The following is a 54,399-nucleotide window of genomic DNA, read 5'->3' as shown; positions in this document are numbered from 1 at the left end:
GCTTGTACTTTCTTGTGTAATTTATATCTCTTTACCACCTCTTGTACTCAAACCACTGAGAAGCCAAAAGAAGCAAACAGAAAAAGAAAGAAAGAAATTGAGAAGAAAGCAAGCAAGCTCATTTTAAAATTTTAAGCGAATATTTGGTCTGTCTTGAAATCATTATCTGATAGCATTTGTGTTCCATTATTTATTGCACCTATTTCATTTGCCTTAACGGAAATATTCGCAAAAGCTGTACCTTGCCTGATGTTCGAACTCAGGACCTTCAGAATATGAGACTGACAGGTGGCCTGCTGCTCTTAGAGAGCAACTCTTCCCAAGAGCTGACATCTACATTATCAAATCTTATTTCCCAGATACTGCAGCTTTATCAGTTCCTAGCTTTTAAAGAGCACAATCAATGCTACTTAGAAATCACTCCTTATCAGCCAACGCTGCACTGGAAGAACTCCCCACCCAGACAGGTGGAGTCCACCTGTTTGCAGTATTCACATAATGTTAGGACCTTCTGGCCTGAGGGACCAGAAACTATTGAACCTGTCTTGCTGCTTTTTTCCCTCCTGTGGCCCCGTGATCTAGCTTTTCCCTTCTTCAGGCTCTTAGTCACTCCTCTTTTCTGTAGTCTCCTTTCTTGATAAGAAAATGAGAAGATCCTCAATTCTTAATAGTTCCTTGAGTGACTAACTGAATGAAGGAAGGAAGAAATAGCCTTCAAAAGTGCCTCCTGTTCATATGACTGTTACTGTGTATCTCCACTTGCATCTATGTCACTGGAGACATTCACTGCCAAAAACACAAACTGAATTTGTAACGATATCCTCCCTATTATTTCCCCCAATATTTTGTGCCACAAATTATACTAGGAGACTTAGGGAGCTTACTTGATGTAGTCTGATTGAATTTTGTCAACAAAACTATGTATGCACTTTTTAGAAGTAACAGAGGCTCAGATAAGTTGTCTTCTTTCTCAGGTGCCAAAGCTGCTAAGTGAGAAAGCCCAAATTGAGAAGCAGATAGTTTCAGATTTTTTTTTTTTATTATTTTTTTTTTTATTTTTTTGAGACGGAGTTTCACTCTTGTTACCCAGGCTGGAGTGCAATGGCGCGATCTCGGCTCACCGCAACCTCCACCTCCTGGGTTCAGGCAATTCTCCTGCCTCAGCCTCCTGAGTAGCTGGGATTACATGCACGTGCCAACATGCCCAGCTAATTTTTTGTATTTTTAGTAGAGACGGGGTTTCACCATGTTGACCAGGATGGTCTCGATCTCTCGACCTCGTGATCCACCCGCCTCGGCCTCCCAAAGTGCTGGGATTACAGGCTGAGCCACCGCGCCTGGCCCAGTTTCAGATTTTAAATGTGATTTTTTTTCCCTATTCTCCAGCTCACAGTTATTCTGGCCCTTCTTTGCACTTAAGCCCATTCATTCACACACCAAGTATCTAATTTCAGAGCTCCTCTTTACTTACCTTTTGAGCTTAATTTTTGGTCTTTTTTTTGAAATGAAGTCACGCTCTGTCACCCAGGCTGGAGTGCAGTGGTATGATCTCGGCTCATTGCAACCTCCACCTCCCCGGTTCAAGTGATTCTCCTGCCTCAGCCTCTGGAATAGCTGGGATTACGAGTGCCTGCCACCACAGCCCACTAATTTTTGTTTTTTTAGTAGAGACAGAGTTTCACCATGTTGGCCAGGCTGGTGTCAAACTTCTGACCTCAGGTGATCCCCCCGCCTTGGCCTTTCAAAGTGATGGGATTACAAGCGTGATCCACTTCACCTGGCCTGGGCTTAACTTTTATGTTTTGTTTTATTTTACTTTATTTTAAGACAGGGTCTCACTTTGTTGCCCAGACACTGGAGCAATCTCTGTTTACTGCAACCTCCACCTCCCGGGTTTAAGGGATCCTCCCACCTCAGCCTTCTGAGTAGCTGGGACTACAGATGCATACCATACACACGGACAATTTTTGTATTTTTTTTTTTTGTAGAGACAGATTTCCACCATGTTGCCAAGGCTGGTCTCAAACACCTACTATCAAGGGATCTGACCACCTCGGCCTCTCAAAGTACTGGGACTACAGAAGTGAGCCACCATGTCTGGCCTTGGGCTTACCTTTCAAGTCAACTTTGACTCATTGTCCTCCTTCAAACGCCACATTCAATGATTTGCCAGATAATGAACAGTATTCTTGCACGACTCTTTTGAATCTATCGATTACTTTCCACTCACAGTACATATTCACTAGGCAGATGCTTTGTGCCAGACACCGTAGGAGGATCCGGTAATTCAGAGGAAGTACAGACACTCTAGACTGCAAAAGAAGACAAGATAAATATGGACCAGGGAAGATCCACCTCCAGATTCACCATTTTCTGTCTTTCTGTCATTTCCAGCTAAGTAACTCCTTCAAACATGTTTCAAAATAACTAAATAACTCTTTCAAACTCTTTCAATAATAGTACCCTTCTATATGCTGGGTCACTCTTAATTTCCTGGTTGTAGCATGATCTTCCTTTTCTTTTAATTTCTGTCTTTGCTTTCTGCCTAAATTTTTATTTTGTGTTATGAAGTTGATTAGATCCATTGGTGGCTGGTGTTGTCAATTCTCCAATATGATTGCTGATTTGTTGTCTACTAGGTCTACCAATATCTGAGAGAGGAGTGTTAATGCCTGCAACTGTAATTGGATTTTTCTATTTTTACCTGGCTTATCCAACTTTTCATGAGTTTTGAAGCTCTGTGTCCTCATATACATTTGGGAGAGTATTCCCCTGGAAAATGGACAATAGTAATCATGTAGCAGCCCTCATTATTCCTGGAAAGTTTCTCTGCTTTCAAATCAACTTTGTCTGATTTTGATATATACACCACAGCTTTCTTTGGTTAATGCTTGCATGAGGCATCTTTTCCCTCTCTTTTCTTTCAATCTGAAAGATTCTTATATATAAGCATATTGCAGGTGACTGTCTTATAATCCGCATATTTATTTTTAATACATTCGGATGATCTCTAGTTATTAATTAATGGGTTTAAATCATTTACACGTATGTTATTATAGATGCATTTTTAGATAGATCTATTAAGTAATTTAAAACCTTTGTTTTGTTTGAATTCTATGTTCCTCTTTCTGTCTTGTTTTGGTTTATTTAAATCTGGTTAGTAAGTGGCCTAGGGATTACCACGTATATAAAACTTTTCACAGTATACTTGGAATCAATATTTTGCCATTCAAGTTGAATATAGAAACTTCATCAAGAGTTAGGCCCTTTACCCTCACCCTTTGATGTTATGTGTACAGTACATCTACGTACAATGGCAACTGCATCAGATAAAGTTACAATTCTTGCTTTCAATCTTCAAACACATCTTAAGGAACACAAGAGAAGAATAATAGTCTGTATGTCTACCCAGACATTTTCTATTTCTGCTTTTGTTCCTTCATTGACGATAGGTTCTAAGTTTTCTTCTGGGATCACTTTTCTTATCTCAGATCTTTGCTAATTCTTTTCCAGCAGTGTTGCTAGGAATGAGAATGTATTTATTTATCTTCCAGTGAGAATGCATTTATTTGCCTTTATGTCTGAAAGATACTTTGCTCCACATGGAATTCTGGGTTGATAGGTCTTTTTCTTTTGGTACCTACTGAATGTTATGCCTTTTTTTTTTGGCCTCTATGATTCCTGATGAGAAATCTACAGTCATTCATATGGAGTTTTGCTTTTGTTTTCCTTTGGCTGCTTTCAAAATTGTTTTGTATTTTCTTAATTTTCAGCAGTTTGATTATGATATGACTTGCTATGCGTGTCTTTGGGTTTATCCTCTTTGAGGTTTGCCGAACTTTAATAATCTCGTTTGTATCTTTTGACAAATTTGATTCATTTTCAGCCGTTAATTCTTCAAAGTTTTCTCTCACAAACACGTCTTTGTCATCTTCTTTCCAGATTACAATAATTTGATTCGTTATTTTTTGTTTGTCCCTTAGGCTTGTATTAGAGAAATACTTGTTTCTCTCTGTCGTTCAGATTATGTGGATTTTCTTGACTGTTTTTAAGTTCATTGACTTTTTTGTTTTTTTTTTCTAGTCATCTGCATTCTGTTTTTCAGATCATCCAATTAAGCTTTTTATTTCCCCTAATACTTTTGATTAATACTTTTTTTAACTCTCAAGTTTAAAATTGGTGTTTACATATTCCAGATATTTTCTGAGACTTTCCACCTTTTCATTCACTTCAAGAATGGTATCCCCTAATTCTAAGAGCATTGTTATAACAGCTGCTTTAACACATGTGTCAGATGATTTTGGCATTGTGTCCCTTCAGTATTGTTATTTGAGGATTCTCTTTGTCAAGTAAATTACAATCTCCCTGTTGTTTCTGTTTCTTTTTTTTTTTTTTTTTTTCTTTTTGAGACAGCATCTTGCTCTGTTGCCAGGCACCAGTCTGGAGTGCCATGGCGCGATCTCGGCTCACTGCAACCTCCACTTACTGGTTTCAAGCAATTCTCCTGCCCTAGCCTCCTGAGTAGCTGGGACCACAGGCGTGCGCCACCATGTCCAGCTAATTTTTATATTTTTTAGTAGAGATGGGGTTTCACCATGGTCTCGATCTCTTGACCTCGTGATCCACCTGCCTTGGCCTCCCAAAGGTTTCTTAATGCTGAATATTTCGGGGCTCTAACCTGGACTTCTTTGTATTGTGTGAGGAGACACTGTGTCTTGTTGAAATCTTAAGGATAGTATTGCTGGTTTTGTTTTTGCAGGCACACAATTGCCTTGTATTCAAGTTCCAAGTACCAGCCAGCCTTCCATGTATTGTTGTTACAAAGATAACTCTACTTGCAAAGCCTTTCCAGGGCTGTCCACAGGTCTCCCGAGTGTGCGTGACCCAGTGGTCAGTGAGGACTGGAAAGTGGGCCTTGCTCAGCTCAGTTCTCAGGCTCTTTCTAGGTAAATTGTTGGGGTTAGAGTCACTTATTCACAGCTGGCAGAGGCAGCCACAAGTTCACAAACAACTGTATGGGTTTGCTTTCTACAGTATCTGTCCAGGCACATTCCAGTTACTTGACACATCCTAGTTTCAGTCCCCTGACCAGAAAGCCGGGGCTGCACTTACCCAGGTGGCTCTTCCCTGTACTTTTCACGACTGTCTCGCATTTAGGAGCAAGCTGCAGGCAGAAACAGGGAGAAAAGAGCAATTGTCTGTGTCCCTTGGTTTCACAGTTCCTTGAAGAAACAGAATATAATTACACGGTAGATCTGTGCTATCCTGAATGCCAGTAGAGAGCCATCAGCAGCCCTGTATTGTTGCTGTCCCTACATCTTGAGCCAAAGCAGCATTCTGTGCTCAGACACGGAATCGGGTTTGGAGACCTGAGGTCCAAATAATAAAGTCTGGAGAATGTGGGCATCGATCCCACTACCTCTTGCATGCTAAGCAAGCGCTCTACCACTTGAGCTAATTCCCCTTGTTGGAACAGCTTTGTTTGTCCTTAGTGGGTGACATCGAACACAGGTGATTTAGGGCCTTCAGTGCTTTGAAAGCAGGGCTCCTCTAAGGGCAGATCTTCTCATTGATTTCCCAGGGTAAGAGCACAGTGGCTACGCATTCTTGGCCAGGAAGCAGGAGAAAAAAGAACAAGGAGAAATTCACAAAGGGAAAACTTGTGCTGCCAAAATGTCAAGTTTAGGGTATTCCAGGACAGAAAAAGGCATGTCCCAGCAAAGGAAGCCTGCCTAGATCTGTGTGGCTAAAGTGTCACAGATTAAAGGAAAAAATTAAATAATTAAAAATGAATAAATGATTGTGTGTGTGTGTGTGTGTGTGTGTGTATATGTGTGTGTGTGTGTGTGTTTATAAAAGTGTGATGGCATTATCACTTGTTCCTTGTAGCTGAGACTGTGTGGGGCTTGTGAGATGGTACAGATTTCTGGAAGGCAAAAAGCTCCTGCTGTTTTCACAACTAGGCCCTTTCAGGAATGAGGCCAGCATGCTGACCGCTACACTAGGAAACGCCTGGAGAGTGCTTCCTTTACTAACATCTGAGATGTCGGTTGCCTCCTTGCTAAGGTGTGCCATGTACCAGTTACATGTCCAACTATATGTCAGATCAACAACAAAATTACAGAGTAGAGCCGTAAGGAAAAAGAGACGAGATCACATCAGAGTATAAGAATATGTAAAATATCAGAGTGTAAGCATCAAAATTGAGCTATGCAGAGAAGGAGTGGACATAGGGTAGAGAAACGAGGCTGTCTGTTTGTAGGAATTCCTGTGTGAAGAAATAAACCTGTTCAATTTAAGTGGAGAGAGAGAGAGAGAGAGAGAAGAGTGTGTGTGTGTGTGTGTGTGTGTGATACACATGGAGGGAAGCAGTGATTGAAAATCCTGGCCACTTGGAGATAAGTTGGGAAAGTATTATGAAAACTTAAGTGTATTTGAAAAAATCCCAGGCAAAAGGCTTAAATAATTAAAGTAACATGTTCAAGAAAGGTGTTTAGTTTTGAATGTCAGAGTTTGAACCTGAGAAAACAGGAATTGGAGAGAAAGGGAAAGAAGTCATAAAGACATTAAAGGATTGAGGTTTATCCACGTTTATTGTGTCAGCTCCTGAGGTGGACAGCAGGAGGCTCTCTCCAGCGCCAGTGTCCATCACACTTCATAGTGCAGAAGGCATCCTCCAGAAACACTGTAGCGGCCAGGCATGGTGGCTTACCCCTGTAATCCCAGCACTTTGGGAGGCCAAGGGGGGGCGGATCACGGGGTCAGGAGTTTGAGACCAGCCTGACCAACATGGAGGAACCCCATTTCTACTAAAAATAGAAAACTTAGCCAGACATGGTGGTGCACGCCTATAATCTCAGCTACTCAGGAGACTGAGGCAGCAGAATTCCTTGAACTCAAGAGGCAGAGGCACAGTGAGCCGAGATCATGCCACTGCACTCCAGCCTAGGTGGCAGAGTGAGGCTCCATCTCAAAAACAAAACCAAAACCAAAACAAAACACTATGGCATGGATGAAGACAGAAGTGAGTGAAAGAAAAGAAAAAGATTCTGGAGATGTTGTGCAAGAAAGATCTGTAATCTTTGCCAAGACATTGGGTGGAGAGATTTGAGGGAGATGAGACAAATATAGTGGAAAATCTGGAGCCTACTGTGGTAGACACGAGAGATTCTGAATTCATATCTGATGAATGAATCCACTCATTGATCTGTATTTGTTATGTGAATGAATGTTACATGAGTGCCCTGGTGTGGAGAAAACAGATGGGGAGACTCTGTGCTAGGGTAAAACAGGAGCTTGTGTTTTTGTTTTTTTAAATTTAAGAAGAAATCTGCTTTTCTTATCTGGTTTTCCTATTTAAAGCTACATGATTTGAGGGAAATGGTTTAACTTCTCTCAGCTTTAGTGTCATCTACAAAATATTGATAATTATACTGAGAGAAACTGGAAAGCCATATCAATCAACATGTAAAAAATAAGAAACATCCGGTTCAATTTCTAATGCATGGTGCTGAAAAAAATCCTTGTATGTGGAATATTGTTCACCTTTAAGGAACCTGCTCTCAAGAGCTGTAAGAGACTTTTGTTAGTGCAGTTCTGTTATCACAGGCTGTTTTGCTCATTTAGTTGGCACCAACAAGTCTCTGTGAAAATAAAAATAAAATAAAGATCACAGAGAAATGAATACAAACACACAGTAAGGTGAGATTCATACAACAGAATGTAGCAAAGCATTTGTGCCTGATTCTTTTTGCATTCTCTTTGAATCGTTTTTAGCCTTTATTCTAAGTCCTCAATTACTGTGATTCTTCTCCCAACAAAATTGTTTCTCTCCACCACGGATATTCTGGTCAGATTCTCTGCTTAACTGTCTTGACTTCCTGAGCACGCTCTTTGTACTGAGACCCTGATTTATGCTCAAATGGTGCTCTTCCATAGCAGGGCTTCCTGCTTGGCCCAAAGAACATTCAATTTTTCAAGCCATTTAGGGCTCTTTCCTCACCCAGTGTCTATGTGAAAACTTAGAGGAAAGCCTATTCTTTGTAGGAAGAGAACCCTGCTGGGTTCTAATCTCAATCTGTAAATCCACTGGGGTAACTGGGGTTAGCTGAGTTAATCTAGACCTTGCTCTCTGAGAACTGGATGGCACTGCTTCCCATAGAGGCCAGGCAGGAGATAGTGCTATGGTAATTGCTGGCTGATTTCTTCTGCCCATTACCTATCCCTCTGACCTGTTGGGAGAAGGGTGACAAAAACTGGAGACTTGAAAAACAGGTAAAAAGAAAACAAAGATTCAAAAGAATTTTAAAAGAATCATGCACAAATTTTTAATTAGATTCTTTTATCTAAATCCATTTGTCTGGAAAATAATACCTTACCATGGATCTGTATTCGATTCCTCCATAATCTATTTTATTTTATTTTTATGTTCGCAAGAAACTGGATGCTACCTACCATATAATCAGCCACAACAGAACTGCACTAAAATCTCTTGTCAGATATTGATATAGTCAAACCCCTCATGAGGGACTATGATACAAATTCAGCGTGAGAGGCCAGCTTTCCACAGGGAGAAGGCAACCAAAGCAGTAGCTAATACTTACAGAACACTTCCTATTGCCCACACCCATCTCTAGGTGCGGAGATTCAGCCAGAGAATCCCACAGTCCTCATTTTTCATATGAAGAAACATGTGAGGGATTTACCACCCCAGTCAGTCCTCATGTATTACCAGTTTTCCAGTGAAGGCAACTAGCCTTCTGTGCAAAAAACTCTCATAACCCCCAGTTGCCTTGATAGGTAAAAGTATACCCTTACAACAGTGTTAGAAAAACATGGGCAGAAGGGTTTCAGCAAGATGACTAGAAGAAGGCGAGGCTAAAGTTGTCAAGGTGACAAAGTCCCTGATTGTCCTCCTGAAAGCCAAATGTGCCACCTCATGTGTATACGTGTATGTGTGAGTTCATACATGCATGTCTGTGTGTACATGCATATATAAATTATCTACACATGTATGTGTGCACACATGTATTCACACATGTATGTGTATACATGTATTGTGAACACCGTATGTATGTGTGCATGTATGTGTGTATTCAGGGATGTGTACACGTGCACGCACACAATCTACACATGTGCATACATGTATGTACACGTGCATGCGCATCTGCATATATACATGTGCATACACATATGTGTTACATTTGTGCACATGAATGTGTTCATGCGTACACATGCACAAATGCATATAGGTGCTCACACACATGCATCTACACACGTGTGTGAGCACCTATAGGTACTTGTATGCATATATGTATGTGCACGTATATGCATCTATGCATGCATCCATACATGTACACATATATATACGTGTCTACAAGTGCATGCCTGCATGTGCATATGCATGTGTTTAGGTGCGCATGTGGGCACACACGTGTGTGCCAAGTATGGGTACATGTGTGTAGGCATGCCTATGTGTATACATGTACACACACATTTGCATGTATGTGCTTACACATGTATACACACGTGTGTACACACGTTTATGTATATTTGTGCATATGTATGTGTGCATCGTGCTCGTGTGCACACATGTATATGTATACGTTTTGTGTGTGCACGTGTCTCTGTGTGCATGTGTATGTTTGTACACATGCATGTTATGCATGTGTTCATGTGTATTTTACACGTGTACATGCATGTGTGCACACACATGCATGTATGTGTATGTGTGGTCATGCACATGCATGTACAGGCACATGTATTTATGCATACACGTGTGTGCATGTGTGTGCATGTATGTGTAGCTATGTGCGTGTTGTGTCTACATGTATGTATACATGTGCATATGTACACAGAATCTATTTTATGTACACCTAAATATGTATTAGTCAGGGTTTTCTAGAGGAACAGAACATGATAAATACATGTATGAAGGGGAGTTTATTACGAAGTATTGACCCACATAATCCCAATATGAAATCCCACAATAGGCAGTCTGCAAGCTGAGGAGCAAGGACGCCAGTCTGAGTCCCAAAACCTCAAAAGTACGGAAGCCGACAGTGCAGCCTTTAGTCTGTGGCCAAGGCTCAAGAGCCCCTGGTGTAAGTCCAAGAGTCCAAAAGCTGAAGAACTTGGAATCCAATGTTTGAGGGCAAGCAGCATCCGGCATGGGAGAAAGATGAAGGCAAGAAGACTCAGTAAGTCTGCTCTTTCCTAATTCTTCTGTGTGTATGTATGAAAGCATACATGTATAAATGTATGTTTTCAATCTTTATACGCGTGGAATCATTTAGGATATTATTAGGTCTGGCTTCTTTTGTATCAACTTTCCATTATGTTTTTAATTTCCATGTATGTTGTTGAATGACCACTCTCTTGGTTTTCATTGCAGTGCAGACTTCCATGTATGAACATCTCACAGTTTGTATAACCTTATTGCCATTGATGGCTATTCTCTTATATCTAGCCTTCAGTTACTACAACTGATGCCACTTTAAACGTTCCTGAATGTGTATCCTGGTACACATAAGCATGCATTTTCTATAGAAAAATGAGTGGAATTGAAACCATCTTTGCAAAAATTACGACAGTGAAACAAGCTAACATAGCTGACTATCTTGCTTCTAACTTCACAAGCTGTCCTTGTTCATTCCTGGGCAGATGCCAAGCTAACTATGGAGGAATTTATAGTTTAATTTTAAAACAAAGATGGTGGCCGGGCGCGGTGGCTCAAGCCTGTAATCCCAGCACTTTGGGAGGCCGAGGTGGGTGGATCACGAGGTCAAGAGATCAAGACCATCCTGGTCAACATGGTGAAACCCCGTCTCTACTAAAAATACAAAAATTAGCTGGGCATGGTGGCGCGTGCCTGTAATCCCAGCTACTCAGGAGGCTGAGGCAGGAGAATTGCCTGAACCCAGGAGGCGGAGGTTGCGGTGAGCCGAGATCGCGCCATTGCACTCCAGCCTGGGTAACAAGAGTGAAACTCCGTCTCAAAAAAAAAAAAAAAAAAAAAAAAAAAAAACAAAGATGGTAACAGCTGCTTCCCGAAAGTAAACCCTCCCCGCTAAGGGACTGAAACAACCTTTATAAAACTAACAAATTAGGCACAAGGTTAAAATTATGATTCAGGAATAATGTAGCTGGAAGTCACAAGATTTATATCCTCCTCAGTCGCTCCTATAGATAACGTCATTGTTGTAAAGCCTAAGATTGGTGTTTGACCCGTTTTTGAGACCCTGTATTTTGATGAACCAGCTGACACCACCTGGACAGGTAACCCATATTAATTTTTTTTTTTTAAACTGGTTCAACTGGTCTCATGACCCCCTGATCCGGGTACTGACTCAGTGCAAGAAGACAGTTTCAACCCGCCATGATATCATCCCTGACCCAACAAGTTAGTATTCCCCAGTCCCAAACCCCTGTCCACCAAACTATCCTGGAAAAACCAGGGCCTCCAAATTCTCAGGGAGGTGGATTATCCTTTGTCCTTCTATTTGGGTGGCCCTGCAATTATTAAATTTTTTTTTTTTTTTTTTTTTTTTTGCTGCAAAACCTGCTGTTGTCACTGCATTGGCTTTTCTGGACAGCAGAGGAAGAACCTGTCAAGTGACTACAAAATTGCGAGTAAGAAAAGTGTTATCTTCAACTAGATAATGCCACACTCTTGCATTCGCGGTAGCTGTATATGAGTGTTTTTGTTGTTTCACTTAGTTGAAGTCACCGTAATGTTTCTCACTGTGATAACTATGCAAGTTCTCAAACCATATCCCTGTTTACCCTGTTTATTTTATTTTAATCTATCGATTGTGTTTTAATGTATACTCTGTATTGTAGCCTTTGAAGTTGTCTTAAAAACACATTTTTTTTCTTGTGATGCCATTATTTACAACCCTTCAAGCACTTCCCAATTTTGTCTTAAATGTCAAAGCTTCTTATACTTTAATGTTGTGTCTGATACGGTTTGGCTGTGTCCCCACCCAAATCTCATCTTGAATTATAGTTCCCATAATTCCCACCTGCTGTGGGAGAGCCCCTGTGGGAGGTAATTTAATCATGGAAGTCAGTCACTCTCGTGTTGTTCTCAGGATGGTGAATTCTCACTAAATCTGATGGTTTTATAGGGGACTATTTCGCCTGCTGCTTGGCACTTCTCCTTACTGCCACCATGTGAAGAAGGGCATGTTTGCTTCCCATTCTGCCATGATTTTAAGTTCCTGAGGTCTCCCTAGCCATCCTGAACTGTGAGTCAATTAAAGCTCTTTCCTTTATAAGTTACCAAATCTCAGGTATGTCTTTATTAGCAGCATGAGAATAGACTTACACAGGTCCCATGCTTAACTCTCAAAGTTTATATCCCTCTCCTCCTACACTTGAACTCCTACTATTTTTAACTTCCCCCTAAAAATGAAATTTGTGTGTCTCAGTTTAATCACATGCCTGTGAATTAACTTCAACTCCTAAAATGACTTCGATTCTCTCTCCCTGTCTTCCCATAACTTTCACAAGGATAACTATTACATATTCTTCAAAAACCTATTTATGATTTTCATTGTCTATAAAGCTTTCCCCAGCCTGAAGCCTATGTTAGATTTTCTTACTCTGAGGTCCATGCAACTGTCCATAGCACTTTCCAGGCTGTATTGCAGTGTTTCCATATACAAATTCCTTCCTGGCATTTCTTGGGAAATTTATAATTTTCTAAATCCTGACAAAAATCAGTCAAGAAAGTAGGAAAATGGTGAAAGTGTAATTAATATTCTGCATAGGCAGAATAATGCCCCCTCCAAAATATTCATATTTTAATCCTGGGAACCTGTGAATATATTACTTTGCATGGCAAAAATGACTTTGCAGATGTGATTAGAGATTTGAGATAGAAAGATTATCCTGGGTTATCCAGGTGAGCCTAATTTAATCACATGAATCCTTAAAAGCAAACAACCTTTCTCTGCTGTTTCAGAGAGCAATGGAATGACAGAGGATTAGAGAGAAGTGGCATGAGAAGGAACTGATCTTTAATTGCCTGTTTTGAAGACAAAAGAGGGTCATAAGCCAAGGAATGTATGAATCCTAGAAGCTGGAAAGAGTAAGGAAACAGATTCTCCAAAAGGGAAACATGCTACCAACATAATGAAACCAGGTTAAACTTCTGACCACAGAACTTTGAGATATTACATTTATTAATATATTGTTTAATACACTCAGTTGTGGTAATTTGTTACAGCAACAACAAAAAACTAATTCACTCTTCTCTTAGGGAAGGAGTCCCCAACCTTCAAGGCACAGACTGGTACTGACGTGCGGCCCGTCATAGCAGGTGGTGAGTGGCAGGCGACCGAGTATTACCACCTGCGTTCCACCTCCTGTCAGATCAGATTCTCATAGGAACTCGAACCCTATTATGAACCGGACATGCGAGGGATCTAGGTTGTGTGCTCCTTATGAAATCTAATGCTTGACGATCTGAGGTGGAACAGTTTCATCCCAAAACCACCTAACCTCACCAGTCTGTGGAAAAATTGTCTTCCATGAAACCAGTCCCTGGTCTCAAAAAGGTTGGCGACTGCTGTCTCAGGGTATAGAGTCCTATCTGTTTTGCGAACTGCTGCTTCTCTCTTCCAAAGCAATTTGGGGGCATGATTTCCCACACATACAAAATCCCTTGGTGAGAGTCTGCTGCTCGCCAAATGAATAGATTTAAACCACCCCAATTGTGTTCCAGAATGTGTACCTAGATTTTTGGCTAGCTTGATGTTAAGGTACTATATGGTTGCCCTCCACAAAGAAGAGCCACCCATGTCTTACAAAACAATTCCATTGAACCAGAAGTTATTTCTTAACTATGTTTTATCTGCTTTTTATTTTTATTTTCTACTTTTTTCTTTCACTTGCAAAAGTTTCTCCCATTTGAGAGCTTCTGTTATCTTACACATATCAACAAACAGTTGTTGATTAATAAACTGACAATATGCTTTCTGTTAACTGAAAGATATGGTTCTTCAGCTGCAGAAGAGGAGGGACTATAAGGGGCTATACAAGGTTTTATGTGCTTATTTGAGCAGATAATGAATTTTTTAAAACTACCTTCTCTAAATCGAAACCTGAGTCTACATGACTCGTTGGGCAGGATTTACAGAAAATGTCGTATTAACCAGGATACAGAGCTGAGGAGTATAAAAGGTACAGCACAACGAGGCTTATAGATTTAACCCACTCAGGTCAGATTCAGTCTATTCAGGGAATATGCTTTAGGGTCACCTAAACTTCCTCATGGTTTACCTTCCTCAGCTTATGTCAGTCCCCTTGAGGCTAGTCCTCCAAGTCTGTCTGGATGAGGATGAATTGAATGAAAGGAATCCTGGGAAATAGAAAAAGACCTGAAAGTAAATGAAAAAAGATAAAATCAAGAGACAGAGACAAAGACAAAATAAAGCACTCAGAAAGAAGTCTCCAAGTTTTCGCACTTATTTGGCATCTAAGGGCTCAGAAAAGTTTGGATTCAAAAAGAGGCAGAGCGTATGATTCCCCTTAGAGCAGCACTTCCAAAGCTTTTTGGCACCAGGCACCAGTTTTGTGGAAGATGAATTTTCCACAGACAGTGGAGGGGATGGTTTGGGGATGATTCAAGGACATTACATTTATTGTGCACTTTATTTCTATTATTATTACATTGTAATATATGATTACATTATTATAGAACTCACCATAATGTAAAATCAGTGGGATTCTGAGGTTGTCTTCGGGCAACTAGACTAGACTCACTGGGTGGGATTTACATAAAATGTCTCATTAACTAGGATACAGAGTGTATGAGTATAAGAGGCACAGCACAGTGAGGCTTACAGATGTCACTCAAATACTCATCTGGGGGTGATGGGAGACAGTGACAGGTCGTCAGACACTAGATTCCCACGAGGAGCACGCAATCTGGATGTCTTGCATGAGCAGTTCACATTAAGGTTTGAGCTCCTATGAGAATCTAATGCCGCTGCTAATCTGACAGGAGGTGGACCTCAGGCGGCAATGCGTGTGATGGGGAGCAGCTGGAAATATAGATGGGCGCTTCACTCATTCACTTGTCATTCACCTCCTACTGTATAGCCCAGTTCTGAACAAGCAACGAACCGGAACGTGACCTGGGTGTTGGGGACTCCTTTAGTGAGGTTTTTTTTATCTTTAATTGAGATAGGGTCTTGCTCGGTCACCCAGGCTGAAGTGTAGTAGCACAATCTCAGCTCACTGCAGCCTTAACTTCCCAGAGGACGCCAATGATCCTCCCACACCTCATGAGTTGCTGTGATCACAAGTACGCGTCACCACGTCTGACTAATTTTTTGTATTTTTGTTCGAGATAGGGTTTCACCATGCAGCCTAGGCTAATCTTGAGTTGGTCTCAAACTCCTGAGCTCAAGCAATCCATTGCCTTGGCCTCCCAAAGTGCTGGGATTACAGGTGTGAGCAGGCTTAGAACTTTTTTTTTTTTTTTTTAATCCTGTCTCTACTAAAAATACAAAATTAGCTGGGCTTGTAGAACTAACATTTTAATGAGTACCTATTACATGCCTAGTCACTGTGATGGTCCTTTTGCATTAATTACTACATTTCATTCTTAGCTCAGGGAGGAAGGTATTGTCTTATGAACTTGTAACAGCCCAGACGGAAAGACAAGATAGAGCTTCGTAAAATAGAGAAGCTAGAGAAATGAACAGAAAACACACAGAAAGGCAACCAGGCATTATTCAGGAAAAGGAAGAATGGTGAGTAGCCAGATAGAGTCAATGTATGAGAGAAAAGGGAAATTAAAGAGATGGGCTCACACCTGTAATCCCAGCACTTTGGGAAGCCAAGGCAGATGGATTACTTGAGGTCACGAGTTCAAGACCAGCCTGGCCGCCGGCGCGGTGGCTCAAGCCTGTAATCCAAGCACTTTGGGAGGCCGAGGCGGGTGGGTCACGAGGTCGAGAGATAGAAACCATCCTGGTCAACATGGTGAAACCCCGTCTCTACTAAAAATACAAAAAATTAGCTGGGCATGGTGGCGCGTGCCTGTAATCCCAGCTACTCAGGAGGCTGAGGCAGGAGAATTGCTTGAACCCAGGAGGCGGAGGTTGCGGTGAGCTGAGATCGCGCCATTGCACTCCAGCCTGGGTAACAAGAGCGAAAGTCGTTTCAAAAAAAAAAGACCAGCCGGGCCAACATGTGAAACCCTGCCTCTACTAAAACTACAAAAATTAGCCGGGCATGGTGGTGCACAACCATGGTCCCAGCTACTCGGGAGGCTGAGGCAGGAGAATTGCTCAGACTCAGGAGGCAGAGGCTGCAGTGAGCCAAGATCGTGCCACTGCACTCCAGCCCAACACTAGGAGATTTACTCTTAGCTGATTCCAAATCAGAAACTGATGCAAGAACTGGGAAACCTCCCACAGTACTTTCTCTCGCTGCTGTCTTCTCCAATCACACAAGGCCACCACTTTCAAAGCATTTCTCCCACTAGCTGGCCACATCTTCGTGGGTGATAGCGCTGCCAGTGTGCTTCAGAATCCTGTCTTCCAGATCTTTCCAGGTGCTTCTTTCAAGGTAGGCGGCACCCCATCTTTGTGACTCTACTCCTGGTTTGCGTCCTCGGTTAACAGCCTCGGGGAAACTGTAACATAAACTGCAAGGCTGTTGGTGCCGTTTATTCCTAGACAAGCTGGTAGCTGCCGCCTCCCCCCACACGCGGCCTTCCACTGCGCCAGCAAGGCCCCCTCCCACCAACGCGCGGAGGGCTCCCACAGCGCAGGCGCCCCGGGCCCCGCCCCTTTCCGGAGACTCGGCTCCTATTGGCCCAGGGGCCGGGGCTGGAACGCCCTAGTGGCCGGAGATGGGTGATCACGTGACCTGAGGGGGTGGGGCCGCGCCGGCCTCTTCCCAGCCAGCTTGAAAGGGTTTGCGTAGGCGCCTTGTCTGCCCTTAAAGCGCCCACTGGGCGGCCGAGCCCCACTCCTCTCGTCCAGACGCACGACGGGAGTTGCGCCTAGCTCTCGTGCGTCCCGGGTTCGCTTTTCTTTCCTTTCCGAAGCCTGGCCCTTAGATCCACCACCGCAGAGTCTCCGGCCGCCAGGAAGCGCAGATCCCAGTGTCCGGAGACTAACCGGAAGTGCCGTCCCCAGGCCCAGGGGCGGCGCCGGCGGCTGCCTGGGTAAGCGCGGCCTGCGGGGCCCAGGGGTGGGATGGGGGCGCGGCGGCACCCAAGGCCCTGGGCCGCAGGCGAGTGGGAGCAGCCCCTGTTCCTGGACACTAAGCATGGTCTGGTTCCCCCCTGACGGCGGACGGTGGACTGAATGATGGTCAGTGAAAAGTTGAAAGAAGTGAACCTTAGTACGGTAGTTCCTAGAAATAATAATAGTGAACACTGCAAGGCATTTTTCAAAGCAATAGATGTCCTTCATATATATCGAGGGGAATAAAAGGACGTTGAATGGATGTTTCTCATCTTCAGTGCAGAAATTAGTTATGTCGCGGTTCAGTCTATTTGCAGAAATGTCTGGTTTGTTTCATCTTTCTGTAAGCATCTCTTTTTGGAAAACGTAATTACATATAATTTTATATTAAATACATGTAAATTTGGGGTTTGACGGGCACTAGTTTTCTATTATTGTGTCTATTACTACAATGTGTCTTTGACCTTAGAAGATGAGATAATACCAACAAAAACAATTCGCAGAAGGAGAAAAAACAAACAAGGAAAACTGTAGCTGTTATGAAGCTACAGTTAGTAATTATTCAGAAAGATTCTTGACATTTTGTCTAGAGCTGGTCGGAACTGATGCCTGCCAGCGGCAGATACTTCCTGCAGGAGAAACAGCGTAAGCAAAGATGGGAAGAAGTTGGTTGGTTGAAGGATGCTCACTAGAATGGAGAGGAAATGGGATCAGTTTTCTAGGCCGGCTCTTTTTTTTTTTTTTTTTTTCTTGAGATGGAGTTTCGCTCTTGTTACCCAGGCTGGAGTGCAATGGCGTGATCTCGGCTCACCGCAACCTCCGTCTCCTGGGTTCAAGCAATTCTCCTGCCTCAGCCTCCTGAGTAGCTGGGACTACAGGCGTGCACCACCATGCCCAGCTAATTTTTGTATTTTTAGTAGAGACGGGGTTTCACCATGTTGACCAGGATGGTCTCGATCTCTTGACCTCCTGATCCACCCGCCTCGGCCTCCCAAAGTGCTGGGATTACAGGCTTGAGCCACCGCGCCCGGCTCAGGCCAGCTCTAGAAAAATTATGAATTACAAATTTCACAAGGTCATTGTCTATATTTCTGATTTTTTCTCTAGGAGAGGGAAGAACTGACTGTCCCTGTGGACTAGGGACATTTTGAAACCAAAAGGAAGATGGTTTTGAGTCTTTCTTGTTACGGTAAGTGCCATACAGGCTCTGTTTGTATAAATGTGAATGGGGCATGGGGTGGGGTAGGCGGAAAGACAGGAAGGTATGGGAGAAGATACATGGAAAAAAAAGAGAATGGCCCTTTCTTAGCTTCTAAGATAGCAGAGTAATAAAACTGGACCCTGTCCTACCGATTTAAAGTTATTTTCTACTCCTTTTCAACATGCATGCATATTCATGTTAGGCTTGCAGTAATTGCTTCTTGATTGATTTGTAGCACAAAGAGGGTGGAATGTCTAATGCTTAGGCAGGCTCTGGAGGCAGAAGAGAGATATTTAAATACTGGCTCTGCTACTATTTGTAAATTGTTGGGTGATTATCTAACTGCTGTAAGCATCAGGTTTTCTACCTGTAAGATTCAAACATACGTATTAATACAGCTATTTTATAGGGTCCTTGGGAGAACTAAATGAGATAATCCATGCAATCAATGAAAATAAATGAGAAATTTCCAAGCCTAAGGCCTGTAAACACTATCTAATTTTTAAATAATGCTTTACTAACTGACTCTTGATCCCATACACCCTTTGACTGTAAGGATAACCATGAACTCTCAAGTTGTATGAATTAGTTTGTTTGCTTGGACTTTTGTTGTGTTCCAGCTTATTCCTTTCATTTCTACCTTAGCAGCAAAGTGTACTAATCTCTTCCTAGGATGGGGCAAGAGAAGCATTCTAGAGGAGGGTACCTTGGAGCTAAGACTTGAAAAACGTATTTGGGTTTGCCAGAGGAACCACCCAGGGCTACTGGCTACTGGGGGTCCAAGGATGAAGGTCAGGCCTGTTTGTTCTGGTATTTGTTCTTGCTTTTCATGTATTCCACAAATGTACTGTAGGTACTAGGGATATTATAGTAAACAAAAGACTAAGTCCTAACCCTAATAGAAGTTATGTTTTAGTAAAAAGACAAACAAATGAACAAATATAAAATGTATATAAATGTGTATCACAAAGTTGAATGGTGATAAGAACTATGGAGAGAAATAAAATGGGATAAAGCAACACAGGCTATTTTAGATAAGGTAGTCAGGGTATGCTTCTTTTTGAGGAAGTAATCTTCAGGCGGAGACTTGAATCAAATATACATATACAGTTGAATATACATAATCCCAATATTGTGTTAAAAAGGTATTTTTTTTTCCTTTTCTGGGTAGTTGTTTATTTGAAACACAGATTCATTTGTTTTTATGCTTTTTTCCTCCATCTTGTCTATTTAGTTCATTAGTTCATTCTTTTATTGAATATGTAAATGTAACATAATTCTAAAAGTAAAAATATGTGTCTGTGTATTCAAAAACATATTCTTAGAGAAATGTTACTCTTTCTCCTCCACCCAATTCTCTTTTTCTGTGCCATCAATTTTTATCTGCCTTGTAATGATAACCAGTCTCATTGGTTTCTTGTTTGTTTGGACAACTGGAGAAATACATATGTAATTTTTTATTTTGACTTTCTTACACAAAATACAACACAGTTTTTTACACTTTGCTTTTTAAAATGTATAATTTATCCTGGGAATCATTCTGCATCAGTTGATAAAGATTTTCCTCATTCTCTTTTACAGTTGGATAGTGCTCCATTATATGTTGAGGTACCATAGGTTTATTCACCACTTTCTTACATACAGATATTTACGTTACTTTAAATATTTTCCCCTTACAAACATTTGTACAATGAGTAATTTTATGCTTGTATATTTTCATGTTATTGGAGGTGAAGCTTCAGAGTCCATTTCTAGAAATGGGATTGCTGAATCAAAAGTAATTGTGTATTAGTTTTGTTACATATCGCCACATTCCCCTCCAGAGGAGACTGTATCAATTTGCATTCTCTCCAGCAACATGTGAGTGTGTTTGTTTCCTTGCAGTGTTGACAACAAAATGCATTGTTATACCTTTTCATGTGTGGCGATTTAATTGGTGAGACTGGTATTTCATGTACATTTAAAAAATTATTTCATTCTTTTATAGACTTTATTTTTTAGAGAAATTTTAGGTTCATAACAAAATTGAGCAAAAAATACAGAGAGTACCCATATGTCCCCTACCACTTCCTTTACCCTAGCATGTGCACATACCACACACACAGCACACACAGCATCATCCACTGCTAATATCTTCAACAGAACAAAACATTTCTTACAGTTAATGAACTTAAGTTGACACATCATTATCACCAAACTCCATAGGCTACATTAGGGTTCACTCTTTATGTTGTACATTCTGTGGGGTATCATATAGGCAGTTGGTATGATACACTCTTACGGTAGTATTGCCCTGAAAATCCTCTGTGCTTTGTCTGCTCATTCCTCCCTCCTCAATAATTCATGACAACCATTTATCTTTTTTACTGACTTCATAGTTTTGCCTTATCAGAATGTCACAGAGCTGGACTCATAGAGTATACACCTTTTTTAGGTTGGCTTCTTTCACTTTGCAGTACATAAATTTAAAGTTTCTTCATGTGTTTTCATGCCATACTAGCAGATTTCTTTTTAGTGCTGAATAATACTCTATCTGGATGTACCACAGTTTATTATCCATTCACCAATTGAAAGACTTTTGTTGCTTCCAAGTTTGGACAATTATGGATAAAGCTGCTATAAACATTTGTGTATAGGTTTTTGTGTGGAAGTGAGTTTTCAGCTCATTTGGGTAAATACCAACGAGTGTGATTGCTGGATCGTATGGTAAGAGTGTGTTTAATTTTACAAGAAACTACCAGACTCTTCCAAAGCGGCTGCACCGTTCTGCATTCCCACCAGCAGTGAATGAGAGTTACTATTGCTCCACATCCCTACCAGTATTTGATGTTCTAAATGTTTGGATTTTGTGTAATCTAATGAATATGTAGTAATATCTCATTGTTTCAATTTGCATTTTCCTAGTGACGTGTTGTTGGACATCTTTTCATACGTTTATTTGCCATTTGTGTATCTTTTGTGACCATGTCTTTAATGACTTGCCAATTTTTTAAACTGGTTTGTTTTCTTGTTGAGTTTTAAGGGTATATGTGGATTTTTGTATATTTGGGAGGTTTTTTAATGTTTGGAATAACAGATGTTATTTATCAGATGTGTCTTCTGCAAATATTTTCACCCAGTCTGTGGCTTGCCTTCTCATTCTTTAGGCAATTTCTTTCATAGGGCAGACATTTTTTATTTTAATGAAGTCCAACTTAGAATTTTCCTCCATGGATCATGCCTTTGATGTTATATCTAAAAAGTCATTGTCAGGCCAGGCGTGGTGGCTAACGCCTGTAATCCCAGCACTTTGGGAGGCCAAGGTAGGCAGATCAGAAGTTCAATACTAGCCTGAGCAACTTGGTAAAACCCTCATCAATACCAAAAATACAAAAAATTAGCCTGGAGTAGTGGCACGTGCCTGTGATCCCAGCTAGTCAGAAGGCTGAGGTGGGAGGATCACTGGATCCTGGGAGGCAGAGGTTGCGGGTGAGTTGAGATCACACCACTGTACTCCAGCCTGGGTAACAGAGCAAGACCCCACCCCCCAAAAAAAAAATAAAAAATAAAAAGTCATTGCTATACCCAAGCTCATCTAGATTTCCTGCTATGTTTTCTTCTAGAAGTTTTATAGTTTTGTGTTTTATACTTAGTATCTAGTCGATTTGGGGTTTGTAAAATTTTTTTTAGTTGAAAAGTAAAATATGTTTGTATTTATGGTGTAGATATATGGTCTTGATATATATATACGTTGTAGAATGGCTAAATCAAGCTATTTAACATGTATAACCTCACGTACGATTTTTTTTTTTTTGTGGTGAGAACATACTTAAATTCTATTCTCAGTGATTTTCAAATATGCAAAGTATTTTTATTAGCTATAATCACCGTAATGTAGAACTGTAGAACTTACCTGTTAGAGTAGAACTCTAGGACTTATTCCTCCTGTTTAACTGAAATTTTGTATCCTTGGACCCATATTTTCCCAACCCCACTACCCCTCAGCCTCTGGTAACCACCATTTTACCATCTGTTTCTGTGAGTTAGACTGTTTTATACCCCATATGTAAGTGAGATTATGTGGTATTCATCTTTCTGTGTTTGTCTTATTTCACTTAATATAATGCCCTCCAAGTTCATTTATGTTGATGTGAATGACAGGACTTTCTTTTTCTTTTTTCTTTTTTTCTTTTTTTTCTTTTTTGCATGTGCATGTGTAGTTATTTCACCATTTGTTGAAAAGACTATCTTTTCTGCATTGTATCTGTTGCCTTTGTTCCTTTGTCAAAGGTCAGCTGACCGTATTTATATGGGTGTATTTTTGGACTCTCTTCTGTTCGATTTACCTATTTGTTCTTTCACCACGCTTTTGTGATTACTATAGCTTTAGTCTTGGAGCTGCAAGTAGTGTAGTAAGTGTTGAGGTTAGGTAATGTCAGTCCTCCAACATTGTTCTTCGCTTCAGCATTATGACAGCTAATCTAGGTCTTTCACCTCTTCGTATAAACTTTGTATCAATATGTCAGTATTCACAAGATTAGTTACTGGGATTGTGTTGAATCTGTAGTACAAGTTGGGGAAAATTGACTATTTGACAACCTTGAATCTTCTTATCCATGGATGTATACTATCCTTCTATTTAGTTCCCTTTTTAATTTCTTTTATTAGAGGTTTTTTGTTTTCCTTATATAAATTATGAACATATTTGGTTAGATTTATACTTGAGGTGTTTCATTCGTTTTAGAGTGCTAATGTAAATGGTATTGTGTTTTTAATTTCAAATTTCACTTTTTCATTGCTGATACTGAGGAAAATAATTGATTTGTATATTAACCCTGTGTTGTGCAACCTTAACTGTAATCAATCTTAGTTCCAAGAGTTTTTTGTTGCTTTTCAGATTTTTACATATATGGTCATGTCACTTACAAAGACAGTTGTATTTCTTCCTTCCTAATCTGTATACCTTTTCTTTTTCTTGTCTTACAGCATTATCTATTCCAGTATGATATTGAGAAGCAGTGGTGACAGAGACTATCTTTACCTTGTCTCTGATCTTAGCTGAAAGCTTCTAAGTTTTCACAATTAAGTATGATGTTAGCAGTGGTTTTCTTGTAGTATCAACTTGACGAAGTTACTCTCTATTCCTAATAATATCATGTATTTTAATTTGCGTTTCTCTAATTATGAGATTGAACAGCTTTTCATATGTTTAAGGGACATTTTTATATCTTTTTTGGTGTGAGACTTGTCTTTTGCTTATTTTTCTATCAGATTTTTGTTTTCCCTCAATTTTTAAGAGATCTTTATATATTAGGTATATTGGCCCCATATCTCAAATATATATAAATATATACATATATATATAGATAATGCTTTTATTTTTAGTCAAATGATCAATCTTACAGATAGAAAATCTTTGGTACCCTAAGATTAAAGTAGAATTCACTTTAGTTTTCTTGTAGTATCTTACAGTTTCCGTATATACAGTTAGATCCCTAATCAGTTGAGAGTTTATATTGATGTGTGGTTTGAGGTATAGATCAAATTACACCTATTTTCATGTGGTTACCTTGATTTTTACCATTATTTATTAAAAATTCCATTTTTGCCCTGGTTAGTTGGGATATCATCTTTACTGTATACTAACTGCCTATGTGTGCTTGTGTCTGTTTCTGGATTTTCTATTCTATTTGTCCCTTTATCTAATTGTGTTTCAGAACTCTGTTGTTTTCATTTTAGAATTTTTAGAGTTTATTTTAATGTCACGGGTTTAGTTACCTTTCTGTCTTTTCATTGCTTCCTGGCTGTTCTTGCTTGTTGGTTTTTTCAAAGTGAACTTGAGTAGCAACTGTATAGCTAAGGCATTGGAGATTTTTTCTGTAAAGGGCCAAAAAGTTATCTATTTTATTTACACTTCGGAGGCCATCTGGTCTCTACTTAATCTACTCAGTTCTGCCTTTCAATATGTTAATGAATAAGTATAATCGTACTTCAGTAAAATTTTATTTAAAAAACAAAAAACAGGCCAGGCGCAGTGGCTTATGCCTGTAATCCCAGCACTTTGGGAGGCCAAGGCGGGCAGATCACAAGGTCAAGAGATCAAGACCATCCTGGCCAACATGGTGAAACCCTGTCTCTACTAAAAATACAAAATTTAGCTGGGCGTGGTGGCACGCACCTGTAGTCCCAGCTACTCGGGAGGCTGAGGCAGGAGAATTGCTTGAAAACGGGAGGCGGAGGTTGCTATGAGCTGAGATTTGCCACTGCACTGCAGCCTGGCAACGGAGCAAGACTCTGTCTCAAAAAAACCCCAAAAAAACAAAAAACAGGTAGCAGCCCAGAATTGGCCTGTGGGCCATAGTTTACTACTCCTCAGTGTAGTTTAATAAAGAAGCTTCTTACTTTTATTGAGATTGCAGTAAGTTTATAAATCCTAGGAGGGAACATCTTCATGATGTTGAATTCTTCTATCCAAGAACAAAGGATGTCCTTCCATTTTCCATTTATTCAAGTCTATTTTGGGATCTCTCAGGAAGGAGAAGGTTTTCCTATGCTTTACTTGGCATGGCTATTTTTTCCTTATTTCTAAGTAGTTTTATATTGCCACTATTATACAAAGGTTGTTCTCGTTCATTGTGTGTTCTAGTTATTATTTATGTGTGTTAAAAAAACTGATGGTGTCTCATAGGTGGGTGTTGAACAACAAGAACACATGGACTCAGGGAGAGGAACATCACACACTGGGGGCAGTTGTGGGTGGTAGGGGAGAGACAGTGGAGGGTGGGGAGGGAGGGGAAGGTGGGGACGGATAACATGGGGAGAAATGCCAGATATAGTATGCACCTAAAGTAAAATAAATAAATTTTTTTTAAAAATTGGAAAAAAAAAAAAACTGATGGTGTCTGTGTGTGAACTTTATATCCTGCTACCATACTGAATTCCTTTGTCATTTGAGTTAGTTTTAGCATTGGTTCTTTCTAGGATTTCCTAACTATGCCATTAAATCACCTCCACATAGAGATAGTTTTACTTTTTTCACACCTCTAATTGATTTTTCTAATTGCATTGATTAATACTTCCAGGTCAGTGATTGAAAAGAGAAGTATTGGCCATCCTGCCTTGTTCCTGAGCTTAGTAAAAATTATTGTAGTTTTTCTAACTTAAGGTACTGGATGAAGGCATGTATGTCTATTAATTCCTACTTTCTTGAGTGTTTTTATCCAAAATAGATGTTGATTTCTGTTGCGACTTCTTTCACCATCTATGGAGATAATTATATTATTTTTCTACATAGATCTGTTCATATGTGGTACTTTATTTATATGAATTTCCTCATATTGAAAGATAGTCTGATTTTGAACCAGTTTTGCATTCTTTAGATAACTTCCACCTGGTATATTATTTTCTTAATGTGGTACTTATTTTTGTTAGTATTTCTCACATTAATTTAAAAAAATTAGCCAGGCATAGTGGTGTGCACCTGTAGTTCCAGCTATTCAGGAAACTGAGCCAGGAGAATTGTTTGAGCCTAGGAGCTTGAGGCTACAGTGGGCTGTGATTGTGCCAACCCTGGCATCGGAGAAAGACCCTGACTCTTTAAAAAAAAAAAAAAAAACACTGATAGCGGACTTTAGCATTTTTTCAGACTCTCTTCATCAGTTTTTTTTGTTTTTGTTTTTGTTTTTTTTTTTGAGACAGAGTGTCGCTCTTGTTACCCAGGCTGGAGTGCAATGGCATGATCTCGGCTCACCGCAACCTCCGCCTCCTGGGTTCAAGCAATTCTCCTGCCTCAGCCTCCTGAGTAGCTGGGACTATAGGCACGTGCCACCATGCCCAGCTAATTTTTTGTATTTTTAGTAGAGAAGGGGTTTCACCACGTTGACCAGGATGGTCTCGATCTCTCGACCTCGTGATCCACCCGCCTTGGCCTCCCAAAGTGCTGGGATTACAGGCTTGAGCCACCACGCCCGGCTCATCAGTTTTAATTATCAATGCTATTCTTGTTTCACAAAAAGAATTAGGAAGTTGTTCCTTGTTTTCAGTGCTCGGAAACATTTATGAAACAGTGTATTTATTTGGTCTGTGTAGGCTTGTAGAATTCTTTTGTGAAACAATCTGGGTCTAGGGCTTTTATGGAATGATTCCTTTATAACTTCTTCTGTTTTTTCCCTGCAAATTGGTGTTTTAAAACTTTATATTTCTATAGTAAACTATAATAGTGTTTCATAATGAAACACTTATTTCTGAGGCCGGGAGCAGTGGCTTGCGCCTGTAATCCCAGCACTTTGAGAGGCCGAGTCAGGTGAATCACCTGAGGTCAGGAGTTCAAGACCAGCCTGGCCAACATGGTGAAACCCTGTCTCTATTTAAAAAAAAAAAAAGAAACACTTATTTCATAGTTAATCATTTTTATTTATATAGAGATTTGCAAAGTGGTTCTCATGTATGCGTGTTTTCTCTTTGGTGGTTATTCATTCTTGTCATGTCTTGTTTTGTAAATGTGTGCTTTATCCCTTCTTTTCTTCATTACCTAGTGGTTCATCTGTTTCTTTAAGTTTTACAAAATAAGTATGATTTTGATTTATCATTAGATTTACTATTTTTGTGTTCTGTAGTTCATTGATTTCTCCTTTTATCTATTTTTGTTGTTAGTTATTTTTATCTTTTTCCCATTAAAAAGAATAATAGAGACAGTATCTCGCTGTGTTGCCCAGGCTGGTCTTGAACTCCTGGGCTCAAGCGATCCTACTGCCTTGACCTCCCAAAGCACTGGGATTATAGGCCTGAGCTAACATATCTATTTATGTATGTGTGTACGTATATGTGTATATAAGTATATATTAAAATAGAAATGGGTTCTTATTATGTTGCCCAGGCTGTTCTTCAACTTCTGGGCTCAATTGAAATTTATTTTTTTCTTAGACTTTGATCTAAGAATTTAATTTGTTCATTTTAATTCTTCTGTTTTTATGCATTAAAGAAATAAAGGCATAAACACTTTTTAAATCACTGCTTTAAATGTATCTCATAGCTTGTAATATATAATATTTCAGTTATTAACACTTAGAAATTTTGTTAAATATTTTATTGCCCCTTTTACTGAACAGTTGTTTAATGGTTTGTTTTCCCCCATTTGAAAGCACATTTTATTTGATATTTTAATAAATTTCTAGTTTTGCTGCAGATGGTTTCTTGGAAAGTTTCTTCATGAAAATTAATGATGCTTTCTTTATGATGTAATGTATCACATATTTTTGTGAATGATGCTTGTGTGCTTGAAAAGAATGTGTACTTCTTATCAGGGATAAGGTTTAATATGTATTAATAAGATTTACTTATTAATTAGGTTATTTAGGCCTTTTGCATCATTGCTTATTCTTGGTCCAGTTTGTGTGTCTTTGAGAGTGGTATGTTAAGCTTTCCTATTATTAATACTTGTATCTCTGTTTCTTTGTATCTGTATCTCTGTTTTTGCTTTGCAAATGTGCCTGCTGTGTAGTGTGATGCATAGAAAACCATGACTTTAGTGTAGTTTGGAAAGTAGTACTACGTTTAATGCTTTTGGCTTGAACTCTGCTTTGCCTGGGAACAGGACCGGAAGCCCTCCTTTTATTATAAGTTTCCGTTTGCCTAGTATTCCTTTTCCCCCTCCTTATCTTTGGTCTATCTGAATCATTTTGCTTTAGGTATCTCCGGTATTAAGCATGTAGTTAGGTCTTGCCTGTAAGCCAAAATGAAAATCTCTTTATTTTAATAGGTGTGTTAACCTCATTTATATTTATATAATACAATTTAAATTATGTAATATATATTAAATCATACAATATATATAAATGAGGTTAAAATCAATATTACATATAGTTGATATTTGGTTTTAATAATGCCATATTATTTGTTATAATTGTATTTTGTTAACATTTTTTCCTACATGATAGATTTTCACAGCTCTTTTCAAAACTGTCTTTTTTCGGTTTTTGATTTTTGTTTTATTAGCTACTGTTGTACTTAGATTTATTTATTTTATTTTATTTTTTGAGATGGAGTTTTGCTCTTGTTGCCCAGGCTGGAGTGCAGTGGCGCCATCTTGGCTCACCAGAACCTCCACCTCCCAGGTTCAAGTGGTTCTCCTGCCTCAGCCTCCAGAGTAGCTGGGAATACAGGCATGCACCACCACCCCTGGCTAATTTTGTGTTTTTGGTAGAGATTGGGTATCTCCATGTTGGTCAGGCTGGTCTCAAACTCCTGACCTCAGGTGAGCTGCCCTCCTCCACCTCCCAAAGTGCTGGGATTACATGTAGGCATGAGCCACTGCGCCCCGCTGTATCTAGATCTTTTTTAATGCTTTTAGTCCAGAAAAAAATAAATTTCTATGTTTAACCTTTAATTACCTGGTTTTTAAGCGTTTTAAATTGTTTTCTTTTCTAAAAGGCCACTGTTTTCTAAAAGATCATTTTTTAGTTTAATAGTATCCTTTAACTCTCACCTGCCATTAATACAGTATAGTAATCCCACCTTATTCATGGGTGATATGTTCCAAGACTCCCAATGTATACCTAAAGCTGCAGATAGTACTGAACCCTAAATGGTTTTTTTTTTTTAATATATACATACATATCTGTGATAAAGTTTTTTGTACTTAGGGTGAGTTTTTCTTTCTGACAATGAATTTTACGTCAGTCTTGCCCACTGCTAGCTCTCTTTTCTTTATCCAATGTTCTCAGATTGTTCTTGCTCTCATTGATAGCTTATGGCTAGAAGGTGAGAGATAGCTATATGGGATTTGTTCATTGGGATTTGTTCACATCATTTCTTAATGTGGTACTGATTTTTGTTAGTATTTCTCACATTAATTTAAAAAAATTAGCCTAGTGGTGTGCACCTATAGTTCCAGCTATTCAGGAAACTGAGCCAGGAGAATTGTTTGAGCCTAGGAGCTTGAGGCTACTTGTACTATACAAAGCAATTTAAATACAATTTAAATTATGTAATATATATTAAATCATATAATATATATAAATGAGGTTAAAATCAATATTACATATAGTTGATATTTGGTTTTAACAATGTCATATTATTTGTTATAATTGTATTTTGTTACATTTTATATAGTACATTTTTGTATAGTACATTTGTTCTTCTTAATTCTTTTTTTTTTTTTTTTAATGTACTCTTAAGTTTTGGACTACACGTGCCGAACGTGCAGGTTTGTTACATCGGTATACATGTGCCTTGGTGGTTTGCTGTATCCATCCCCCCATCATCTACATTAGGTATTTCTCCTAACATTATCCCTCCACAATCCCCCCACCCTCTGCTAGCCCTGCCCTAGCCCACCCAACCCCCTACAGGCCCCAGTGTGTGATGTTCCCCTCCCTCTGTCCATGTGTTGTCATTGTTCAACACCCACTTATGAGTGAGAACATGCAGTGTTTGGTTTTCTGTTCCTGCCTCACCCTGCTGAGAATGATTGTTTCCAGCTTCATTCATATCCCTACAAAGGACATGAATTCATCCTTTTTATGGCTGCATAGTATTCCATGGTTTATACGTGCCATATTTTCGTTATCCAGTCTATCGTCGATGGGCATTTGGGTTGGTTCCAAGACTTTACTGTTATAAACAATGCTGCAATAAACGTATGTGTGCATATGTCTTTGTAATAGAATGTTTTTATAATCCTTTTGGTATATACCCAATAATAGGATTGCTGGGTCAAATTATATTTCTATTTCTAGATCCTTGAGGAATCACCACACTGTCTTCCACAATGGTTGAAGTAATTTACACTCCCACCGTGTAAAAGTGTTCCTCTTTCTCCACATCCTCTCCAGCATCTGATGTCTCCTGATTTTTTAATGATCACCATTCTTACTGGTGTGAGATGATACCTCAATGTGGTTTTGATTTGCATTTCTCTAATGACCAGTGATGATGAACTTTTTTCCATATGTTTGTTGGCTGCATAAATGTCTTCTTTTGAAAAGTATTTGTTCATATCCTTTGCCCACTTTTTGATGGGGCTGTTTGTTTTTTTTTCTTGCAAATTTGTTTAAGTTCTTTGTAGATTCTGGTTATTAACCCTTTGTCAGATGGGTAGATTGCAAAAATTTTTTCCCATTCTGTGTTGTTATTCTTACTGCTTTTAAAGCATGTGTTGAGAGATTTGGATTTCTGTAGCCACCACTATCTCCTCTGGCTTTGTTTTATTATTACGTTCTTTATATTTCCTCCAGAGATATTTTCTTTTTTTTTCCTTTTTTTATATTTAAGTCAGTTATCTGTCCATTGACTTCCATGGCCGGCCAATTTTAAATAATTGGTGTGCAAACACTGCATGTTCTCATTTATAAGAGGGAGCTGAACAATATGAACACATAGACACAAGGAGGGGAACAACACACACTGGGACTGTAGCAGGATGGAGGGGAGGGAGAACATCAGGAAAAATAGCCAGTGCATGCTGGGCTTAATAACTAGGTGATGGGCTGATAGGTGCAGCACACATTTACATAGGCACACGTTTACTTATGTAACAAACCTGCGCTGCCTGCCCAGGTACCCTGGAACTTCAAAACAAAGAAATAAATAAATGGTATGAAAGCTTACAGGTTTTCTGAAAAGTCTCACTTGACAATTACATCTTACAACTTCCCTCACTTCTGTGTTTAGGGCCATATTGAGTTCAGGCCCCAGGATACTGATGAGGACCAAAAGGGGAAAAAAAAAAGTAAAATCACTGCTGGTTGAATGGCATTTTCAATTCTGGTCTTTCCTGATCTGCATGCTATGGGCTTTGCAGAGTTGTCAAATAACTGGGCTGTACATTCTGTCCAGACTTTATAGTTGGAGTCAATGGGATAACTTAATTGGTGACACGTGTTTACTCCATCTTACCTGGAACTAGAATCCTAAAATGTCATTTTAATGCTGGCAGCTATGAACTAAGTGCCATAGAGAGCCTCAGCTGTATATCCCCATGTGTTATCTGGGTCCAAGTAGTTCCATGTTTGCTTTTGATCCTTATTAACAGGAAGGTTGTTGAGGGAACTGAAAGTCCCATTAACCTAAGGATAAGGCAGGTTAAAACTTCTAGAAAGAGACATCATTGGTTAAGTGTGGACCGTCAGCTTCTTTTTGTACTCCTAATTGACCACCTCCTGGGTTGTTGTTTGTGGTTGAGATATAAATCAACAGGGTGTTATAAATTTTGAATAACCAAAATTGTGTTGATTATGTGGGTTCCAGAGGTGGTAATTTTGTTATTCCAAAAATACTTTGTAGCCTGTATTATACTTTGGATCAGGACAGCCTGAGTTCCTGTGGGAAAGATAATTCCTTAGTGTTTTCAAAATACCACCGAGATTTAGTGTTAGGAGTCCTTTCCTTCAATGTTGATACAGTCGCAAAGGAAGCTATAGATGGTGCAGATGGGTTATAGATTCTGTATTGTCCTTTTCTCCAGAGAGTCGAATGGGATGATTTAAGACTCTACAGAATTGAATTTAAGGGATTAGATTAGAAAACCCATGTGTTCTTTTTAACTGTAGTTTACTCATTGTTAAGTCCTTTGGGTGTAAATGATCCAGTGCTAAACTCTCTCACTTATGGCTTTTTATCCCTTTCTTGTCTTTTACAGAATGCTGTCTTCCTCGAGAAGTCAAATTCTCAGGATCAAGGATGCACATTTTCTTCCATCTGGATTCTAGGTAAGCTACAGCTACTTCAGCCTTGACATGTCCCTTCTCTTTCCCAGACTCCATCTCATCAGAGTAGCTCCCATTCCTTGTGGCATTCAGTCCTTTTATCAGACAAGGAGACAAGTAGAATTTCAATGAAAATTCATTCATGCACTCAGCAGAGGCTTATTAAGCACCAACTTTGTACCTGGCATTACTTTATATGGTAGGGAAAGATCATCAAACAAAACAAACATCCTTGCCATATTTTAGCAATAGACAATAAAATGAATAAAGTGAATTATATAGTATGTTAGGAGGTGTTAAGTGCCATGAAGAAAAGTAAAGCAGACAAGGGGAATAGTGAATGCTGGGGCATGAAGACTATTCATAACTTTAAACAGGGTGATTAGGATAGGCCTTCCTCAGAAGTGACATCTGAAAAAATATTTGAAGGGATTAGGGGAAATTCATGCACACACCTGGAGGAAGAAAGCTATAGGAAGAAGAAAGAAAGGGCAAAGGCCCTTCAGGGAGTATGTCTGGAAGAGCTAGGAAGCCATTGTGGCTGGATTAGAACATGCAAAGAGAAGAATAATATGAAAGGGTGTCGGAGAAGCAGTGACAGGTTAGCTGGGCTGCTCAAGTTGGCCTTTTGGGCCTATTGTGAAAGTAAGAAATGAGAGGTTTGGACTGGAATGGTAATAACAAAAGCTGGTGAGAAGTGGTTAGATTCTGGATGTGTTTGGAAATGGAGCCAACAAATCTGTTGATGGAACAGTGCAGGATAACTCCAAGGTTTTAGCCTGAGGAAGTAAAGGATGAATTCGCCGTAAACTGAGATGAGGCAGGTGATAGGTGGAGTAGATCTGGAATCCAGTCCTGGTATAAGTCCTTTGCTCACTTCCTTTGACTAAAGGCAGGAACAGATACGTGCCATTTAGGTCTGTAAACTCAATTTAATAAAAGGAAATAGGAGTAATGCTTGTGATACTTTAGGCTTTGAGGATTGAGATTGTGACAGTGACAGAGTATACTCTGGTCTTGTAGTCTAAGGAATTCTTCTGTGATACTGTGAAAGTTACCTGAAAGATGTAATTTGGACCAACAGTAATTTCTGGGACAGTTCATGGATCATGGAGATGTTGAATATTTGAAATGTAGGATTTATAATCACTGTATTTAGCATAAGCATTTCTGTTTTGTTTAGCTTGTCTGCTTCAGTCTCGACTCCCCTATTCTTGTTAGCCTTGCAGTGCGTTTTTCTCCCATTGTGTCCCTCTGTGGTCACAATACTACGTTTCTTGTAATCCGTGTTTTGATTCTGAAGAAACTGCCTAATCCCACCTCATTTAGTTCTTTCTTCTATCCCCTAAAACTAAGTTTTAGAACAGTTCTGAGTTGACATTTGAAATTATCTTTTTATATTTATAAATAGTTTTTACTTACTACCGTAAAAATAGCAGTCTCTGCCTTTTGCAAGGAGAGCATACCAGTTGCTGAATGGAAATTGGAAAACTCCAATTAACAAATTGATGAAACAGAATGTGGTCTATCATCTCATTACCCAGAGGTAACTACGTTAGTACCATGTCTTTTAGATCCTTTTGAGTTCCTGTTTTCTCTGAGTGCAAGTGTTCATTTGTGTTCTGGTCCATTACATTTATGAATATGCTATATTCAGTGAGCTTTGATATTGTTTCCTTTACAGATAGGCTCCAATCTAATATCTAGTTTCTTAGATACTGGATCTTTTTGACAATTGAAAGAACTGTGTACCTTCTCCCCAGAAAAATGCACATACACTGAGCATTTTACAGTCAATTTCAAAGGTTTCATAAATTACCTAGGAGTCTGGATGCCAAGTAAGAACTCCTCTGCTAGGTTTGAGTACCTACTGTGCCAGGCACCATTCTAAGTGTTGGAAACAGTAGTGAATGAGATGAGCCAAAAATCTTTGTCTCTTAGGGGCTTACATTCTGTGGAGAAAAACACAATAGGAAAGGAGTGTTGTTTGTGAGTCAGCTGGGATGGAGGTGTGGTATAGTTTAGAATAGAGTGGTTGGAAATACCTCACTGAGAATATGACAGTTGAGCAAAGATGTGAATGAGGTGACAGAGAGAGCCTTGAAGATTACTCGAGGAAGAACCCTTCAGCCAGGAAGAGATAGCAAGTATAAAGACTCTGACATGGGAGTGAGTCTGGCGTCTCTGAACAACAGCAAAGACTCAGGGTGACTGGAGTGCAATAAATAAGCAGAGGAAGTGCAGAGAAATGGGTCAAAGTGGTTACTAGGAGTTAGATTTCTTAAGAGCTTGTAGGTTTCTAAGAGGAGCAGTTTTGTGGAGTAGTGAGGATTGAATGTTTGATTGGAGTATGTTCCAGAAACCTTGGAAGACAAAAATTGGAGACAATGAACAGGTTTATTTATTTTTAAGAGTTTTACTGCGGAGAGGAAGAGAGAAGTGGGACAACAGCCTGAGTGTGAGGGAGTTGAGAGATTTTCTTGTTGATTATGCTTTTGTTTTTTAGAAGAGAAATACTATTGGAGTGGTCCAATAGGAGAGAATAAATTGATAATGCAAGAGAGGGTGGGTAGAATTGCTAGAGTGATGTTTTTGTGAACAAAGGACATATTCAGATGGAAAGGCTATTCTTAGATTGAGCAAGGGTAATTTGTCATCTTCGGTAGCTGAAGGAAAGCTACAGTACATGACCACACTTAGAAGAGTTGGTTGATGTGGTGGGAGCACGTGGAAGGGATTTTGGTTTTTGTCTATGTGTTGTTTTGCTTGCTTGCTTCCATTTTCGTAGTAAAACAGGAAGCAGAATTATCAGGTTATAGTGTTAAGGTGATAAATGGGAGGGTCAGAATGTATGAGGGGGAGGGTCAAACATGAAAAGATCCCTGAAGAGTTAAGTGTGAAGGATAAGAAAAATGGCTTTCTTTTTCCGTTTGTTTCTGCTCTTTAGTCTATTATTGGTAGTTGATAAGTACATGGACACATTAGTCCCTCTGAACTCTCTTGAATCAACCCAACTTTTTAAAAGATACTTGATCCTTTAGGTATTTCTGTATGTGTACATCCCTCTAAACCACAGAATGAGAAGGAAGAAAACTCTTTTACAGCTTTTGACCATGTAAAGAAAAGCCCATTATAAAATCTGTGTTCCAAGCCTAGGCTTTCATCTGTAATCAGTCAAGATTTTTCTTTTTGAGCAAGTTGTGTGCTTATGTGATCATATCAAAGCAGAATCTTAAGCCTCTTTGTCATAATAATAGTGATGGTAAGAGCCAACACAGAAGGCTTGCCAGGAGATTCATAGTGATTTAATATTCCACGGAACCGTGTAAAGAAGTTTCTGTTACTAATCCATTTTACAGATGAGGAAATGAGGCACATGGTGGTTAAGAAACTTGCCTAAGGGGCCGGGTGCGGTGACTCAAGCCTGTAATCCCAGCACTTTGGGAGGCCGAGGCGGGTGGATCACGAGGTCGAGAGATCGAGACCATCCTGGTCAACATGGTGAAACCCCGTCTCTACTAAAAATACAAAAAATTAGCTGGGCATGGTGGCACGTGCCTATAGTCCCAGCTACTCAGGAGGCTGAGACAGGAGAATTGCCTGAACCCAGGAGACGGAGGTTGCGGTGAGCCGAGATCGCACCATTGCACTCCAGCCTGGGTAACAAGAGCGAAACTCCATCTCAAAAAAAAAAAAAAAAAGAAACTTGCCTAATATCACCACTAAGAAGAAAGAGTCACCGAAACCTTAGTTTTAACTCTCTGGCCACTAGGAATTCTAATGGTCATTAACTACCTCGTCCAAGCTTTCAGCAAAAGGGACTCCAGAGATAGTCATTCACAGCCCCTTTTAATTTGCTTTCTTCATGAGCAGGCATAAGAATTATTAGTCCTGTCTCGATTTCTCAACTGAAGCAAGGAAAGGAGAAGAGCTCTTGTTTTGAAATCACCCAGGTTCGTGGAAGGAAGAGTTTTTACTTGTAGTTTCCCATATGTATTGCTGATCAGTTTTATATTAGCAAAGAGTAAAAATAAATAACTGATTTCAAGCCATGTAAAACCTAGAAGACTTAGGGACTCTGATATAGAATTTGTCTTGTCTGCAGTAACTTTAATTTTGAGAATTATTTTCTTAGTTGTAAGAATATAAATCATATTTCTACTTTGTCTCATAGGGTTGGAAATATCAAGTAAGGAGTTAACATACGATGCTGGGAACATGTAGAGGCTAATGACTGAAACAGATGTCTCTGCCAAGTTCTTACCAAGGAAATGACTCTGAGGGCAACGATGGGTCAAGCAGACCAGTGGAAAAATCCCTAGGAGAGAGCCACAGAAAATGTTCACTTCAGAAGAGAGATGCAATCAGAGAACTCAAAAAAGGAAAATATATAATGTATGCCCTCGGAAGGGTAAAAAGATTTTTATTCATGTGCGTGAGATTACTCAAGTAGATGATCATCTATACCAGTGCCTTGAATGCAAGCAAAACTTCTGTGAAAACTTAGCTCTTATTATGTGTGAGAGAACCTGTACTGGAGAGAAACCTTATAAATGTGATATGTGTGAGAAGACCTTTGTCCAAAGCTCAGATCTTATTTCACACCAGAGGATCCACAATTACGAGAAACCTTATAAATGCAGCAAATGTGAGAAGAGCTTTTGGCACCACCTAGCGCTTTCAGGACATCAGAGAACACATGCAGGTAAAAAATTCTATACGTGCGACATTTGTGGCAAGAATTTTGGTCAGAGTTCTGATCTGCTTGTCCACCAGCGAAGCCATACAGGCGAGAAACCGTATCTATGTAGCGAGTGTGATAAATGCTTCAGTAGAAGTACAAACCTCATAAGGCACCGAAGAACTCACACAGGTGAGAAACCATTTAAGTGTCTGGAGTGTGAAAAAGCTTTTAGTGGGAAATCAGATCTTATTAGCCACCAGAGAACTCACACGGGGGAAAGGCCCTATAAATGTAATAAGTGTGAGAAAAGTTACCGACACCGTTCAGCCTTCATCGTACATAAAAGAGTTCATACTGGGGAGAAGCCCTATAAGTGTGGTGCCTGTGAAAAATGCTTTGGCCAGAAATCAGACCTTATCGTGCACCAGAGAGTCCACACAGGTGAGAAGCCGTATAAATGCCTGGAATGTATGAGAAGTTTTACTCGGAGTGCCAACCTAATTAGGCACCAGGCAACTCACACACACACTTTTAAATGCCTTGAATATGAGAAAAGTTTTAACTGTAGCTCAGATCTTATTGTACATCAGAGAATTCACATGGAAGAGAAACCACATCAGTGGTCTACGTGTGAGAATGGCTTCCTCTTAGGTATGGACTTTGTTGCCCAACAGAAAATGAGAACTCAGACAGAGGAGCTACACTATAAATACACTGTATGTGATAAAAGCTTCCACCAGAGCTCAGCCCTTCTTCAACATCAGACAGTACACATTGGTGAAAAACCATTTATCTGTAATGTGAGTGACAGAAGTCTTGAGCTTAGCCCTCCCCGTGCATCAGAAGCCTCAGAGATGTCTTGACCAGGCAAGAAACTGTAATACCAATATTAAAAATTATTTATGTATCAGAGACTCATTAAGAGGAAGACCCCCCTAGACAAATCTCAGACTTCGCTCAGAGCTCAGAATTCAGTGGGGACCAGAGAGCCTGCAATTGGAAGTATGAGAAATTTTTTGCCCGGAGAGCTGCCCTAACAGAACACCTTATCTATCAACTCCAGTTAGAAATCTACAAATGACCAGAGAGTTTGAAAACTTTCCGTCTGAGCTCAAATTTGATCACAAGAGGATTCATACAAGTGGGAAACCTTACAAATGCACTGAGTGTGAGGGAGCTTTCCAGCAGTGCTCAGCCCTCTTCGTTGTAAGAGAAAATGCACACCGGAGAACAATTTTTAAAATGCCTTCAGTGTCAGTTGTGCTGCAGACGGTATGAGCATCTCATTGGCCCTCAGAAAACCCTCCCTGGGGAGAAGTCCCAGCAAGTGTGAAAAAGCTTCTAACAAAACTCTGACTTTCTTACCCATCAGAGAAGCCATACTGGTGAAAAAGTGTGTATTTGTCTTGAGTATGGCAAAAGCATTCATTGGAAAGCCTTACTTGGGTTTGTACCCCCAAAAAACCCAGTCTGAGTAAAGACTACAAATGTCTGAATGAAGAGTGCTTGTCAGTGATCAGCTCTTGTGGTGCATCAGGGAACTCACATAAGTGAAAAAAACCCATAAATACCTTGAGTCCGAAAAAACCTTTTGTAGAAACTCCTGTCTCACCGGGCCCCAGAAACCTGTTCCGCAGTGAGAGATTTAATTGTGGGTGAGAATCTGTGTACATATAATATGTATGAGAAGAACTGTTTTCATAGTTAAGTTGACTCATGGTAGAGATGACGTTACATGAAATCAGTATGAAAAATAGTTTTTTAGATACCCAGAAGCTTGTTCTGGAAGGAGCTAGGGCAGGTCAGAGTAGACCTGATGGGTAACTCAGGTAAAGATACTTTTCTTTTATCTGAACCACTTAACGATTGCTTTACTTTTACTTTTAAAAAAATTCAGAAATCCAATAAAGGAAAGGACTGCAACCTTATGATAGAAGGTGTGGCATGTGTTACTGTTGGGGGAAAGGAGTATATTGACTTTGCCTTGGTTGATATTTTTATGCTTGTCTAGGATGGGACTAGAGTGTTGACAGTAACATGGCAGTCTTTTTTTTTTTTTTTTTTTTCCCTGACAGTGAAATGAACTAAGAAGGTAGGGAGGAGCTATCCTAGATCAAAACTAGGATCCCTTTTCCCTTTGCAGGACCAATCTTATAAAGAGACAGCATACTCAGCTTTTTACTTAGTGTCAGTTGAGGCATACTCTGAAAAGTTATTTCCCCTCAAATATCTTCCAAATTATTATGGTATTTGAAATTTTGAGTTTAGAAATTTGTTTCTTTTTGACTCAAAGTGCAAATTTCATATAATGATTATGCTGTTTTTAGTATCCGTATTTTTGTGATTTATCTCTTTCAGCAATAGATACCCACAGTCAGCTCCTAGTAAAATGGCTAGAGAAAGACTGAAAGAAAAGTTTATAAATCTATGTAGGCATAGAGTAAAAACACATAATGATACATTACTAATATAAGAATAAGGCTTCTTTGATCTTGAGTGTCCTAACTCCAAACCTAATGTTCTTTTCACTCCGTTTTCCTGCTGTTTGTAGCAAACAAGACCCATAATGATATGTATTTCATTTATTTCAGTTCTGCCAAGGAAAGAGAAAATGCCTTTTAATCCCAGGGAAAGGATTGCAATCACCACATTATAAGGTATATATTTGGTGTGGAATGCAGAATTCTAAATGCTAGAAGGGAAAAGTAGTTGGCAGATTCATCAGAGGTTTAACGATAAGCACTTGTTTCCAGCTTAAAATATAATTAGAATTGTCTTTAGTGATCCCTAAAAATACTGTAATTAATCCAGAGATCTGTCAGTGGTCACATCTCAGTTTTTTTCCTCTAAAGACGTTTAATACCAATATTTCAGATTCCTATAGTATTTGGGATTTTGTAGACTAGTGAATAGATATTTTGTTGCTAGTCCACATCCTCTGATTTTGGTTTGATTTGTCCTAGCAGATCCCTGAACTTCAGAAAGTGTTGCCATTTGGATTCATGGAGTTGGCGAACTGCTACCTTGTGTACGGCTCTAAGCTTTGATCCAAATGACTGGTTGATGATCATGATAATATTAGGGCCAGTTAATATAGCTCATAGTGATAAGAAGGAATCTGATTCTAGGGTATTTTTCTTTTAGAAAAATATCTTGTAAGTTTATTTGATCTGACATGTTTTCATAATTTTTAGAAATAGCTCTTGTACCATGAAAAGTTGCCCAGTATGAAAAGACACACAGGATATATATTTTTCTCTTTGGTGAAAATCATGCCTATTACTAGTATATGTTTGACATTTGTAATATACTTAAAATAGTATTGGGTGTGAGGCATGGTGGTGATGAAAAGTAGTCCTTATGGCTACTTGTTAGTCATTAGTGAGAACATGGAGAAGGGGTCCAAGTCAGTATCATTAACAGGGCAATGACTTGACCCTTCTTTCAACTAATCTTACTGGTAGTTGTCTCTAGTTTTTAAGTAAATTAATGATGGACCATCCCTCAAACAGAGAACTTTGGGGGTATGAAACAAGGCTGAGGGCTTTTAACTATGGGAGAAAAAGGTGTTGGTATTATTCATGTAGCATAACCTGAGGTTGGAGAGGACCACTTGGGAGCCTGTTAACCAAAACTAGAAGGTAACTTCTGGGATGGACGGAGGTTCCCTTGAAGCAGTGCCAACCTAAATCTACCTCAGGTAAGTAGTTAGATTAACTTTTTCAAGATTTCAGACCAAACAAGACAACTTGTATTCAGTTGATGTATTCCTATGCTTTAATGTTTTTGTTTGCCCTTAATTGTTAAATAAACATTTGTTCTGAAAAACTCCATTTCTGTCTCCACTGTACTGAGAGAAACAGCATTTTCTTCTACACTTGTGTTAGAATAAAGTGGTTAATAACGTGATGCGTAGACTTGGTGGTAGAGATAACCATTGAACCATCTCTGTAATTCCAGCAACTTTGGATGCTGAGGCAGAAAGGAATAGAAGGAATATTGTCTGTGCTCTGCTGTGAACATACGGTCCTTTTGGAGCTTCTGCACTGCGTTCCATAAATAGCACAGGGAGGGCTAATAGTTTGAAGTGACCACATTTGGGGCCTTGCTGAAATTCAGTAGCAGCAAAGCCACCTATGGTTTTTTTGTGTGTCAGCCTCAAAACTAAAGAAAGTTTTAAATTTACAATTCCCAAGTGAAAATTACATTTGGTTGTAGTTCTTCCCTCTTTGTCTTATCATTTGTTGAATTAGGATGGGACGGAGGTAGTGTAAAAGTAGTTGCATTGTTTTACCCACCGTTACAGAGTTTGGCCTGGTTTATGTCTGTCTGCTCTACCAACAGAATAGATAGATTCCAGAGTTTTAAGTGGCTTTTGCTGTGAGAACAGGGTAAGAGGAAGGTATAAAGTGAGTGAAATGGGGAAGGGAGAAGGTGCAGCTTTAAGTTTATTTTTTCCTCCCGAGGTTCATTTAGAGTTGTGTAGGTAGAACAAGACTTGCAGCCTTCATGCTTGTTTTTCTAACTTAAAGTGATATTACTCCCAACACCGAAGTGGACTGTGGTGAAAAGTATTTCTGGGAAAAATACTGTCACCCCCAAAAGTAACTGAAAGAAAAATGACGCATGCCCCAGTGTCTCCAAAGTAGAAAGGGGAAAGTGCTATCCAGTACACACATTCGCCACAAGTGTTTCTTGAAATGGTCTTTACATTGTTTATTGATAAAAGAAACTTAGACTGCATTTGAAGCTTCTTCATCTCCAAAACATCAGCTTGTGTCATCACTCTACCCAGGTAGGGATTTGAATTTCAAATGAGAGAGAGGCTGAAAGCAATTAACACTTGGAATCCTTGCATATGGCAAAGGAAACTTTATAAAAGTCAGGGCATAGGGGTTCCACTGGTAGTAACTGATGATATCAACTATTTAATGGTTATAGCCTAATGAGAGAAAGAGAGGACTCTTGGAGTAGCTGCTATTGTTTGTCTTTTGTACCCACTTTCAAATTCTCTGCAACCCGCTTATTCTTAAGACTCTTAATTGCCTGAATTTGCCTGGGAATGTTGCATTGATATATCTGAAAATGAGAAGAAGCCTTTTGTATGGAATTCTGATTGGACCCTACTATGGTTTGTACATGTCATGTTCATATTTAATCCCTAGTATTGAAGGTAGGGTCTAGTGGGAGGTGCCCTGGGGTGGTAGGGTGAGGAGGGAGTTAGTGAGGTCACACTCTGTTAGTTCCTGAGAAAGCTCGTTGTTAAAAAGAGCCTGTTACCTCCTTCTTTCTTCCCTCGAAAACTTGATAATAACGAATTACTACTCAGAATTCTAAGATGACTCACAAGATTTCTATTCACTGGTGTTCACACTCTGTGTAATCCCCTCCTCTTGAGCATTAGAACCAGTGAATATGGGTCACTCTCTTGGTTAGGTTGCCTTTTATGACAAATGTGGTTGATGAGATAGTTATTCTGTGATTACCTTACATAAAGCTCCACCCTAGAAGACTGCAAAGAGATTCTCCTTCTCGCCTTGAAGAACTAAGCTTCCATGTTGCAAGACGGCCTGTGGAGGAGCCCGGGTAGTAATGACTCAGGGTAACCTCTGGGAACCAAGAATTGCTCTGGGTAGACAGCTGGCACAAAAATGAGAACTTCAATCCTAGAGATGCAAAAAATGCAATTGTGCCAATAACCAGTACGTTTGGAAGGAGTCTGAGATATGATTGCAGCGGCTGGATTTCAGCCTGGTGAGACCTCGGAGAGGACCCAGCTAAACCCAGACTCCTGAACAATGCAAACTGTGAAATAATGAAACTGTGTCAGTTTAAGTAGCCAAATTGGTAATTTGGTTATACAGCAATAGAAAGCCAGTACATTGACTAAATGAACAAATTGACCCTTTATTTTATTGCTAATTCTCTCATAGGGGAATAAAATCTGCCTTCTCACTACACGTGAAGACATCCAGAGAGAAAAAAAGTGCTTCTTTCATTAACTGCTTACTCAAGTTAGTTTCATTTGTTTTATTGTTCCCCACTTTTTATTTTTAAAATGTTTATACCTGCAGAGTAGACGAAAGTTCATGTGGGTTCACTATTAATATTTTGTCACATTTGGTTTATACTGTACATATAGTTTTGCTGATTTTTTTTTTTTTTTTTTTTTTTTTTTTTTTTTTCCGAAGCAGAATCTTGCTCCTTCTCCCAGGATGGAGTGCAGTGGCATGATCTCGGCTCACTGCAATGTCGACCTCCTGGGCCCAAGCAATTCTGTCACCTCAACCTCCCAAGTAACGAGGACTACAGGAATGCGCCACCACACTGGCTCACTTTCTTTGTTTTTGTAGAGACGGAGTTTTGCCATGTTAGCCAGGCTGGTCTCAAACTCCTGACCTCATGTGATTCCCCCTGCCTCGGCTTCCCAAAGTGCTGGGATTCCAGGTGTAAGCCACCTGTGTCCCGTCATTTTTCTGAATTATTAAAAGTTGTTTGCAGTCCACAGGACCCTTCACTTCTCAATACTTCCACATGTATCTCCTAAGTCTAGAACATTATTACACATTACCACATGTAAGGTAGGTAGTGGGTACTTCACCTTGGATCATATCCACGTGATCTCAGTGCCTTTACTGATCATGCTAAGTTTGAGCACTTGGCTAAGAGGTTTATATCAGATATCTCCATGGTAAAAGTACGTTTTCCCCTTTGTAATTAATAAAGGATATGTAGTATTCTTTTAAGAATATGTGCATGTTTGGTTTTTTTTTTTTTTTAATTTTTTTTTTTTCTATGGAGATGGGGTTTCTCCACATTGGTCAGGCTGGGATATTTCATTGGGTATTTTTTTGTGTTTCTTTTATTATAAGTGAAGTTGAGCATTTTGAAAAATGTTTAATGGCAAATTATCTAACTTTTTCTGTGAATTGTTTGTTCATGTCTTTTGCCAACTTTTATTGAGTTAAAAAAAATCCTTTATTTTTAATAGCTCTTTTTATATTAGAAATATTGATTATTTATCCATGATATATTTTGCAACTACAGTTGTCCCTCAGTATCCATGGGGATTGGTTCCAGAATACCAATATCCATGGCTATTTCACCTTATATAATAAAATGGTGTAGTATTTACATAGAGCCTACGCACATCCTCCTACAAACATAAAATTATCTCTAGATTACTTGTAATACCTAATACAATGTAAATGTTATGTAAACAGTTATACTGTATTGTTCAGGGAGTAACAATAAGGGAAAAAAATATATGTTCAGTACAGATGCAGTTACCCTTTTTTTCCAAATATTTTCAGTCCATGAATACAGAGAGCCTATTTTATGTTTTCTAGGTGTTGGCTGCTTGTAGTATGTTTTGCTATGCACAAGACTTTTTAAAATGTAGCTGCTGTGTTAATCTTTTAGTGTATCTGGATTTCAGGTCATTGCTATAGAGGCTTTCCAGCTGTGGCTCACATCTGTAATCCCAGCACTGTGGGAGGCTGAGGCAAGTAGATCATCTGAGGTCAGGAGTTCAAGACCAGCCTGACCAACATGGAGAAACCCCATCTCTACTAAAAATACAAAAAATTAGCTGGGCATGGTGGTGCATGCCTGTAATCTCAGCTACTTGGGAGGATGAGGCAGGAGAATTGCTTAGACTTGGGACGGAGAGATTGCGGTGAGCCAGGATTGTGCCATTGCATTCCAGCCTGGGCAACCAGAGTGAAAGTCCCATCTCAGGAGAAAAAAAAAAAAAGGCTTTCGTCACACTTTGAGTATGAAGCACTTCATGTGGTTTTCTGTAACTGTGAAGTTTTATGTTTTAGACATTGCCATTTCTGGAAGAGGAAGAAAAAGTTCTTAGAAGCCGTCCCACTGGCCGGGATTGAGTTCCATGTTCATTGTTAATCCAATCTCAATGGACTAGAGAATGCCATGGACTCATCTGTTTATATCTGTTGTTCCTGTGCCAGTTCCTATCCAGGTAAATAAAATTATTATTGGACAAGTAAGGATGGTCCTGGTGCTGGGGATGGATCAGCTGTACTTGAGATACACGAGCTCTTTGGGGAAAGCATGAATACCTAAACAAAATCAGTGTTCTTTCAAGAAAAGAGAAGCAGGAATCCCACTGTCCATTTCATTCCCAGTCTGTTTGTCGTCTTTCAAACTCTTCTTGTCGTATACTGAGTTTATTCAGTTCAATTCTACTCCGCTTACCATCCCACAACATGTACAGATGCTTCCTGACCCTCTAGTTCCTAAACTTACAAGGGGCCACGGCATTGTGGTAAGAGGCAAAGGGGATGGATATGAGACACATATTGGACAAGTCACACAGGTCCTTGGCAAAGTCAGGATATAAAAAGTCTCATTTCTGGGCCATCATTAGCGTTCTGCTGCTGATGGAATAAAGACCTCCTTTGACAGTGACATTAGAGATAGCTAGCATGGTCTGTGAGTGTCAGATGTTGGTGATTTTCATTTGTCTGAGGGCTGGATGTTTGGCTCTCACAAAGCTCTGGGGGTTTGAACATGGGAACTATTTCCTGCTTCATTACTACCCTTGCAGCAGAAGAATATTGGCCTGGCATGGTGGCTCATGCCTGTGATCCCAGCACTTTGAGAGGGCGAGGCAGGCGGATGAGGTCATGAGATCGAGACCATCCTGGCCGACGTGGTGAAATCCCATCTCTACTAAAAATACAAAAATTAGCTGGGTGTGGTGGCATGCACCTATAATCCCAGCTACTTGGGAGGCTGAGGCAGGTGAATTGCTTGAACCTGTGTGAGAGGTTGCAGTGAACTGAGATCGCACCACTGCACTCCAGCCTGGCAACAGAGTGAGACTCTTCAAAAAAAAAAATTTTTTTTTTGCAAGGTTATCAATATGTATTCGTTTTTTATAGCCACCAGAGCAAACTACCACAACTTGGTGGCTTAAAACAATGTAAATTTATTTTCTTACAGTTCTGCACACCAGACGTGTAAAATTAAGGTGTCAGCAGGGATACTCTTGCACTGAAGGCTCCAGGGAAGATTTCTTTCTTGTCTCTCAGATGCTGTTGGCTCCTGGTATACCTTAGCTTGCGGCAGTGTAACTTCAATCTCGGCCTCTGTCTTTCATGACTTTCCTTGTGCCTCTCTCTTTCTCCTCTTCTCATAAAGACTCATGTCATTGGATTCACCTTGTGTTAACCCAGGATAATCTTACCTTGAGATCCTTCACTAAATTGCATCTGCAAAGACCCTTTTCCAAATAAGGTCACATTTACAGGTTTTAGCAGTTAGGGCTTGGACATACCTTTTTGGGGATCACCATTCAACCCACTGAGCCATGGTTTATTGGCTAGGTATGCTGCAAAATGTCTTTTCTCATTTTATGTCTCTTCCTGAAAATGAACCCAATTCCCTTTTCCTTTGAGGCCAAACTGACTTCACTGCCATCTACTCACAAGCCTGAGGGAATTCCTCCCTGTTTGCCAACAGTTCTTCAAGGCGTTTTTCCAGACACAAACATCTTGAAAAGATGTTTGATCATCATGAATATCAACCTCAAAATTTCTATTCCACTGTTCATGATTAGCCAATGCAATTATGACAACCCTATTATTTTGCCATTTGTCCTGTTTAGGAATGGGTATTGGCTATAATTCTAGTCAAGAAGTATGAGAGAATGTCTGGGAGGGAAGGTTGTCTTTAGTTCTTACAGAGCTTTCCTCTTTATTTTCCTTTGGCCACTGGATGTTACTGTGTTTAATGTAATGCTTTGATCTTCTGGGGCCAACCTGAGGACAAAGCTGACTCACCGAGGATGGCAGAACAGAGTAATCCAAGGAACCATACTTCTTAATAACGTCACTGAGCTGCCAAATCATCCAACCCGAAATCTGCCCTGCTTTGGGGATTCTGGTTATGTGAAGTAATGCATCGTCTTATTACTTAGTCAGCTGCGCTGGGGCTTTTAATCCTGAATCTTAGAGCATTCCCATGACACATCATGAATCCTCTCCTTTTACCTTCTCTGAAAAACCCTTTCTTTTGGATAGTAAAACAAGACAAAACAAACAAACAAAACTCTTCTTTCTCATTCTTTAGCAATATCATTGAGCATTGATTAGCTTAAAAACCTGAATCCACCAAAATAACATGTTATCCTTTCCTGCATGGCAGAGAATTAAATGGAAACCCTTGTAATGGAACTAAGAAAGAGAATAAAACCAAAACACTTAAATTTGTATACATTCTGAAGTGCTCCCATACCGTGTCTTACTTTCCTATGTCTCACATAATTTAAGCTCAGTGAATACCTGAAGATACATATTATTTGGCTTATTATGTTGGTTTAGTTGTCTGTGTACTGTAAGCGGGAATTAAAAGTTTTTGTCTTTAAACATATGCAAGGTTTTCTAGGTTCTTAAGTTAGAAACTTAGATTATCTATTTTCTTATTCTAATATAAGCATATTTTTAAAATGTAAAGTTGGCGGGGCACTGTGGCTCACGCCTGAAATCTCAGCACTTTGGGAGGCTGAAGCGGGCAGATCATCTGAGGTTAGGAGTTTGAGACCAGCCTGACCGACATGGAAAACCCCATCTCTACCAAAAATAAAAAATCAGCTGGGCATGGTGGCGTGCGCCTGTAGTCTCAGCTGCTCGGGAGGCTGAGGCAGGAGAGTCACCTGAACCCAGATGCAGAGATTGCAGTGAGCTAAGATCACGCATTGCACTCCAGCCTGGGCAACAAGAGTAAAACTCGATCTCAAAAACAAAAAGTAAAGCTCTAAGTTTCACTCTACTGCTTTAGCTATGCCTTATATATTTCATGTTGTTTTTATTATCATTTAGTTAGAAACATTTTCTAATTTCTCTTGTGATTTTACCTTTGACTATGGGTTATTTCAAAGCACCTTATTTGCTTTCCAAATATATGGAGATTTTAAAGATTCTCACTTCTCAACTAAGTCTGAAAACATTGTCAGATCTTAGTCTTTTGAAATTTCTTGACACTTAAGACACAGCATATGATCTGTTACGGCGAACATTTCATATGCACTTGGAAAGAACAGTTATTCTATAGTTATTGAATATAGTGTATTGTCAATTTTTTAAATATTATTTTCCAAATCAGTATCCTTACAGATGTTTTTATCTACTATCTCTAATAATTACTGAGAGAGTGTTTTAAAATCTCCTCCATGATTATTGTAAGTCTTTATTTCTCTCAGTTTTTGCTGTTTTTTCAGAATTCTACTTACAGGTGCATACACACTTAAGGTTGGTTGGTTGGTTGGTTGTTTTTTGTTTGTGAAGATGTCTTGCTCTGTCACCCAGGTTGGAGTGCAGTGACGTCACCTTGGCTCACTGCAACCTCTGCCTCCCAGGTTCAAGTGATTCTTGAGCCTCAGCCTCCTGAGTAGCTGGGACTACAGGCGTGTGCCACCATGCCCAGCTAATTGTTTTTGTATTTTTAGACAAGGTGAAACTCCGGTTTCACCTTACTGGCCAGGCTGGTCTCGAACTCCGGACCTCGTGATCCACCCATGTCAGCCTCCCAAAGTGCTGGGATTACAGGCATGAGCCACCACACCCAGCAACAAGTCGTTTTTCTGTTTGAAATACCCAATTTATCTTTCTTCTGCATCTCTCTGAATTCAGAGAGTTTTCTGCTTATAAAGGTTCGTGTGATTAGGCCTACCCAGAAATCCAAGATAATCTTCCTATTATAAGATTCACGGCCGGGCGCGGTGGCTCAAGCCTGTAATCCCAGCACTTTGGGAGGCCGAGGCGGGTGGATCACGAGGTCAAGAGATCGAGACCATCCTGGTCAACACGGTGAAACCCTGTCTCTACTAAAAATACAAAAAATTAGCTGGGCATGGTGGTGTGTGCCTGTAATCCCAGCTACTCAGGAGGCTGAGGCAGGAGAATTGCTTGAACCCAGGAGGCGGAGGTTGCGGTGAGCCGAGATCGCACCATTGCACTCCAGCCTGGGTAACGAGCGAAACTCCGTCTCAAGAAAAAAAAAAAAAAATAAGATTCACAACATTAGTTATATCTGCAGTGTCTATTTTGTCGTGAAATGCAGCCACATTCACAAATTCCAGGGATTCAGACAGATACCTTTGAGGGGTCATTTTGTCTACCAAGGATGGTATGTTGGTGAGAACTGAACTTTACTCCATAACATAAACTGGGGCTGAGTTTTCAGGACAAAAAAAAAAAAAAAAAAAAAAAAAAAAAAAAAAAAAGCAGCACCATTTTATGTCTTCAAATAATAATTTCTGAATTATCAAACCATGCACTGATTTTCAACAGTCAGGGCTTAGGAGACAGAAGAACAGGAATAGGGGCATGGCTGACCCTTGCTGCTTTCTTTTCTTGGTTCTTGTTTATCTTTTTGACCTCAGTACAGTCTATTTCATCCCTAGTATATGTTAAGAATTTTGAATTAGTGAACGTACTTTAGAATAATTGTCTTGTTTTGTTTTGTTTTGTTTTGTTTTGTTTTGTTTTGTTTTGTTTTGAGATGGAGTCTTGCTCTGTCACCCAGACCGGAGTGCAGTGGGACAATCTCAGCTCACTGCAACCTCTGCCTCCCGAGTTCGAGTGATTCTCCTGCCTCAGTCTCCCGAGTAGCTGGAATTACTATATATAGGCATGTGCCAATATAATCCTGTCCTTCCCTAGATATTAAAAATAGTATCATGGGGGGTGTACAGCCCTTTGATATTGGGAGTGATATCATTCTTTTCCCCCCGGAATATTAGAAACAATATCAGTGGGGAAATGTACACCCCCTGTGATATTGGGAGTAATATTATTCTCTTTTCTACTGGATGTTAAGAACAATATCATTGGGGGATGTAACCACCCGGTGATATTTGGAGTAATATCATACTCTCCCACCCTGCTTATTAGAAACAATATCACAGGAAGAGTGTACACCCCCTGTGATACTGAAAGTAATATCTTCCTCTCCCTTAATTGATATTACAAACAACATGACAAGGATGTACACCTTCTAGGATATTGGGAGTAATGTCATCCTCTTCCACCCTGGATAATATAAACACTACTCCAATGAGGCGTATACCCCCTGCCATACAGGGATAAAATATCATCTTCCCCCCTCTGAATATTAGAAACAATATCACCTGAAGGGTGTACACCCTTGTGATATTGAGAGTAATGTCATCCTCTCCTTCATTGGATATTAGAAACAATATCACAGGGGGGTGTATACCCCTTGTAATATTGGGAGTCATATTCTCTCCGCCTTTGTACATTAAAAACGATATCATGGGAAAGTGTAATCCCCTTGCTATATTGGGTGTAATATCATCTTTTCCCCCCATAAATATTAGGAACAATATCACAGAGGGATGTACACCTACTGCAATATTGGAGTAATACTATCTTCTTTCTCCCTGGATATTCGGAACAATATCACAGGGAAGGTGTACAGCCCCTGCGATGTTGGGAGTAATATCATCCTCTTTCCTCCTGGATGTTAGAAACAACATCACAGGAGGAGTGTACACCACCTGCGATATCAATAGTGACATCATCCTTTCCCCCGCTGGATATTAGAAAAAAATTCACAAAAGGGCTGTACGCCCTCTGTGATGTTGGGAGGAATATCATCCTCTGTCCCTTTAGATATTAGGAACACTAAACAGGGAGTGTACACACCCAGCAATATTGGGATACATATTATCCTCTCCCCTCCCCCCGATATTAAAAAAGATCACAGTATGGATGTACACTTCATTCTATATCGGGAGTAATATCATCTTTTTTCCACCTGGGTATGAGGAAGACTATCACAGGGTGGTCGTACACCCCTTGCAATATTGAGAGTAGTATCATTCTCTCTCCTCTAAATATTAGGAGCAATATTACATGGGGTGTGCACACCTTTTGTGATATTTGAAGTAATATTATCTCTCCCCCTGGATATTAGAAACAATATCACAGAAAGGGTGTACACCCGCTGCAATGTTGGGACTAATATAATCCTCTCCTCCCGTGGATACTAGGAACAATATCTCAAGGAGTGAGTTTAGAGCCCCTGCCATATTGGAAGTAATATCATCCTCCTTCGGATATTAGGGAAAATATCACAGAAGGGTGTACACCTTCTGTGATATTGGAAGCAATATCATCCTCTCCCCCTCTGGATATTAGAAACACTATCACAGTGGGGGTGTATACCACCTGTGATATTGGGAGTAATATTCTTCCCTCCCCCGGATATTAGGAACAATATCACAGGAGGAGTGTACACCCCCTATGATATGGGAGTAATATTATCCTCCTCTCACCTGGATCTTAGGAACCATATCACAGAATGGGTATACACCTACTGTGATATTAGAATTAATATCATCTCTCCTCCCCTGGATATTAGAAACAATATCACAGGAGTGTGTACGCCACATATGATATTGGGTGTAATATCACCTTATTCCACTCTGGAAATTAAGAACCATATCACAATGGGGATATACGCACCCTGTGATATTGGGAGTAATATTAGCCTATCCCCTTTTGGATATTAGGAACACTATCAAAGAAAGGGTGTCCACTTTCTGTGATATTGGTAGTAATATTATTCTCTCCCTTCCTGGTTATTAGGAACAACATCACAGAATGGGTGAACACTCCTTACAATATTGGGAGTAATACCTTCTTTTCAACTGGATACTAAAAACAATATCACGGTAGGTATATACCCCATGCGATATTGGGAGTTATATCATTCTTTCTCCCCCTGGATATTAGAAACAATATCACGGTGGGGTGTCCACCTGCTGCAGTATTGGGAGTAATATCTTCTTCCCCCCCCCCCGGATATTAGGAATAATATCACAGAGGGGGTATATACCCCCTGAAATACTGAAAATATTCAGTGTTCCATGTATATTCAGTATTTCATAATATCTCTCCCCTGGATATTAGGAAGAATATCACAGGGGGAGTGTACACCCTCTGTGATATTGAGAGTAATATTATTCTCTCTCCCTCTGGATATTAGAAATAATATCACAGGGAAAGTGTGCACCCCCTAAAATATTGAAAATATCCTTTCCCCCCAGATATTAAAAACAGTATCACAAGGGGATATGTACCCCCTGTGATTTGAGGAGTAATAGCCTCTCCCCCACTGGATATTAGGAAGAATAACACAAGAAGAGTGTACACCACCTGTGATATTAGGAGTAATATCATCCTCTCTCCCTTTGGATATAAGGAACTATATCACAGGATGGGTGTACACTCAATGACAAATTGGGAGAAATATCATCCTCTTCTTGCCTAGATATTAGAAATGGTATTGCAGGGGGTGTACACCTTTTGTGATGTTGGGAGTAATATCATCCTCTCCTCCCCTGGATGTTAGAAACTATATCACAGGGGGGTGTACACCTACTGCAATACTGGGAGTAATAGCGTACTCTCCCCTCTTGGATATTAGGGAAAATGTCACAGGAAGAGTTTACATTCCCTGCAATATTGGGAGTAAGATCATCCTGTTCTCCCCTAGATATTAGGAACAGTAACAGGCGAGTTACACACTTCCTGCAATATTGGGAGTAATATGATCCTCTCCCCTTTGGATACTAGGAACAATATGACACGAGGTATGTACACCCCTTGTGATATTGGGGGTAATATCATCCTCTGTTGTCCGGGATATTACAAACAATATCACAGAGGGGTGTACACCCTGCAATATTGGAAGTAATATACTCACCCTTTATATTTTGAACAATATCCAAGGAGGCTGTACATCCGCTGCAATATTGGGAGTAATCTCATTTTCCCCACCTGTGTATTATGAAAAATATCACAGGAAGGTGTACAACCCCTGTGATATCGGGAGTCACATCATCCTCTACCCCCTCAATATTATGAAAAATATCACAGGGGAATATACACTCCCTACGATATTGGGAGTAATATTAACCTCTCCCCCTGAATAGTAGGAAACAATAGCATAGGTGGGTATATATTCCCTGTGATACCAGGAATAATATCCTCTCTTTCCCTGAATATTAGAAAACAATATCACAGGTGGGTGCACATCCCCTGAGATACTGGGCATACTATCATTCTTCAGCCCCCTGGATATTACAAACAATATCGCAGGGGGTGTACACCACCTGGGATATTTGGAGTCATATCATCCTCTCTCCCGCTGATTATTACAAAAAATATTACAGGGGAATATGCACCACCCCTCGCCGTGATATTCAGAGTAATACCATCCTCTCCCACCCCATGAATATTGTAAGCAACATCACAGGGAAGTGAACACCCCCTGTGATATTGGGAGTAATGTCATCCTCTCACCCCTCGATATTGCAAACAACATTACAGGAAGGTGTACACGCTCTGCCATATCGGCATTAATATTGTCTTTTCCCCTCTGAATATTACAAACATTATCACGGGGTCTTTACAACCCCTGCAGTATTGGGAGTAATATTATCCCCTTTCCCCGGGATACTACGAATAATATCACAGGAGGGTAAACACCCCCCGCGCTATTGGGAACTATATCATTCTCATTCTCTCTGAATATTGCGAACAGTATCACAGGGGGCTTTACACCCATGCGATATTGGGAGTAATACTATCCGCCCACCCCCTGGATATTATGAACAATATCACAGGGGTATATAAACCCTTTGGGATATTGATTGTAATATCATTCTTTCCATCCATCCCTGGATATTACAAAAAAGTCACGGGGCTGTGTACACCTGCTGCGATATTGAGAGTAATGTCATCTTCTCCCCCCCTTGATATTACTAACAGTATCACTGGGGGTGTACACCCTTTGTGATATTCAGAGTAATATTATTTCATCCTCCTGAATATTATGAACAGTATCACAGAGGGGTGATATTGAATGTAGTATCCTCATCTCTTCCCGTGGATATTATTAACAATATCACAGGACTGTGTATGCACATGGTGTGTACAATACTGAGAGTAATATCCTCTCCCCCCGGATATTATGAACAATATCACAGAGATATTATGAACAATTATCAATAATTATTGCAATTATCAAAGTAATATTATCCTCTCTACCCCTGGATATTAACAACAATATCCCGGGGGTTTAACACCCCCTGCGATATTGGGAGTAATATCCTCTCCTCGTGGATATTTTGAACTGTATCACAGGGGGATTTACAGCCCCTGCAATATTGGCAGTAATATCATCGTCTCCCACCATGAATATTACAAACAATATGACAAAGGGGTGTACACCCCCTGCGATACTGAAAGTTATGTCATTTTTCCTTTTGATATTATGAAAAATGTCATGGGATTTTACACCTCCTGCGATATTGGGACTAATATCACCCTCTCTCCCTGTGGATACTAAAAACAATATTACAGGGGGTTGTAAACCTTCTGCGATGTTGGGTCCTGAGTCCAAGCAATTCTCCTGTCTCAGCCTCCTGAGTAGCTGGAACTATAAGCATGTGCCACCACCCCTGACCAATTTTTGTATTTTTAGTAGAGACTGGGTTTCACCATGTTAGCCAAGCCGGTAAATTGAACTCCTGACCTCAGGCAATCCTCCTGCCCCGTTCTCCCA

General features: G+C 39.8%; 1 protein-coding gene and 1 non-coding gene across 5 annotated transcripts; one reads left to right on the top strand and one right to left on the bottom strand.

The window, feature by feature from the left end:
- Nucleotides 1-5,391: 5,391 nt before the first annotated feature.
- Nucleotides 5,392-5,464, bottom strand: TRNAA-AGC (transfer RNA alanine (anticodon AGC)). The gene has a single exon. It is a non-coding gene; the product is annotated as a tRNA-Ala (tRNA).
- Nucleotides 5,465-16,860: 11,396 nt separating this feature from the next.
- Nucleotides 16,861-40,610, top strand: ZNF322 (zinc finger protein 322). 4 transcript variants are annotated; one of them, XR_744018.3, is made up of 6 exons: nucleotides 16,861-17,188; nucleotides 18,318-18,399; nucleotides 32,027-32,096; nucleotides 36,268-38,432; nucleotides 39,369-39,434; nucleotides 40,365-40,610. XR_744018.3 is itself a non-coding variant. In XM_074398560.1 (4 exons), exon 4 carries the CDS (start codon nucleotides 36,432-36,434, stop codon nucleotides 37,638-37,640), a length of 1,209 nt encoding a protein of 402 aa, XP_074254661.1. In that variant the 5' UTR covers nucleotides 16,861-17,188; nucleotides 18,318-18,399; nucleotides 32,027-32,096; nucleotides 36,268-36,431; the 3' UTR covers nucleotides 37,641-40,610. The 4 variants fall into 4 exon arrangements, 1 of the variants encoding a protein (XP_074254661.1); XR_744016.3 differs by having other exon boundaries at nucleotides 39,369-40,610; XR_012517470.1 differs by having other exon boundaries at nucleotides 36,268-39,434.
- Nucleotides 40,611-54,399: the final 13,789 nt, after the last annotated feature.

The sequence above is a fragment of the Saimiri boliviensis genome, chromosome 4 (assembly GCF_048565385.1).
Source record: "Saimiri boliviensis isolate mSaiBol1 chromosome 4, mSaiBol1.pri, whole genome shotgun sequence".
Taxonomy (NCBI): Eukaryota; Metazoa; Chordata; class Mammalia; order Primates; family Cebidae; genus Saimiri; species Saimiri boliviensis.
The sequence above is the reverse complement of the archived record's forward strand: the minus strand, read 5'-3'. Positions and strand labels throughout refer to the sequence as shown.

Bases quoted from the DNA above. Each gene is read 5' to 3' on its own strand.
- ZNF322 (XM_074398560.1), top strand. From the start codon at position 36,432: ATGTTCACTTCAGAAGAGAGATGCAATCAGAGAACTCAAAAAAGGAAA.